The sequence below is a fragment of the Dermochelys coriacea genome, chromosome 10 (genome assembly GCF_009764565.3).
Source record: "Dermochelys coriacea isolate rDerCor1 chromosome 10, rDerCor1.pri.v4, whole genome shotgun sequence".
Classification (NCBI taxonomy): Eukaryota; Metazoa; Chordata; order Testudines; family Dermochelyidae; genus Dermochelys; species Dermochelys coriacea.
This window is the reverse complement of record NC_050077.1, coordinates 19418662-19490750: the sequence shown is the minus strand read 5'-3', so window position 1 is coordinate 19490750 and position 72089 is coordinate 19418662. Positions and strand designations below refer to the sequence as shown.

The 72089-nt window shown below is 40.9% G+C and overlaps 1 long non-coding RNA gene across 1 annotated transcript; it reads left to right on the top strand.

Moving 5' to 3' along the window:
- Positions 1-39272: 39272 nt before the first annotated feature.
- On the top strand, positions 39273-65973 carry LOC119862614. The gene is made up of 4 exons (XR_005295308.2): positions 39273-39564; positions 40117-40227; positions 41955-42010; positions 63400-65973. It is a non-coding gene; the product is annotated as an uncharacterized LOC119862614 (long non-coding RNA).
- The last annotated feature ends 6116 nt before the right edge of the window (positions 65974-72089 follow it).

Here is a 72089-nt window from a genome sequence, read left to right as displayed (position 1 = left end):
GGTTTGTAGAAAGTGGTGTTGGAGAGCTGCCTAGTAGCCTCTTGTTCATACTCCGACCTATTCATGATGACGACAGCACCTCCTTTGTCAGCCTTTTTGATTATGATGTCAGAGTTGTTTCTGAGGCTGTGGATGGCACTGTGTTCTGCATGGCTGAGGTTATGGGGTAAGCGATGCTGCTTTTCCACAATTTCAGCTCGTGCACGTCGGCGGAAGCACTCTATGTAGAATTCCAGGCTGCTGTTTCAACCTTCAGGAGGAGTCCACCCAGAATCCTTCTTTTTGTAGTGTTGGCAGGAAGGTCTCTGTGGGTTAATATGTTGGTCAGAGGTGTGTTGGAAATATTCCTTGAGTCTGAGACGTCGAAAATAGGATTCTAGGTCACCACAGAACTGTATCATGTTCGTGGGGGTGGAGGGGCAAAAGGAGAGGCCCCGAGATAGGACAGATTCTTCTGTTGGGCTAAGAGTATAGTTGGATAGATTAACAATATTGCTGGGTGGGTTACGGGAACCATTGTTGTGGCCCCTTGTGGCATATAGTAGTTTAGATAGCTTAGTGTCCTTTTTCTTTTGTAGAGAAGCAAAGTGTGTGTTGTAAATGGCTTGTCTAGTTTTTGTAAAGTCCAGCCACGAGGAAGTTTGTGTGGAAGGTTGGTTCTTTATGAGAGTATCCAGTTTTGAGAGCTCATTCTTAATCTTTCCCTGTTTGCTGTAGAGGATGTTGATCAGGTGGTTCCGCATTTCATTTGAGAGTGTGTGGCACAAGCTGTCAGCATAGTCTGTGTGGTATGTAGATTGTAATGGATTTTTTACCTTCAGTCCTTTCGGTATGATGTCCATCTGTTTGCATTTGGAGAGGAAGATGATGTCTGTCTGTATCTGTGCGAGTTTTTTCATGAAGTTGAAAGATTTCCACTCTATACGGCTAAATTCAGTGCCTGGCATAATGACAGGTTTCAGAGTAGCAGCCGTGTTAGTCTGTATTCGCAAAAAGAAAAGGAGTACTTGTGGCACCTTAGAGACTAACAAATTTATTAGAGCATAAGCTTTCGTGAGCTACAGCTCACTTCATCGGATGCATTTGGTGGAAAAAACAGAGGAGAGATTTATATACACACACAGAGAACATGAAACAATGGGTTTATCATACACACTGTAAGGAGAGTGATCACTTAAGATAAGCCATCACCAGCAGCAGGGGTGAAGAAACAGATTGACAGAGCCAGAAGAGTACCCAGAAGTCACCTACTACAGGACAGGCCCAACAAAGAAAATAACAGAACGTCACTAGCCATCACCTTCAGCCCCCAACTAAAACCTCTCCAACGCATCATCAAGGATCTACAACCTATCCTGAAGGACGACCCATCACTCTCACAGATCTTGGGAGACAGGCCAGTCCTTGCTTACAGACAGCCCCCCAATCTGAAGCAAATACTCACCAGCAACCACACAACAGAACCACTAACCCAGGAACCTATCCTTGCAACAAAGCCCGTTGCCAACTCTGTCCACATATCTATTCAGGGGATACCATCATAGGGCCTAATCACATCAGCCACACTATCAGAGGCTCGTTCACCTGCGCATCTACCAATGTGATATATGCCATCATGTGCCAGCAATGCCCCTCTGCCATGTACATTGGCCAAACTGGACAGTCTCTACGTAAAAGAATGAATGGACACAAATCAGACGTCAAAAATTATAACATTCAAAAACCAGTTGGAAAACACTTCAATCTCTCTGGTCACTCGATTACAGACCTAAGAGTGGCTATCCTTCAACAAAAAAGCTTCAAAAACAGACTCCAACGAGAGACTGCTGAATTGGAATTAATTTGCAAACTGGATACAATTAACTTAGGCTTGAATAGAGACTGGGAATGGATGAGTCATTACACAAAGTAAAACTATTTCCCCATGGTATTTCTCCCCCCCCACCCCACCCCCACTGTTCCTCAGATATTCTTGTTAACTGCTGGAATTAGCCTACCTTGCTTGTCACCATGAAAGGTTTTCCTCCTTTCCCCCTCCCCCCCGCTGCTGGTGATGGCTTATCTTAAGTGATCACTCTCCTTACAGTGTGTATGATAAACCCATTGTTTCATGTTCTCTGTGTGTGTATATAAATCTCTCCTCTGTTTTTTCCACCAAATGCATCCAATGAAGTGAGCTGTAGCTCACGAAAGCTTATGCTCTAATAAATTTGTTAGTCTCTAAGGTGCCACAAGTACTCCTTTTCTTAAAATGTACAGAGGCTTCATTTCTTTGACAGTGGTGGTTACAAACTGCACGCAAGCAGAAAGCTCAGGAAAGGCCTGATTACCCTCTCCTAAGAAACAGGTCCCCGTCTACTTTCTCTCTCTCTCTCTCTCTCTAGGCTCTTGTCAGTTTCAATCAAACCCAACTGCCTAAACATACTCTGTCTCTCTTTTCCTCCTTCAGACCTTTACTTTACTTTACTTTATACCTAGGAATCCCCTAGTCCAAGGCTCTCTTTGGACTAGACTGGACGGTCCAGAAAGGTGGCCTGGCCATTAGCCTTTCTTTTGTGCAGCTGCTCTACAACACAAAGGGAGCTCAGAGAGGCATCTTTGACTTCACGGAGTGCTAGATACTGGGTGCTTATACATCAGTGACCCCTAACATGCAAGTAATCAGCACCTTTCCCCGTAACAGTATATTATCTCTCGGCTGTGTCCACTGTTTCCTAAATAACCTTGTGGGGAACATTGTCACAGTCTCTTTTGAAAGTCCAAAGACCGCATGGCTGGAATATTACAAAGTAGTCTGAGAGTTAGGCACTTGAATCCCATTGGAAACAAGCACCTAATTCCCTTAGGTTCATTTGTATATCCCGTCTAATTCTACCAAGTCTTTACTATGTTGTTGACATGAACTGATTTGGCTTTTAATACTAAGGAAACAAAGGCTGATTCTGCCCAAGGAGATGAGAATGTCTCTAATATCTGGAAAATAAATGCCAAAATAGGAAGTTTATTGATCGATCAATGTCAACGTTACAAAAGGGATATTGGGAAGGAGTTTCTGCAGAAAGGGGTGCCGTAGATGGAAAGTGAAGCTGGGACATGGAGGCTTCTATGGTAAGTGATCCTAGGTGCTAGTTTAACTTTTTGAAGTATCAAATCTTCACAATCAGGGTATAAGTCATGAGTGACTTCAAAGGACCCATGAGAGTGGTAAGGGTATAATTAAAGGCATGACACATCCCATTAATATTCTCATAATTGTTGAACTGACTGCACATTTTTTAATTAGACACAGCTAGTTGTAGTTGTGTGCCACTTTCTAAGAGTCTGTTGCACTTTAAGTGATTCAAATGTTGTTTCTCAGGACCCAGGGAGTGTTATAAATTTTACTCATTGGATTCTCTGATTTATGGTGGCTGATTCATGTGACATATTCCTGACTGCAGTATTAAATGGGATAAAGATGAGTCATGGAAGAAGAGTGGGGTTTCTGATTGGGTAGTGTTGCCAACAACCCTTAGGAGCTGCAACCTTCAGTCTACCTTGTGGGAATATTTTAGGATGATTTGGGGCAGTATTTAAGCAAAATTTTACCTAGAGGTAAAATATACTTTTGTGCATTATGTTGGAATCATAATAAGAAAACAGCTTTTCTTTTCTAATTTCAGTCATTCCCTTTGGACTGCAATAAAAACCACTTTGTTGGCTACTCTCCATGTTTTTTAGGGGCCAAAATATGATTATTTCACTTGCCTGAGAAGTCCCCTTGAGCTACGCTTATAAATGAAGCGATTGCAATTTGGGTCTTCCATAGAACAGTTTGGTAGAGAATTAATTCCTTTGCTCTGATCACATCAGACTGAAATACTACTTCTGTGAAATGAAAAGGATATAAGGTGCAATTTCAAAAGCACCCAAGGCCTTGTCTTCACTAGGAAAAAAGTGTGTTTTAACATATACATGCTACAATAAGCACCTTTCAATATATAGAGCAACTTCTATTATCCAAAGCTCTTTTATTTAAAACAGTCATTTCCGCATATTGAAAATTTCCTAGTTTACCCAAACTTAGTCACTGTCTCTGGTAACATATGGATAACCAATATTATACTGTAGACTTGTTTTTGGAGTGTTTCTTGCCCATTTCTTTCTTAGATGATACTAAGGGGAAAGCAGAGGACATATCATTAAATTATGTAGTTTCTTTTGTCTTCTGTTCACTTTTTGTCTGGCACATATGCACAGTGCTTTGTCATATTTTCATCCATCCTTTGTGGAATTAAAGTACATAGTGCAATGGTATCTAGGTACAGTGCATGGATGATTTAAAAACCAAAAAGACAGCACCATCACTCCAGTGGGCTGTCTTCTGCCATTTCAGTTAGCTATTAACATGCTACATTTTCAGGTGCCTTAATCCTGGACAGAGGGAAGAAGTGGGTTTTCCAGTGTGATATGAAGATAGCAATGGAAAGCTGTTACTTAGACTTTGCCAGCTATTGAGGGATCCCTTCATCTGGCTTGAGTTAATACTTAGGTTTGTTAATGGAATATTGGTAGATGTTTGTAACTGCTCTGGTGGGTGCCAGAAGAGGCCCTTGAGAGGTCCTCTCTCACACAGAGTTTTGTAGGTCAGTGCCAAACCTTGAATTAGAACTGGGAGTAAACAGAGAGGCAGAATATGTAGTAGAGAACCAGTGGAATATATTCTTTTCAGTTCATCCTACTCAGGAGATGGATGGCCGCACAGCTTCCCCATAAGTATGTTTGTCCATACTTAAGTAGAGTGCATTACACATGCATGGAATCCTGTAGCCAGATTGTCATTTGAGTGGAATAGATGGAGCCTTCTCACTGGCTGGAGATAGAAGTAGTGCTTTTGGTGACTGAGTGCCAGCTGAGTGTTAAACAAGTGAGATACTGCAGCAACTATTCAGGTTAAATACTTACAGTTACTGAAAGGGTATGACAGGTTTCAGAGTAGCAGCCGTGTTAGTCTGTATTCGCAAAAAGAAAAGGAGTACTTGTGGCACCTTAGAGACTAACAAATTTATTAGAGCATAAGCTTTCATGAGCTACGAAGTGAGCTGTAGCTCACGAAAGCTTATGCTCTAATAAATTTGTTAGTCTCTAAGATGCCACAAGTACTCCTTTTCTTTTTGTGAAAGGGCATGTTCTGTTAGAGCAAGTGCATAGCCCCACTCCAGCACATCTCTAAATAAAATTACCCCAGGGCCAGGCCTTTGATATTAACTAAGATGAGGAGTAGATCATGTAATCAATTATGTAAACAGCTTTCAGAGATGCACTGGCTGATTCAGAATTTTTTGAAGTGAAATCTTCAAAGTACCAAGAGATAATGCAAATTGCAATACATGTTGATTTTGAGAATAACTAAATGAAACCAAAAGTTCAGATCCTATCTAATGCATAAAACTGAACAAAGCGAGGAAACTCCCCTCCCCTGACAAATGCTATATCTTAAGGAGAAAAGGAGTACTTGTGGTACCTCAGAGACTAACAAATTTATTTGAGCATAAAAGCTTATGTTCCTTTTCTTTTTGCGAATACAGACTAACATGGCTGCTACTCTGAAACATATCTTAAGGAGGTAATTCTCCAGGCCATATGTGATATCGTATGACTATAAGCAAAAATAATCCTCTGCAGGGTGACATGCTGGGGCTGGTTTGGCCCATGCAGCCCTTCTGATAATATGGTTAAAAAAAATTCTGTGGATGAAGAATAATCAGCAGCACATACTGCCTTTATCTTGGACGTACATAAATGTAGCTGCAAAGGATTTTACCCAACATTATAAAACTAAGGGCAGTATGGAACAGAGCAAAACTTTCTTTCAGATGGACACAATGAACAATGGAATTTAAATGGCTGAACAGGTATTCACAACGTGGATCATGTGTTTCTTGTAAAGAATCATCGTCCACACACTTTTGGTTCTTTATTTGTTTTTCTCTTTAAATGAAACTACAAAGGACTTAGGAAATCTCTCTTTCAAGTATGAAATGTATGTTTTTGATAGGAATGATGGTAGAGGTTACACTGTCATTTGCATAAAAAAACACCTTGTTAACTCCATCATTCTTGAGCATATATTTCCCGTTGTCATGCTGATTAAACTTCAGCCTTGACTGCTTGGAGGAAACCAATGAAATCAGAAACACTATATGTTAGATTTATAACGGAAGGGATTAAATGCTTTTAGAGTATTTGTTCAACACATCTGTTGAGACATATTTTATTATTATTTTTGTATTATACCCATATTTAAACCTCTTGAAATGAAGAACAGCTAAGAATGGATTTTCCTTTCCAAAAGGGAAAGAACCTTGAGAAAATTGGCCTTGTAAGGTTAGATAATATGTCCTAGTCATGGATCTAAGTTCAATGGAATCAACAGGTACAGTAAGTGATGAAGAAGAAAATAAAAGAAAACAATTTTGTTTGAGTGATTGGAGGCTATATAAGAAAAGAAAGCAGGAAAGATTAGTTTTCTAAGGCTTGAAGTGGCAAAAAGAAAGTTAGAATTTCTTGGGTTATTGGCCTGGAGAGATCTAAGGACCTTGAAATGTAAAGACACTGTCTGACTTTGTAATGGGGTATTTATAATTAATGTGAAAACAGTTTTCATCCCCTTCTCCTGCCATCATTACATGAGACAGATAAAAATAAATAAATAGTGCATTAGTTAAACTGTTCATTGACAGTGAATATAAACATATCTTGAAGCTGTTTAAATTTGAATCTAAACTTAAATCATCTTAAGTGGCAGAAAAAATCGTCATATGATTAAATTATAAGTCTAAAAACCCATATGAATAAAATGTCTTGATGTGAATAAGAATGGTGATCTTTATTTGATATTAAAGATAATGAATAAAAAGCCATGTTTCTCTCTGATTGAACACAGTTTAGTCACAATTATCTTTATTATTAAATATTTATTAAATACAAGTAGCACCTGGAGATCTCAACTGAGAGTAGAGCCTCATGTTAGGTGCTGTACAAACACATAGTAGGAAACGGTCTTTGCTCAGAAGCGTTTATAATCTAAATATAACCAACTAGATCATCCTTCCTCTCTTTTTCTCCAGTGGTTCTCCAGGTGTTCTATATTGAATTGTATGTTTATTTTTAAATGCTAACATGCATTAATTTTGTTAATTCAGAAGTGTAATATACAGTATTATGCAGAATCCTTGTTCAGTGCCGCTCATCTTTAAGTAAGATGGAGAAATGTACTACAATGTAATGTTATAAGATGCCTAGATAGGCCATACTGTTGGATAGCTTGGAGGATTTTTTTATTAACCAGTTACTAAATAGCTGAAAAAATTAGTATGCCATCACACTGTGCATGAACCAACCCACACATTTAGTCATACACGTCTCCAGCAATGCACTATACATGGTCCTATGCCTTAAACCAACTCAGAAACTGAGGCTAATGCAGAATGCAGGGACTCCTTTGTGAACTGGAGTGTCTTGCTGAGAATACACTACACCAGCACTCTGTGATCTGCTCTGGCTGTCAGATGGAGCAGAAGGCATGTTTAGGAGGAAAACCAACTCCTCTTCTGCAGATGCAAAAAGCCCTATTGCAGTGGAAATAATACATTAGTGTGAGATAGGAGGGGAAAAGGTATTGTAGTACAGCCCTTTGGTAGTCCCTGAGCAGCAGAGATCTGGCACTGAGGGTGCAGGTTGGATTTCTACTTTGTCCTCTTTCGCCTCACTTAAAAACTACTTGCTTACAAAATCAGACATAAAAGTACAAAAATGTCACAGCACATTACTACTGAAACATAGCTTACTTTCCCATTGTTACCATATCATTATAAAATAAATTGAATGGAATATAAATATGGTATTTACAGTATATAGTACTGTTTATAGCATATAATTTATAGTATAGGGAGCAGTATAAACAAGTCATTGTATGAAATTTTAGTTTGCACTGATTTCACTAATGCTTTTTATGTAGCCTTTTGTAAAACTAGGCAAATGTCTAGATGAGTTGATGTACCCCATGGAAGACCCCTGTATACCCCTAGGGGTACATGTACCCCTGGTTGAGAACCACTGCTCTAGCACATAACCAACACAGTGAGGGCATGATTTGGGTCATAATGAATGAGGCTATAACTTCAATGAGTTTCAGTTCTGAACAAATTGCAGAGAAAAGCAGCATATTCCATACAGTGGGATTCTTAACTAGCCCAAACTAAAGAATATACAGGAGGCTGTGTTTCAGATCACACAGAATCATTCAGATGAAACCCACATAATATTAGAGAAATCATGTCCTGTTTTTAAAAAAGGTGGGGGGGGGCGGAAGGGGGAGGCAAGATAAATCAACATCTGCTGCCTTCAGGTTATTGCACAATTACAGGCCTCTGGGCTTTGGAATAGAGAAATGGGCCTCAATGTAATTAGAAGGAAGTTGCTGTTGGGATCTGAAAACCTGGCAGTTGTGAGTCCAATTACCTGAATATTTCGAAGGTCACATTTTCCAGCACATTCCTAAAATATATACCAAATCTTACTGAGAGCAGAGGACACATCCTGAAATCATATGCATCCCCTTTCTATGAATTCTGAATGAAACAAGTGCTAACCTGGTACAAGCAGGTGGAACTCCATTGACTTCTGTCGAGTTGCAGCTTCTTACATTACATCTAGCTTTGGCCCATAATTTGTAAACAAGTACCTAATTTAGACTTGTTCTGAGATGCTGTTGTGTACTTGGTGATCTGTCTTAGTGGTGGTTTTTTTTTTCCAATTCACATACAATAAAAGTCAGACATTTCAGTGCCGTTGGCATTAAGGAATTGTAATGTCATTTAATGAATTTAGCTAATAAGTTTGGTTTGATTGTCAAGACTGAGGTGTGCAAAAGCTGTGTTTTCCTTTCAGAAAAACAAAGCCCCTATTTTTATCTTGTATAATGGAACTGTGGACATTTTCTTTATCCATATAAATGTATAATCCTTTCTGAATTCTGTTAAATTCTTGGACTAACTGATACATCATTCAGTAAGCTCAACACATTACAATATTTCCTTTTTCCAGTTTTAAATGAGTTGCTATTCATTTCAGTGGATGTTATCTTGTTCTTAAAAGAACAGATAAAGAGGAGCATCCTTTCTACCTTCCCCATGTCGTTTATTATTTTGTGTACATTTATCATGACCCCTTTTATTCATCTCTTCTTAAGCTAAATAGTCCCAATTTTCTCATTCTCTCTTCCTATAGAATAATTTTTGCCCTCTGAACCTCTTCTATGTCTGTGATCTATTTTTGAGACGGGATGATGAGAATGCCACACAATATTCCAGGAATGATAGGCACCCCATAGATTTATATGATGTCACTCTAGCATTTTCAGCATTATCGTCTACCTTGCTCCTTGTGCATTGCATCATCTTGATTGCTGTTTTGACCATTGCTGCACATCGTGCAGTTTTCATAGAGCTGTACACAATGACACCTAGGCCTTTCTGTTGGGTAGTCAGTTAATTTGGAACCCAGAAACATGTATGTGTAATTATTATTCCTTCTAATGTACATTACCAGGCACTTACCAACAATGAATTTCGTTGCTGTCACTATTACCATTCACCTACCTTTCTTCACTGAAGTTCCTCAATCTTTTCTATAGTTTCGACTGTCCTAAATAATTTAATGCCCTATACAAATGCTAACATCTCGGCATTCACCCCCTTCAATATATTCATGAGATGTACCGTGGAATCTTGGTGCTCCCCACTGTTAACCTTTTGCCTTGCTGAAAACTGACCATTTATTCCAATTCTTATTTTTTGTCTCTTAGTTAGTTTCTAATCCATGATGGAACTTGACCTCTCATACCATGATGACTTGGTTTCCTTAATAGACCTTATGAGAGATTTTGTGAAAAGCTTTTTAACAGCCTAATATTGACTTGCTCAAAGAATGATAGTTGGAGAAGTTCAGTTTTTCCTTTTCAGAAGCAATGCTGGTTTAACCTTTTTTGTATCCTGTTTCCTAGCTGTTTTATCTTTCTGTCTTTCATAACCATCTCAACCAATATACCTGATGATGAAATAAGGCTCCCTGGTCTGTATTTTCCAGAATCACCCCCTTCATTAAAACAACAGGAGCAATGAGTGTGAGTACAAAGATTGCTACCTTCTACTACTATGATATACAGTAGTAGCGATTTTCAGGAGGGATTGCAAACTTTTGTTAGGGCATTGTATTTTTTTGGATAGGGTAGAAGTAACTGAAAGATGATGTTTCGCCTTCCTCTGCAGCATGGGGCACGGGTCACTTGCTGGAGGATTCTCTGTACCTTGAAGTCTTTAAACCATGATCTGAAAACTTCAATTGCTCAGACATAAGTTAGGGGTTTGTTACAGAAGTTGGTGGGTGAGATTCTGTGGCCTGTGTTGTGCAGGAGGTCAGACTAGATGATCATAATGGTCCCTTCTGACCTTAAAGTCTATGATTCTATGACAAGTAACAAACATAAAGTAATGAGAGCTGATAGGCATAGAGTAGAGTGGTCACATGAATGAAAGGACTTCAAAAGCCTGTGAGAATTTATCTGCTAGCAAATTTCATCCTAAGAACAGGAAATAGCATTTGAGTTTTCATCCGCACTCATAGGCAATGTAAGAAATTTACTTAGTGAATTCAGTGCCATAATATGGCCTGGGATTTAAAAAAGGTTATTTCCTTTGGGGACTGGTAGGAGAACTCAGGTCTATTCACACACTTAGGCAAATGGCAGTAGCAAGCTTAAGAAATGGAAGTGAAAGCAAAAGAGTCTGCCAAGGAAAGAAGAATGACAATATAAGTAAAGGGGAAGCTAAAGACTTTGAGCCATAAAGGTCAGGGAGTGAGGCTGTAGCTAGAGACAGAGAACCCACAGCAGACATCTTAAAGGCAGCTGCAATAGCAGCCGTTTTAGACAGTCCTTACCGGGACCATAGCAATCGTTCAGACAGCTTCAGTGGAGCGGCTAATTTCGACAGGAGCTAACCTTTGTCAAAGCACCAAAGAAAGCCTTGGGTTAGCTTTAAAGGCAGAAGGGAAGGGAATTTGTGTCTGAGCCTACAGTTCAGAAAACTCTGAGACTTATTTACTGTCAACTTCTCTGCTAAAGAGAGCCTTTGTCCCCTTATCTTGGACAAAGCATATGAACTTCTAAGCAGTGGTTCTGTGTTTTCTGGTTTTTGGTGCAGTATGATCTTAATTTTTAAAAGTTAAGAAACAGTAATGCTAACCCATAGCATTCAGAAATTGAGTCAGGCCCCCCAAAATTATGAGATTATCTTAAAAATAATGAGATTTTAAAATACTACTAATAAATATTGCGTTCAACTTCTTTGCCTTCTAGTTTTTGAATCTTTAGGTTGCACTTGGGTACATTCTCAACCTTTTTCCACACCCATGAGGGCTAGAAACTCACCCTTAAAATTAGGAAAGCTGAAATTCTCATGATTCCAAGATCTGGGGCTTCAAATAAAACACCAATCGTTATGAGACTCATGATAAAACCGAGAGTTGGCAATGCTGAAATAATTTGTTATGGACATCAACATCAGTGCTCTCCATCAGAATCTAGCAATAATTGTAGAGAATGCCCAGTACACAAAGGAGTAGGTGTCCCAAATCAGGTAATCCTCATCAAATGTTGTTGTATATTTTCATATACAAAGAATAATCAGTCCTGAACTATTTATTTAAGATTAAGGAACAACAAGAGAGAACAAAAGTTCAAGAGCATTGTGACAGGGTCAGGCCAGATGGCTACAGGAGAGTAATAGAAGGCAGATATATTAGCCCTAGGTTAAGTAGGTCCCTTTTCCCTGGGCAAGGTAACAGGGAAGGTTCCAGAACAATCAGGAACCTTCTGGAGACAATTAAGACAGACAGGCTGATTAGAACACCTGCAGCCAATCAAGAAGCTGCTAGAATCAAGTAAGGAAGGCTAATCATGGCACCTGGGTTTAAAAAGGAGCTCACTTCAGTTTGTGGTGTGCGTGTAAGGAGCTGAGAGCAAGAGGTGCTAGGAGCTGAGAGTGAGAACGTGGACTGTTGGAGGACTGAGGAGTACAAGCATTATCAGACACCAGAAGGAAGGTCCTATGGTGAGGATAAAGAAGGTGTTGGGAGGAGGCCATGGGGAAGTAGCCCAGGGAGTTGTAGCTGTCGCGCAGCTGTTCCAGGAGGCACTCTAGACAGCTGTATTCCATAGGGCCCTAGGCTGGAACCCACAGTAGAGGGCAGGCCCGGGTTCCCCCCAAACCTCCCAACTCCTGGTCAGACACAGGAGGAGCTGACCTGGACTGTGGGTTCATGAAAATGGCCAAACTAAGGGCTGCCGTGAAGCTCCAAGGCGAGCAAGTCCGCCAATAAGCGCAAGACCCACCAATGTAGAGGAGGAACTTTGTCACAGCATGTATACATCTGTCCTTTATAACAAGCTGCAATAATTCTGAAAACAAAAATGGCCTCTGTATCTGCACCAAAGCAAATTCTTGGAAATGTAAAGAGGAAGTATGCAGAAAACAAAGGCATCACAGTTTAATAGCAGCCATACAATCATCATTGTCAGCTCTACAAGCAGCTCATCATTTTACACACTGAACTGTAATACATTTCAGGTTTAATCTTATGTGGCACAATTAGAAACCAGATTTGAAAAATCTCTTTCCAAATTTCAAGGCTCCTTGGATTCATGAATTTGGAAGGGGCAGCTTGCAAATGTTTTATGGGGATTCCAATTGAGATGTTACTAAATCTTCAAAGTTTGGATTTGCTTGGATTAAGAATTTGGTTTGGGCCTATCTCTAGTTAAGTGGATTCCAGAAAGTCTATAACTGCAAATGATGAAAAAAGCCAATGGAAAATTCAGCAAGGATTAAATAGTTGAGATCAATGTATTCATAAATGATCTGGAAAAAGGGGTAAACAATGAGGTGGCAAAATTTGCAGATGATACAAAATTACTCAAGATAGTTAAGTCGAAAGAAACTCTAAAGAGTTACATGTCAATCTCACAAAACTAGGTGACTGGGCAACAAAATGGCAGTTGAAATTCAATGTTGATAAATGCAAAAAAGTAATGCACACTGGAAAACATAATCCCACCTATACATACAAAATGCTGGGTTCTAAATTAGCTGTTATCACTCAAGAAAGAGATATATTGGAGTCGTTGTGGATCGTTATCTGAAAACATCCGCTCAGTGTGCAACAACAGTCAAAAAACCGAACACAATGTTAGGCATCATTAGAAAAAGGATAGATAATAAAACAAAAAATATCATAATGTCACTATTTAAATCCATGGTACAGCCACACTTTGAATACTGGAGGATAGGTCCATCAATGGCTACTGGCCAAGATAGTCAGAGATGCAACCCCATGCTCTGAGCGTTCCTAGTTTCTGATTGCCAAAAGCTGGGAGTGGACAACAGGGGATGGATTACTTGATTGCCTGTTGTGTTCATTTCCTCTGAAGCACCTGGCATTGGACACTGTTGGAAGACAGGATACTTGGCAAGATGGACCATTGGTCTGATCGAGTATGGCCATTCTTATGTTCTTAGCATTTAGTTCAGAGGAGTTGTGTCAGAGAAGCTGGGTGAGATGGTATAAGTTAGACTTCCTTTTACTCAGTTATGTTCCTCTAGGGCTTCTTACTATTGTGCAAGGGGGTCTAAGTTGACATAGACCATTGAGCTGGAAGCCAGTTAATGCCACAGAGTCTCAAATGAAGGTGTAAATTAGAAATGGGCAGGTGCTAATTTAATGTTGTTCTTATTCCATTGCTTTTTCTTGCTACCCCTCACTTGTGGCTTCTCTGGGTCTGAATTACACCACTCCCATAACACACAGATAACCTGAGCTATACAGTTACCTTAAGGAATCCATCAGAGGCAAGGGGTAAGGACAACACCCCTTACCTCTCTCTTCTGACACCTGTCTGTAGTGCTGTCCCATTGACCTCTGCACTTCCCAGCTTGTGTAGTAGCAATACATCTAGGAGCTCCCCTTTTTGAGGCTGCCCCTGTAACTCACCCTCTTTCCCTAGGTGATGAGAGGGAGCAGTGCATGTGAATACAGACTCAGGCATATTAATTTGCAGTGGGTTCACGAGATCAATCTGGAGGAACCCTAACCCCTTCTCCTCTCTGCCCTGAGTTGAAATTGCACAGGAGTCCTGCAGAGGGCCTTCTATGTGTTCCGAGGAAAGGACACAGCATGCCACTGAGATAGGATTCCCCGTCTATCCATTTCAGGCACAGGTTCTCCTTTATACACAGACATGGAGGGGAACATGAGGCCCTGTCTTTGATCATTTTAGTCTCCATCCTGCTCCCATGACATTATAGGCAAGAGTCCCATTGACTCTAATGGGGCAGGATCAGATCTTGATAGCTTTACTTGCTTTTATTTTGAGCATATTTGTTTAATTGAAAAAATGAATTGCTTGAGAGACCTTTCATGTGAATACCTGCTTTCTGCCTGGTGTATTTCTTCCACGTAAGATATATCAATCACACATTTCATTGATCTCATTGTTCATCATTACATCATTATATCTGTAATAAGAAGTGCCTCAAGCAACAACAATGACGGAGGCCCATGTTGGAGCAACCTTTAAATTAAAAAAGTGAGCTCCGAATCTGACAAAATGCAAAGGTCACAGAGCACTAGAAATATATAAAACACCTGAGACAGGATCCATAGGCAGCACCTAGTTTCCAGCAAGCAATGGGGCAGGACTTTGGGGGACTGAAGAAGCTTAGTCAGGTTCTTGGAGGTGTACAGGAAACTCTGAAGAGATGGTTTTTGAGAAGGAAGAGTGCTCCATCCAATTTTTGTAGGGCTACTAGTAGCTAGACCTGCCTCGTACTCAGACCTCTTGTCTGGGGACTCAGAGAAGAAAACCAGATCTCTATCCTACTCCACCAACTGGCATCACAGAAGTACTTCTCCTCTTGCTGCTGCTGGGTAGGTAGGAGACAAGTGGACAGGCCAGTTCTTCTCCCTCTGGGTCATGCAGGGACTTTCCGACTCTCAGCATTCTCCTCTCTTTGTTCTGGGTCTTACTGCAGAGCATGAGTGGGAGCCACAGATCTCAGCAGTGTTCTCTGGAGGGTAAGAAACTAAGAACAGGAGCCTGGCCCAGCCTGCTGCTACTAGTAGTACATGTTGCCGCAAAGAGGAGCTCTGCCTATGGGTAATGAGGGGTTGGGGAGGCAGGCAGAGGGGTGAAGGATATAACATGGCTGCAAGTATACATGTTTTATGTAAGGCCTTCTCCACACCGGTAACTTGTGTGCAGAGTATGTTGTATGGATAGTTGGGTGAGGTGACTTTTAAGTGGTTCTTCAGGAGAACTTGACAGGGAAATGGCTGGCATATCAACCATTTCTGGCACTGTTTTGCCTCTACCCAAGGGATGTGTGGAACTGCCCAGCTTTAATTTGGATAGTTATCAAACCAGTGTAGCCACTAGAGGAGCTTTCCAAGGATTTTTCACATAATTGGTGAAATTTGCCCTTCTAATACTGCTACATACAGAGCCAGGTAAAGGCTGGGGAATTGGGCAGATGGAGCCTCTCCTCTCCTCTCCTCCCCAGTGTTAGGGACTTAAGCATTTCAGGATTTACTTCCGCTTTCTTTTTTAAAATCAGCTAATACAGTGTTTCATCAGACCAATACCAACCACCTCAGCACTAAGCATACCTGCTATATCAGTGTTTTCCTTAGAAATGGTCTCTCTCTCCTTCTCTTAGCTCTGATTTTTTTTCAGTTTCCCCCCTCTCTGCTCCATCTTCAACTTCTTGTTTTCTTTAACTTTCCCCCGTCTGCTGTTTTTGCAGGCTAAGTGAAACTTGAAACCAACAGCCTTGAGTGGGACTTATGACCCCATAAAGCCAAAATTAGGCAAAGAGAATTCACCTGTCCCTAATCAAAACCAAATTGAACTACAAAACCCTTTTGGGGTTTGTCAGGCATTAGGTTGGTGGTCTCCCATTATTATTAGTTTTCAAATTTAAATTAAAAAGTTTTGCCAGCCAGAAAACAAGTATAAACTAAGGTCTGATCACTCTTTTAAATGAATCACTCTTTTAAATCACAGAGTAGATGTAACTGCATGTCATAAAGCACTAACTTTCCAAGCATCATGATTTTGCAGAGAAATGAGCCAACTTGATTAGAATTAGAAACAATTACTGTTCTTACCTAAGGAAATAAGAGTGAACAAAGGGATGATTAAGTAGTCTGAGGCCAGTTCCTAGCAGTCAGATAAATCCCTGTCATATAAAACCACAGCTATCCCTGTCATATAAACCACAGCTACCACCATTGTAGGCAGCTTGAATAAGGACAGAATAACATGGGTATGGAGTCTGAACTTCTATTATACCTTTAGAGATCATCCACCCAGAAAGTATTGTGTATTGTGAGCATTGCCTTTACTCACCTAAACAGAAGATTTGAGTCTCCAAAAATATCAATTCAGCATTACATTTATTTAAAATACCCCCAGCAAGCTGAAGAATGGTTAGATATATTAGGAGGATAATCATGGTGACCTATATTCAATATATAGATTTGGATTTATAAGAGAACAAGTATTTTCCATCCAAAACACTCCAAAATTCTTACCACTCAATATTTGGTACCACTACCTGGAAATAGTAGGTGTAATAGGTCTGGAGACAACTGAGTATTCTCCCATGGAGAGTGATACTAAAAGTCAGATGGAGGTGAAACAGAAACATGGGAAACGGGGCCACAACGTCTGATAGAAGATCATTGAATGCCTGAAATGGTGACCATGAATAAAACATTCTCTGGGCCTCCCAGTTTCATAAACTTGCAGTAAAAACACTGCAGAGCTCTTGTATGGGTTTCTGATATTTGCTGTAGGTTCTAGCACCTCTTCCATCACATTAATAGCTGAAGCTTTTCTGAACATTCTCCAGTAGAAAAGGAACCCTTATCACAATAGTTCTATGAAGCTGTTTGGACAAGATGAATGTACCACATTAAAAATAGTAGTGAAGTAGGTGGAACATATGGGAGCTGTAAGTGGAACACAAGGGACCTGGAGGCATGAGTTAAAATCTAGGTTAGGTTTCACACAAGTGAAGCAAGATCTGTAGTCTGAGTTTACTGTCTATTCATGAACACCTCAAAGATTACCGCACAACTTGATGCAACCGTATGCCTCTGCTCAGAGATTTAAATCTCAATTAAGAGGCATGGTGTAAGGAGTGAGGTGCACTGGCGGTATTGTGAATGAGGAGCTTGCCCAGAGCACCTGCTAGATGCACTGTATGGCATGTAGTGGATACTGGATATATAGGGAAGTTGAAATTCAGAGCTCCACATAAGTTTATTAAAGATTAATTTCAAAGGCTGAAGTTCTCCAGAGATGAGCAATGAATAATAATAAGCCAAAGTGAGAAAATATATGAGGAATTATTGTTTCTGAGACTTAGAACTTTCTCCTCTTGGATAGATAGGGACAATGCTGGATTTTGAGGAAAATGGCACTGGAAAACGGTTTGTGTGTCTTCTGAGAACTGATCAAGGCAGGGGTCAAGAGGAAAAGTTAGCAGCATCGAGAAAGGACTCAAGACAAAGTGGTGGCTGATAAAGCAGTTGGCTCTATTATAAATGAGACTTCATAAAAAGCTATAAAACCAATTACCCATTCCTAAACAGACAGCACAAGCATCACATCAATTATTTCCTCAGAGTCTAGTCTTTGCTACTGTGACATAAAAGTGAATAACAAGCTGTGGGAACCAGACTCCCATCTCTGGTATGCTCGTACTGTAACTCCACAGCAGTCAATAGGATCGCTCTGCATTTATACTTGTGTTCATAAGAGCAGAATCTGGCCCTAGAAGCAGAAGGTCCTCTTAGTCCTATGTGATGTTTCCAGTGTTCCCAGTTGTAAAGTCAATGGGCCAGAATGTGATCTGTACTCCAGAGCCCCAAATCTCAGTTGCTCTATTTTTGTGCTTGTAGGAATGGAGGGGATGGTGCAGAGGTAGCCAAAGCCACCTTTGCACTCCTGGATTTCTCATGGGAGCCAGGAACCTGACTGGTCCCAGCTGGAAGTCAGAGCAACCTCATTAGTGCCCTGAGTCTTGTTCCAGCTGTTCACAGCTCTGTAAGTTCCATGGGAAGCCAGTAGCCAGAGCACAATGTGTTCCAGTCATGCCTGTGACATGTTGCCCACCCACCACACACATACTCTCTCTAGGCTTGCTTCCTCCTGCTGGGGGCTGTAGAGAGAAGAGGGAGGAGATGGCATAGATCAATTCCACTGACTTTATAATAAGCAAAGAACACCCTACTATGCACATCAGGGTTATTCCTGGGGAACCAATTGTGCCTGTTGTAGGGCTTATTTTCACCACTGGAGCAGTGTAAAAGGGCCACAGAAAAACGGGATTGGGCCCTGGCTGGACAAAGCTGCAGCCCCTAGGGTTCTACGCGTGTAACAGGGGAAAGAATGAAATCATGGTGAGTTGTGTTTAAGTACAGCCAAACTTGGCCTATATCAGTGGCTGAAGAGTAGATTCCAGAATGGAGGTAATTTGGTGAAAACAGAAATGAAGGGTTTTTTAAACAGGGCTTTCAACACTTAGTGAAGTGAAGAAAACAAAGAAGCATAATACAAACCTTTGAAAAGTGGAATTCAGAGAGGGTAGAAACCACTAACAAGTGCTGTATATAGCCTTTTACACATTGCTAATCCTACAGCTTTTGATGAAATGCAAGGGTTCTTTGCACTTCAGTGCCCTTCTCGAGGAACTGCTCTGCTTATTCTGACATGGGAACCATGTCCTTCACCAAGGGACCGTAACTCCATCCATTTGATTCTCTTGTTAGACATCACTAAATATTTATGCAATAAAAGTGTCATATCTGGCCATCACAGTTTATTAGATGTGATGGATCTCATTTTCAGACCACTGGAGATATTAGGCCAGACTTTGTTCCCAATGTATTCTAGCAAAACCTCATTAGAGCTTCAGTGAAGTTCACGTGGAGTTAAACTTGTGACCCTGAGAGCAGAATCCATCCCACTGTATTTACAAATTGAACAATTTTTCATTTGTCTTGTTGTCATGAAGAGAAACATAGCAGACAGAAGCTGAAATGCTACCTGTCTACCACTGCAGTTTTTAGTGCCCAAAATTCCTATTCAGCTGTTTTGAAAAGAGTTTTTATTGTGGGATTTAACTTGTTTGCAATTGAGATTTTTTTAAAGGCCTTTTGGTGTTGAACTTCAAAACATGCAGCCTAGGATATCCATCAAAGACATGTCAGATAATATAGCTCATTCCTTACCAAAGTAGCTTTGTTTCCTACCTCCGGTACATCGTCTGATGCTTTGTCCAGTCTAACTGTAAATATCTGTTACGTTACACTTTCTTAAAGTCCTTTCTTGACCACTCATTTCCACATCCACAAAAAATTTAATACCCCTTTTCTCCACACATAAGGCCCCTTCCCTACATCCTCAAGAAAGCCCCCATATATAGTTGCACACATTGTGAGTGTCTGTAGCATCTGTGTCTAGGTCTTAATCCTGCAAAGACCTTGAGCACAGTGCACATCAAGTTTATTGTGTTCTAGTGCAGGAGCATGTGTGTGGACTTAAGTAAGTGTAGTCCTTTGCACTGAGCAAGCCTTAGTGTTCCAGCTCCCTTGATTACAGAATAAAAAGGAGGTAGAGTGTATGTGCAGGTTACCTTTGTCTTAGGAGGCATGAATTTAAGCACAATGCTACTAGTATGAATGTTATGCCCTCCTCTTTTTGGTTTTATTTCCTGTTGTTAGATAGGTCTAACTTGATGGCTCTGTAGCAGTGATCTCATTAAAGTTGGATTAGATTCCCATGCGCTTTCAGTACAGCTTTTCACCTTGCCCTTGTGTACACAGTACCTCATACTTCTACTATGCACCACTGCTCCTTTGATGCACATGTAAAATACATAGATAGTGATGTGAGGCTTCTAAACCATATGGGCAGAAAGGAGCAAACACACTGGAATCAGGAATGTTCCTTAGGGCAGGGACTAGGTTTGCCAAGCTCCCAGCAAAATGGTGCCATGATCTTGATTGGGGTTTGGGGCAGTACCACAAAATACATAATATTATCTAAAATGTTATCCAAGGACAGGACTTGTGGCATGTTGTTTTGGGAATTTAAATTTCTATTTTTCTGAAAGGGGGAAAATGGTATAGGAATACACTGCAGTGCTCTGAATGTGGGGAAATGGACATTTTTCCATATTTGTATATTTCTCTATATTGTTGATAAGAAATCAAATGTATTTCAGGGTACTGTACTAACTACCCATAACCTGTCAAGGACAATTTTGAAACCTGCTTGCAAAGGTGACTCACAGCTGCTTTTCTATGCAGTTTGTTCTATAATAGATACAGTGTTACTGCTACAGATCACTATCTCTGTATTATTTATTTATGGAAGAGCACAGCCTCTAACTAAACGCAAACCACAATTACTGATGTCATTCACCCCCAAAAATCATACAACATTAATATTTTTAATAAAAATTCTTCTCATAAATTATATCGGGGGCTAAGGGCTATAATATGAAGAGTTATTCTTGATTAACTCCAGGTGTGCACACTTCTGTTCTGAAATAAAAGCATCCACACATGGAATAAATCAGGAATATATAATCTGCTTTAAATTCACATTATACCTTATTCCAGATTAATGTTCATGTGTAGACAACCCCTGCAATGAGAGAATAGATGAAGTTAGTGACTTTTTTTTTCATGCTTTCTAGGTCTTATTATAGCTTCTGGTAACTAGTGGACTTTTGTGGGGGATAAATGAACTTACATGTATGAATAGGCACTGAATAGCAGCATCCCAGTGACTGGAAATAATGCCATTGCAACCTATTAGGTTTCCCAGATACCTCTTCAGAAATTCAATTGTTCTCACACAGATATGTGGTTACAGAGCCATGAGTGATGCTAGTAAGGGTTAGTCTACACTACAAAGGCGTTGCCTGCATAGATATATGGGCAAAACCCCCTACTGGAGATGCCAGCAAAAGGAGTTCTTTTGCTGGTACTGCATAGTTAAACCACTTCCCTGAACAACATAAGCTATAGTGGCAGAAGGACTCTTTTGCCAATATTAGTTCTGTCTCCATGGGGAGGTGTGCTAGCATAGTTATGCTGGCAAAGGGTGTGCTTTTTCACGTTCTGAACAGATGTAGCTTTGTCATGTAGACTTAGCCTAAGACTCCAACTCTCAGCTATCCCTCTTTGTCTGTATTCTGGGAGTTATCAGCAGTGTAACGTGAGCACTTCTGAATATGGAAGGGCTCAGGGCAGGAGTTTTGTAAACAAAGACTGAGGCAGAATATTTCAGCCAAAATAAAAATTGATGAAACTGAGAAAACTTGCTAACAAACAGTTTGCATTACAGTTAATAATGGTTGCCAATTTATGTATTTGAATATTTTAGAAATATTAAGTAAGCTAGTCAATATATTTTATACTTTTGATGGAAAAGCATTTGCCTTCTTTTGAAAAAACTATTTTGCTGCTATCAACCAGCTCTTTATAAATATCTAACGAATAAACATTTTTCTAAAAGGTGGATCAAAGAGAGGTGAACCTCTTTTCTAAAAGGTGAACTTTGTCAAAGATGGATGACTTGCCAGTTTATACCTAGCATTCATATAGTTTACACTGTGCCATTTTCCATTAGCTTTTACACTGCAAGAACTAGCAGTATTTCTCCATTAAAGTATGGATACATTTCTTCATTTCCCAACATAAATGACAGGAAATCTCATCATCCCTGAAAACTGAAAGTGACCTAAAAGATGTTCTGTCTGTGTTTTAGATGGACAAGTCATTGTAAGCCTGTGATGGGTTGGACCCCCGTTCTGGGTGCCACCTGATGTACTGGAAATCACTGAGCCCCTCTTGCTCAACCAGCCAGGATTCCCTCTCCCTGATTTGCTGAATTAGGCTTTCTGGCCTCTTGCAGTACACACACACAGGTAGGGACACACTCCTCTGCAGTCACAAACTGAAGTCAGCTCTGTGTGACAGACCTTCCCCACCACTCACGTGCACACCCCTTTTGGGAGATAAACCCCAAATAATACTGTCTTGCACTGTATAGAAAAATCTGCACAGCCCAAGCTCATAAAAATCTGCCCTATTCCTCAAAGTGAAGAGAGGTGTGCACGACTTCTTGTCCCCCAGTTAGAAATTACATAAACTGGGTTTTATTATAAACAAGGAAGTTTATTAACTACAAAAGGTGAATTTTAAGTGGTTAAAGGGAGAGCAAACTGAACAAAGCAGATTACCTTAGTAAATAAACAAAAGCCGCAGACTGAGCTTAACACACTAGATAGGTAGGATACAAATTAACAAATTCTCACCCTGAGTGATAAACAGGGTGGCAGATTCTTAAGGCACAAGTTGCCTTGGCTTTCCCAGGTTTTCTTACGCACGCTAAACCATCACTTCTCACAGTTCAGTCTTTATTACTTGGGTGTTTTCAGATGTGTTGTTATAGGGAGAGCGAGGACCCTTCGTGTTGTCGTTGTCCATCTTTTATATATCTTCCCCCCCACTTGCTGGAAAGGTTTTTTGCTGTGACCTGGGTCAAACAGTTCCCATTGTGTAGAACTATTCTGACAGGTTTCTATTGCACACGGTTCCTGGGGTAATCCGTATGCTTGTATGCATTTCTTCAATAAGCCACTAACATTGTTTGGCCTCATCCGATGAAGTGAGCTATAGCTCACAAAAGCTTATGCTCAAATAAATTTGTTAGTCTCTAAGGTGCCACAAGTACTCCTTTTCAACTTGCATAAAGTATGTCTTAGTCATACCATATTTCCATAAAGAATATGGGGTGTAACATCACAAAGCCCATACACTGACTTTATCCATAAAAGTAAAATTGCTTCCAAATTGAATTTTTATTAAAGGCTAATTACTTACCGTGTATAAACGAGGAATGTACATCAGTACATCCAATTTTCAATTTCTTTATTTTTTGTGTATGCATACTCCTTATCTTCTCAAAGCTATTTGAAACACGTTAATTCTGGAGAATAGCTGTCTAAACCACCATGCACCTAGAGTTCATAACAATATTCACCTCTGCTGTTAAGCCATAGATTTCACTTTCTTTAATGCTGACCTAGTAGTGCAAGCGTATGGATCGTCTCTAAGTAACAAACTCATCCTCAGTGGATAATGGTCCAATCTGTAGCTCTTACTAAGATTAGTCCCATCTAGACTTCAGCATGACTACTCATGTCATTATCTTAATGAGAGCTGGAGCACTTAATACCTTTCAGAAGGAGTTTAGAATCCTGTAGGAGCAGGGTCTCAGGGTATGAGCCTGAGAAGTGCTAAGCACCCATATTACCTATTAGCCAATGCAAGTAACGATTGCTCATTTAGAGCTAAGCAACTCTTCAACACTAGCAGTGAGACTTGATGTCATGGTACTCAGTCCTGCTCTCGCTGTATTCAGTGGCAGAAATACCACTGACTTTAGTGCAAGCACAACCTGGGGCATGACAACAGTTACAGTTCCTGATCCTACAAGATTCTGAGTGTAAAATGGGAGCTCAGCACCCCCCAGATTTAAACTCTTGGCAAAAGCAACTGCAGTAAAAATTCAGTGCACATGCTTTGCATGCAGAAGATTCTGACTGTTAATGGGGTTTGACTGTGTTTCATGCTAGGTTGCTGGATTGGGATTAGGAAATGTGGCTTCTGTTACTACCTTGCCACTGAGCTGTAGTGTGACTTTGGGCAAGTTGCGTCACCTTACTACGCAGCAGTCTCCCATCCATAAATAATGGATTTAATGACATTTGCAAAATGCTTGGCGATCTGTGGATGGAAAGAGCTATAATAGCTAAGTGGGAATAATAGCATGGATTTTAAGTGGTATTATATACATACATATTTCTAATCAGATACGAATGTCAGTTTCCTTCTGAAAAAACTCTTAAATCTCTCTCCCAATCTCCCTAAAACAATAATAGCTGATGACTTTGCTGCACACCCACTTCTTTTTCTACTTTACATTCCTGGCTGATCTAGTTTCTCTTTTTTGCACACAAACCAGGTTTGATGCAGCATTTATTTCTTTGCTGAGTGGAGATTATCCACAGTTGATATATGATGTAGAAATGAATTTACACTGCTTTTGCAGCAAGGAGAGGAGTATAACTCCCCCTTCCCCCACCCCAATTGCTTTGTATCCTTAAGACCAAACAAAACCAAAAAATACCAACTCTCATTTTGTTAGGTGGAAAAAGGGAAGAGTTGCTCACTGCTCTAGTATTTAACATTTATTCTCAGATTTTAAATTTTACTTGCACTTCAGAACTACTCTGATTTACAACAGCTGAGGATCTGGCCCATGGTACTTCTCAGTTTTAATACAAGAGAAGGATATTATAAAATATGTAAAGAATTACTGCAACAGAACAAGGTGGAGAAGCTATGAATAATAGAAAAGGGCAAAAAAAAAAGTTAACCTGTTTCTCATGTTTAAAATATCCAGATTAGGAAATCTCTTAACTCTACCAGAATATTAAATGGGAGAGCATTTAAAAAATGTCATGGACAGATACTTACTGCCTGAAGAATAATCCCCCCCCGCCTTCTTTCATTAGCACTTCATTGCTTGCCCCCTAGCATTTAAAGCAGAGATATCCAAAGTGGCCTATAACAGTTAGGTCCAAGATGTGCTTGGCAATGGTAATCAGAGAGCTGACTGGTGACGTGGTACTGGCTTTCCTCATTTCCTCCTGCTGAATTTCAGTAGAAGACAGCTCCAGATATAAGTGATACTTTCGTAATGTTAAATTTCCATGTAGATGATTGCTGTAGTTGCTGTACAGGTGGGGAGGTGACTTGCAGGACCGGCTCTAGGCACCAGCAAAGCAAGCATGTGCTTGGGGTGGCACAATTCCATGGGCAGCATTTTGGCCACCCTTTTTTTTTTTAATTTTTGCTTGGACAGTTGCGCTCTTGGAACTTGGGGTGGCAAATTTTTTGCTTGGGGCGGCAAAAAACCTAGAGCCAGCCCTGATGGCTTGCAAGACAATTTCCATGTTAAGGTGTGGTTCACACTATAAAAATGTTTGAGAACCCCTGCTCTAGGGATTTTCAGTTCTCCAACTTATTTGCAACTACCGTAACATCAGATATGAGTAAGTAAGAATGACATTCCATTTATTAATCTATCTGTTGTGTGATTAAACCCCTCTTCTCTTGTATGCATTATCCATTTTCTTCCTTTTCATCCTCATTTGAAAGCTGGACAATTTTTTTGGGTTGAGGTGAGGAGGGGCTACTCAGATGAGTTAGGATTCAAGGATTGTACCAGTATTTAGGGGGTACATCTGGGTATTTCTGTGCAGCACTGGGCCATTAGTATTAACTTTTGCTTGTTCAGAAGTTCCACAACATTGTCCCAGAAATGTTGGGCTCAGTAACTTGGTAACTTAATAAAATAATTTCTTGGGTTGTCATCTGGGGTCTGATTTGCCAAACCTTAACTGACAGAAGTGATCCTTATTTATATATTTAAACTCATGGAAGACTATAGTTATTGGGTAACAATACATGTTTTCAGACATGTGAGTGAAAAGTGCTATAATAAGCTTGTTTACTTATTTATTTAAGTATCACGGGCTTTTGAATACACAAAAATCCCCCTATAGCTCGTAGATTTAACTCTTTTAAAATATCTCTTTTATTGCTAAGATGTCATTATGGAACCAATGATACATTCTTTGTTCACCCAAGCCTCAATTCTATGGGAGATCTGGAGATAATGAAAGGATAAGACCCGATTCTGAAATAAGTTATTTTCGTGTAAACCAACAGAAACACTTCTGAAGTCATTAGAACTTCACCAGTATAAATGAGGAGAATCAAGCCCAAGAGAATTGGTACAAAAACCTGGGTATTGCAGCTACAGCACATGATGTGCTAAAACATTTTTGGTCATCATGCTTGGATAAAAATATCAGCCTTACTGGGAGGACAAGTTACAAATGTATAGGCTCTGATGTTAAACCTGGTTTCTAACAATAATGTACTATTCATGCCCATAATTGTGTTAAAGAAATACCCAACTACCTTACTTTGGGTGGTAAAGAAGCGTTTAAACCCTGGTTCAGCTGCCAGGGCACCACATTTAAAAACTGAGGGGTAGATTTTCAAAGGCACAAAGAAAAGTAAGGTTTCCAACTCCCATTGAAACTCAGTGAGAACTGGCCTCCTACCGTGCCTTGAAAAATCTTCTCCTTAGGCCAGGGGCAGGCAAACTTTTTGGCCTGAGGGCCACATCGGGTTTCTGAAATTGTACGGAGGGCCAGTTAGGCTGTGCCTTCCCAAACAGCCAGGCGTGGTCCGGCCCCCGCCCCCGGGACCTCTGCCCCATCCACCCCCCACCCTCTCCCTGTCCCCTGACTGCCCCCGGATCCCGTGCCCCTGACTGTCCCCTACTGTCCCATTCAACCCCCCCCATTCCTGACTGCCCCCCTGGGACTGCTGCCCCATCCAACCACCCCTTCTACCTGTCCCCTGACTGCCCCCGGAACCTCTGACGCTGACTGCCCCCTGCCGCCCCATCTAAACCCCGCTCTCCTTCCTGACCCTTGCCCCCATTCAACCCCCCTGTTCCCCACTCTCTGACCGCCCCGCCCCCATCCACACACCTGCCCTCGAACACCATCCCAAACTCCCCTGCCCTCTATCTAACCCCCCCTGCTCCCTGCCCCCTTACCGCGCTGCCTGGAGCACAGGTGGCTGGCGGTGCTACAGCCGCGCCACCCAGTGCACCAGGATAGGCATCTGGAACGCCCGGCAGGAGCTCACAGCCCAGAGCACTGCGTCGGTGGCACAGTAAGCTGAGGCTGTGGGGGAAGGAGCTAGCCTCCAGGGCCAGGAGCTCAGGGGCTGGGCAGAAGGGTCCTGTGGGCCAGATGTAGCCCATGGGCCGTAGTTTACCCACCTCTACCTTAGGCCCTAGTACGCATTAAGGTGATGCAGTTAAGCATGTCCATGTAAATCAACCTTAAAGAGTAGTGAAGCAAAACTGAGTTTTGATTTTATGTTTGTTGTAGTCCACAAAAGGGGAATAGTGCAATAATTAGCTTAATTTGATTCAGAGAGATTTCTATATCTACCTGAATGTCTCAAGATAAGCGGTGAGGTGTAACAGAGTGGCATGTGGGAATATTGCATACTAGAATGATTAAAGGATTAGAAAACACGCCTTATAGCAATAGAGTCAAGGAGCTCAATCTATTTAGGGACTATAAATCTCCACATGGAGAATAAACATTGGATAATGGGCTCGTTAATCTAGCAGAGAAAGATATAACATGATCAAAGATAGCTAGAAATAAGGGGCACATTTTTAACAGTGAGGGTAATTGACAAATTGGAACAATTTACCAAGGGACGTGGTGGATTCTCCATCACTGACCATTGTTAAATCCAGATTGGATGTTTTTCTAAAAGATCTGCTCTAGAAATTATGTGGGGAAAGTTCTATGGGCTGTGTTATACAGGAGGTCAGACTAGATGATCATAGTAGTCGCTTCTAGCCTTGGAATCTATGAATCCCTGTCAGAAAAGAATGGTGGGGAGGAACAAACATACACGGCCAGGAATTAAGCTCTTTTCTTTTCTAATCTTGGTAGCAATGGTGATTCTCACTGTATTTCAGCAAAAGAGTGAACATAGCTCAACTGATGGGAAAAGAGGGTGAAACTGAAAAATGCCTCCCATCCTCCCAATACACCTTTCGTATATCCATACAGGACCTGACCAGAATCAAGCCTATAATTAGAAATTGGTTCCCATTACTTTGTAAAGGCAGATAATTATAAAGCTTTACAGTTTACCTACACCAGGGCTCAATCCTACTTGTCTACACTCAAGAAAAAAAAATTAGAGGGCCAGATCATTGTCTGGTGTAAATTGGTATCTAACTTCAATGGAGTATCACTGATTTACACCAGCTGAGGAGCTCACCCAAAATATATGCTGCACAATTCAATAAAAGTGACATTTTCCTTGGCTCCTCCTCCTCCCATCTGTGTAACATGTCCATCTCTTTGGGGATTTTTCACTGCTGCGTCAATGTCTTTTGCATTAGGGGCACAAATAGTGCTTTCTTTTGAAAAGTATGATGGTCTCACAGTAAGTGGATCAGTTTTGTTCCCTCTGTTTGCAGTTACACACAAGGTAGCTCTCGAAAAACTCTCAACGCCCACTGCAAGAATGTGAAATTTTAAAGTGGATATATTTGGAAAAAATAAAAAGGGAACTAATTTATCATCAATTGGCCAATTAACTTCCATGGGAACAGAACTCAGCCTAATTTCCCTTGACATAAAAAAGAGCAGGACTAGAAATGTTATTAAATCTAATAGTTCTCATTCACAACATGGTAGGCATTCCTTTCATTTGATCAGCTACACCATGGACCTGATCCTGATACTATTACCAAAGAAGGGCATAACCTGTCATTGAATCAATTCAGTGGGATTATTGATAAAGGTAATTACTCACATGAATATGGGAAGGAAGATTGAGACCTTGTGTAGGTAAATCATAAAGCTTTATAATTAACTTCCTTATATTCCACATTCTTCTTCAGAATATTTAGATTTTATTAGGTAAATTAAGTAAATGCAATTCTGCAATTTTGCCACAAACATTATTTCCAAGCAAATATTAGACCTTACTCATTAATATAAAATTTCACACTATTAAATGTATTACAAAAGATGAAATCATGCTCACATCTGGGCAGATGTTTATCAGTTGAACAAAAGTAGAAGGGAAAGACAGTTCCTGTTTCAATCAAGAAGGGAGTGTATTGCCCTTTCACTTTCATTTATAACGAAGTTATAGAAATCACAATCATAGTTGAAAATGGGCATTTTGCAAAAATTGCTGACATGGCAATTGCAAAGAATTAAAAGATAACTGTATCAAATTGCCTTTCTGGACCTAAAATGGGCCAAATAGGTTAAGAAGCTGCATCCTTTAACAAATTAATTCAAGAAAAAAGCCCGAAAACATGAAGCTTTAAAGGTGACTTGCAAAGAAAAAAAACATTTTTTTGCCTTCTCTTGCTGCATTGTGATGTATAAACAAGGCATGGAAGTTTAATACCTTTTTTTGGCTTTTTTAAAAACATCTTTGAGATAGCAGGGGTCTTTTCTGTCTTTGTCCAGCTGGGTGTAAGGTGTGTCAGATAGACCAGATAATCCAACATTTATGCAGTCTCCCTCATATAACCAATGAAATGGTTGCATGCAAATTAGCTCTAGAATAATGGTGGTGATTGGTTGAATTACCTCTGATATCAGAATGGTCTAATACTCTTGGCGTGGTATAGCTTACTGTAGCTGTACACCACATAGATCTAATTTGTAAAGTCAAAATGACTAAGATCTTGAAAACTGGATGGTAACAGTCTGTGAATTCCCGTGACAATTCATCCGAGTAATATTCTGAACAGAAGTTCTCAGCCACTCTTGTAGCTGCCTCCATCATTTCACACTGACTCTATAGACAATTTAGGCCTAAGAGTAACACACAGTCACATTACTGGAATCTTATCATAGATTATTTATATTGCAGTAGAGTAAGAGTCTGAACAAAGACCGTCTAGGCACTTTATGGTTAAATAACGAAGAATATAGTCCTTCTCCCAGAGAGCTCACCATTTACGTGTTAGTTAGAATGGTGGACAAAGCAAACAAGTGGATGGGAGGTTGAGGTTTCAATAAAACAGAGTTTAGCAGAAAAGCAGAAATTGCCATTTGTAATTGTATTACAAAACACAGTATCCCTCATTCTAGCTACCAAATCTCGGCTGCATGACTCTGCACCTTTCATCCAGTGCTATTTCAGTCCATCCTCTGTTGCTGACATTACACCCCCAATGTTTTGTTGTCTGAAAGGATCTGAACAGATATACTGAGGACAGTAGAATCTTGATGTCACCTCCCAAACAGGCACTTGGATTGTTTGCTTATAGCATGCACAACCACCAAATCACCCATTTCCTGCCCATGGTAGAGCAGTGCCAAACTTTCATTATAAAGTCTGAAACCGCATGAGTACTTTTGTGTTTTTTTGCAAACACCATTGAAACTGGTTAAAAATTTTGCTACCATTCACAAAACTCTTTAGCAAGCAAGGAACCCTTTTTCAAGCAAAAACTTGGGTCCATTTATGGTTTTGCAAAACATGGGAAAAGTCAGACACAAACTTGTGAGAATACATTCCTTGAACTTTGGAAAAGTTTGGATCCAGATCTGAATGTAAATTCTGATGCTCCAGCACTTCTCGAACCATATGAAGTCTGTGATTTTACACTGGTATGAATGAGTTTTGCTTGGAGTTTTTGGGTTTGTTCCAATCAAAAATTCAAAGTGAGACTTGTGGGGATGTGAAGCCAATCAAATAAGAACTAAAGAAAAGTACCATACAAACCTCTTCTAGATATACCCTCTAGGCTACGCCTTCAGGGGGGATGGCAATGGGGGTGTTTTTACATAAAGAGAGCAGTCTTAGTGTAAATTCTAGTGGTTAGAATGCACAAGTAGTTTCTCTGTGTAGCTAGTTGAGGTGAACCCTGGGTGCTGGGTAATGGGTTGACCATGACTAGCTACACTGACATAAAAACTGCTTTTATCTTGTCTCCACTAGGATATTACATTGAATTAACTATTTCAATGCAAAAAGGATGTCTCTTTTTGCAGTGAAGACATCGCTTCTGTTTTGTACAAATCTCTCTCTCTATCCAAGCAGTGTATGAACTTCATCAGATAACTTTTCCACTGATCTTCCAGAATTTCTCAAGCTTTATTTTTTTGCGGCCCACAAAATTCTGAAAATTAAAGATAGCTTTTAAAGATTATAGTGCCGTACCAGTGCAGGGGAACAACCAAATTTCTAACTGAATTAGCAGTTTGAATGAGATGTTAGATAATGTGCTTGAATACCATGCAAATAGTTAGTACAGAAGTACTTTATGCAAGTGGATTGCTTTCGTGTTGTTGGTTCTTGCCTTCTCCCACCCACGTTTATATTGTAATGGTAAATGTTTCTAGAACACCTGGGAAATTAGCAATAATCTTTCCATTGGCTCCAGTTGACTTCAATGGATTTTGGATTCGGCCCTTATTGGCCTGCAAGTTTCATTTGTTCTCAATATGAAGTCCTGCTCTGAAGGCAAAAAAATATAAGAAAGATCCTTTCATTAAAAAAAACAGTAGAACACATGAACCTTAGAAGTGTGTGTGTGTGTGTGTGTCTCTCAGATAATGGGGATGAAATGTACTACTAAGAAGTTCCACTCAAATGGTCCCAGAAGCTATCCTATGAAAGAGCAGCTACCACCATTTTTTCCTCAATTAACTAGTGTGTTTATTCCTGGGACCTCTGGAGAAAAAGCTCCTTGTCTTATCAAGATTATAAATATGTGTAAGGCAATAGACAGGGCCTGCAAATCAGTAATTCCCACTGACAAAATCTTTCTGTTGCAGATGAGACTGCAATATTATATAATGTCGATTTATAGTGACAATTAAGAATATGTTACTGAAGCCTGTTTTCACTGTAAAGTCCCCTTGGATTGTATGCCTTTTAAATCTTTCAGCATCTGAATCCCAAAAGACATTGATCTCAGGGAAAGGATTTAGTGATTATAAATGTAGCAAAGGATGAAAACTGCTGGAAGACTCCAGAGCAGCAAATAATGAGTTTTTAACCAGGATCCTGTGTAATTCAAAGGATTTACACTGCCCACAGAACTGAGGTCATGAAATCTTTTCTTTTTAAGTTTATAGCCACTATTACTTACTGTTTAAGTCCAGGTATGATGGTCTATCCCTCTCAATTGCTTTCTTTAGGAAAGCAAAGCTCTATTCCTTTTCTAGGAGCCACTTCCTCCAAGTGTGTAATCAGAGAACAGGCTGGCCAGCTGAGGGGATCAGCAATGGGGCAAGAATTAATGTGAGGGCAGTGCTTGAAGTGAATAACTTTTAGGAGGGAAGGGGATAAAGTCCTGTGGTGGTGGTGGTGGTGTGTGTGTGTGTGTGTGTGTGTGTGTCAATGTATCATCACCATAGGATTTTAAGAGGAAAAAACTATGGCATTTGGTACAGTCCAAAGGCAAAAAATCTGCTCAGCAGAAGTGTCTTTGAGGCAGGAATACAAGGCATGCCTAGAAGGAATGTTTTAGTGCTGTAGTATCCAGAGAGAGGAGCAAACGCCACCACAGACAAGGACAATCCCTTTCCATTCAACCACTGGCTAAGAGATAACCTTAAGGACTTTTAAGGACAGTCTATGATATACAGCCTGACTGCAAGAGACATGAGCCTGGGTTTATTGACGTGAAATTGACCCAGGACTGGTTACTTCACTGGAAAAGATTCCAGATATCCGAGTCTGTAGTATCTTTAGTATCATTGTCAAATATTTCAAGTGATGCATGTGTATGTAATGCCTACATTATGGTTGTCCCGGTATGAATAGAAGGTAAAGGTGCGGGGAGCACTCTATGCACACATGCAGGGCAGCTGGAGTTTGGCTGGCTGCTGGGAAGCACCATGTGTGGGATCAGCTAGGGATGCTGGCAGTGCTGGTGGTCCCATAGGGTGCATGTCTGAGTAGCTGTGAGCCTGTCTGTTGACAAGCCAGCTGTTCTGCTTAGGGTGTGCTAGCTGTACCTGGTGTAGCAAGTCTTGCATCCAGTGCCCCAGAGATGTGAGACCTTTAGAACGAAATGATTTCAGGAACCATTCTAATGGCAGGGCACTTCCTCCCTCTCCCCAGCATGGATCAGCTTCATGAGAGGCAAAACAGAATCTACAGTGCCCAGTTCTACCCTCTGATAACTCTGGGAACTCTTTGTCCTTCTCTGCCTCACGGCGGGGTCTCTGTGGGACTTAACTCATTAATAGTTGTTTGGCAGGGAGGATAAATTTTTTTTTGTAAACAGCACACAATGAAAAACACAATATGACATAGCCGTAACATGTTAAGGTGGGGTCATGGGTGTAGAAGTCATGAAACAGGAGAAGACATACATGAATAGGGAAGGACAGGACCGTGAGAAGAGGAAAAAGAGGAGAGGTATTAAGTCATTGGCCCTTACTCAATGATTTCAACCTCCTCTATGATAGTTTGCATGGATCGATGGTCCCAAGGTCACTGCGTCAGATGAAAACAAAACATTTTGACTGTCTCTTTGAAAGAGATCTGGCTATAATGCTATATATAGCAAATAAGAAGTCCCATTGATTTCATTTTGCAAACAATGATCATAAGCCATTCTGACTTCCTACTATTACTCAATATTTATTGTAAGGTATTGTTCAAAGTAACTTGTTGAAGATGATGCAGACACAGGGAACAATCCTGCTCACATTACTCATATACACACAATCCCATTTACTTCAAGGTAAGCAGAATACTATTTGTAGTTGTAAACTCAGGCTCTCTGGCCTCAAGACAGAGAATAACAATGAAAAATAAGATTACAGGTGGCCTGAGTGGGATGAGTGAGTGGTTTCATCCAGTTCTTAGTAATCAGATACAGTCAGCCTTGAAAACCAGTTGTCACCAACTGGCATTCTTGTTTGTGATCTCAGCAAAGAGGACTAGAACCGAATGTGCATGGATACATTTTCTCTTTTACCAATCATCCCTCAGTAGATCAGTGTTGGGGTCCCTTAGCAGGGCAATCTGTCACCTTTCACGAGCACAGCATTAATGGTGAATAAACCTGTGTGTTCAATTGACAGAGTGTAGTTAAATGATTGTTGCTACTGCATGTGAGGCTGTAATGGGAGTAATTAATCACATGTTTCTTCCTTGGAAAAGTTCTAATCTGATCAAGTGTTTATAAAACATCCCTTTTCAGGCTGCTCAGCTGAGAAAATATAGCCTCAATTTACCTAGATAGATAACCTACTAAAAAGAAAATCGTAGAGAGAAGTGCATACTTTGTGGCATACAAAACAATAGCAATAATAGTGTTTTACTGGATAGAATGTCTGAAATAATAAATAGAAGGCATTAAAAGGTGTCTTTGTTTGGAAACAATATTAAGAAACACCAGTATCATTAGCCCCTACCTGTTTCCCTTTCATGATTACTGCCAGATACACCACAACTTTGGAGATGGTGCCTTTTCACTCTCGTCGCTGCTTGCCAGTTGGGAATGGGTGCTATCTGAGGAGAAATCCTTATGAGCACCCTTTAGTTATATTAACAGGGTGGTGATCTAATAATCACAAATGACTGAGAAAACTTGGCTTAGGGAAATAAATAGCCTAATAAAAGAAGACTAAATAAACAAGATATTAGCATATCCTTTTTGGAAAATGGAGTCAGCTTCTGAAGTCAAAGCGTGTCAGCCTTTTGCTTCTAGTCATTACTTGGAGGTAGCAGCTTTAGAAGTCTGGTGTTTATCCTCACCGATTTATCTTGCTGAAGACATTAACTTCTGACATGCAAGAGTACAACAACCTATGTATTAAGCACAGGGACAATGAGGGAAAAAACACATTGAATCCTGTGATGCCTTTCATATACTAGAAGACTAAAAATGGCCAAGTGCCTATGGTACAATTATAAAGGGCCTATGCATTAGAGAAGATCTTATGAATGTAAAAGACTCATGTTTTGATGAAGAAACGTGAATTATATTATAGCAGCTTACAGGGTATTATGCTCTTCCTGGAAGAGCAATGCTTGCTCCTTCCTCCCCATATCATTAGTTCCTCCTATTGTGACATTGTGTGATTAAAATATAACCATGCAAATCATTATTGCTACCACTGCTATATAATTGCAGCAAATCTTATACAAGATATAACTCGTGACCAGAAAGGGTTAAACAGCTTGAAGGCTGAATGACCCAAAGCCCACTTTTAAAGTCATGTTAAAGAGGTGTGCGAATGGTAATGAGGGTCATTGTATGGCTCCGTAGGCTAGAACTTTGAAAGGCAAACCTGTATTGTTAGAAGTGATACTAATTGTGGGTTTCTTTGATGCTAACATGTAAACAGACCATTTCTGTCTGTCACTATAACTATTAATTCAGAGATCATAAGGGAATATTAACATTTAGATGAAGCTTGGGTAAAATAATGTCATTGTCTATATGTCTCTTTGAAGTCTGTAATAGACTGCCTAATGGATAAATTGCCTTATGTTAATTTGTGTAACTAATTACTGGTGGTGGTTAGAAAGCAAAAGGTTACATCAAAAGCCTATTGTTTAACTAGGACTGTGCGGTCAAGTGGATGCTAGAACACTGTATAAAAAGACCTGTGGTCCTGATCCTGTTCATCTCAGATTTGTTTAGGCTTCCTCAGGGGAAGTTTGAGTCACAAGACTCAGGTCCCAGTTTCATAGATACTAAGGTCAGAAAGGACCATTATGATCATCTAGTCCAACCTCCTGCACAACGCAGGCCACAGAATCTTACCCATCCACTCCTGCGAAAACCCTCTCACCTATGTCTGAGCTATTGAAGTCCTCAAACCGTGGTTTAAAGACTTCAAGGAGCAGAGAATCCTCCAGCAAATGACCCGTGCCCCATGCTACAGAGGAAGGCGAAAAACCTCCAGGGCCTTTTCCAATCTAACCTAGAGCAAAATTCCTTCCCGACCCCAAATATGGCGATCAGCTAAACCCTGAGCATATGGGCAAGATTCACCAGCCAGATACTACAGAAAATTCTTTCCTGGGTAACTCAGATCCCACCCCATCTAACATCCCATCACAGGCCATTGGGCCTATTTACCATGAATATTTAAAGATCAATAAATTACCAAAATCATGTTATCCCACCATACCATCTCCTCCATAAACTTATCGAGTTTAATCTTAAAGACAGATAGATCTTTTGCCCCCACTGCTTCTCTTGGAAGGCTATTCCAAAACTTCACTCCTCTGATGGTTAGAAACCTTCGTCTAATTTCAAGTCTAAATTTCCCAATGACCAGTTTATATCCATTTGTTCTTGTGTCCACATTGGTACTGAGCTTAAATAATTCCTCTCCCTCTCCTGTATTTATCCCTCTGATATATTTATAGAGAGCAATCATATCTCCCCTCAACCTTCTTTTAGTTAGGCTAAACAAGCCAAGCTCCTTGAGTCTCCTTTCATAAGACAGGTTTTTCATTCCTCGGATCATCCTAGTAGCCCTTCTCTGTACCTGTTCCAGTTTGAATTCATCCTTCTTAAACATGGAAGACCAGAGCTGCACACAGTATTCCAGGTGAGGTCTCACCAGTGCCTTGTATAACGGTACTAAAACCTCCTTATCTCTACTGGAAATACCTCTCCTGATGCATCCCAAGACCACATTAGCTTTTTTCACGGCCATATCACATTCGCGGCTCATAGTCATCCTATGATCAACCAATACTCCAAGGTCCTTCTCCTCTTCCATTACTTCTAATTGATGCGTCCCCAGCTTTAATAACTAAAATTCTTGTTATTAATCCCTAAATGCATAACCTTACACTTCTCACTATTAAATTTCATCCTATTACTATTACTCCAGTTTACAAGGTCATCCAGATTTTCCTGTATGATATCCCAGTCCTTCTCTAAATTGGCAATACCTCCCAGCTTTGTATCATCCGCAAACTTTATTAGGTTTCAGAGTAGCAGCCGTGTTAGTCTGTATTCGCAAAAAGAAAAGGAGTACTTGTGGCACCTTAGAGACTAACAAATTTATTAGAGCATAAGCTTTTGTGAGCTACAGCTTATGCTCTAATGAATTTGTTAGTCTCTAAGGTGCCACAAGTACTCCTTTTCTTTTTGCGAAACTTTATTAGCACACTCCCACTTTTTGTGCCAAGGTCAGTAATAAAAAGATTAAATAAGATTGGTCCCAAAACTGATCCTTGAGGAACTCCACTGGTAACCTCCCTCCAGCCTGACAGTTCGCCTTTCAGTAGGACCCGCTGTAGTCTCCTCTTTAACCAATTCCTTATCCACCTTTCAATTTTCATATTGATCCCCATCTTTTCCAATTTAACTAATAATTCCCCATGTGGCACGGTAACAAATGCCTTACTGAAATCTGGGTAAATTAGATCCACTGCGTTTCCTTTGTCTAAAAAAATCTGTTACTTTCTCAAAGAAGGAGATCAGGTTGGTTTGGCACGATCTACCTTTTGTAAAACCATGTTGTATTTTGTCCCATTTTCCATTGACTTCAATGTCCTTAACTAATTTCTCCTTCAAAATTTTTTCCAAGACCTTGCTTACTACAGATGTCAACTACAGGCCTGTAGTTACCCGGATCACTTTTTTCCCCTTTCTTAAAAATAGGAACTATGTTAGCAATTCTCCAATTATACGGTACAACCCCTGAGTTTACAGATTCATTAAAAATTCTTGCTAATGGGCTTGCAATTTCGGGTGCCAATTCCTTTAATCATTAAAATCATTAAATCATTCTTGGATGAAGATTATCTGGGCCCCCTGATTTAGTCCCTTTAAGCTGTTTGAGTTTCGCTTCTACCTCAGATATGGTAATATCTACCTCCATATCCTCATTCCCATTTGTCATGCTACCATTATCTCTAAGATCCTCTTTAGCCTTATTAAAGACTGAGGCAAAGTATTTGTTTAGATATCGGGCCATGCTTAGATTATCCTTGAGCTCCACTCCATCCTCAGTGTTTAGCGGTCCCACTTCTTCTTTCTTTGTTTGCTGGTACACCCTGAATATGATATTTGAAAATTGGACTATAACCTAGGAACTATTTCTGAAAGAACTCTTTGCAACTACAAAGCTCACCATCTCTGCTATAAAGAAAAGGAGTACTTGTGGCACCTTAGAGACTAACAAATTTATCTGAGCATAAGCTTTCATGAGCTACAGCTCACTTCATCGGATGCATTCGGTGGAAAATACAGTGGGGAGATTTATATACACACACAGAGAACATGAAACAATGGGTTTTATCATACACACTGTAAGGAGAGTGATCACTTAAGATGAGCTATTATCAGCAGGAAGGAGGGAGGGAAGGAGGAAAACCTTTTGTTGTGATAATCAGGTGGGCCATTTCCAGCAGTTAACAAGAACGTCTGAGGAACAGTGTGGGGTGGGGTGAGAAATAACATGGGAAAATAGTTTTACTTTATGTAATGACCCATCCACTCCCAGTCTCTATTCAAGCCTATGAATCTGAATCTTTAGAATTGAACTCATGTCTGTATGTATATTGATCTTTTAACCATTCTCTTTCTCTTTTGTTTTTTAATACATTTTAGCTTAGTTAATAAGAATTGACTGTAGCATATATTTGGGTAAGATCTGGAATATTAAATACCTGGGAGGTAATGTGTCCGATCCTTTGGAATTGGTAGAACCATTTCTTTTATATGATGAAATAAGATTTTCAGAAATCATCATATTTGATACAGGTACCTGGATGGAGGCCTGAGGCTGGATCACTTTAAGGGAATTGTGTTGTTTGGACTTCTGAGTAAGTAGAAAGGTAATAAAGAAGCTGTTTTATGCTGGCTTGGTAAATCTAAGTATTGGAATATCTACCAGTTTTATGGGGATTGTCTGCCCCATTCTTTGCAGTTCACCCTAATTGAGTGACCACAGCTGGCCCCCACTGGGATCCCGGTCACACTGTGGTACAATTATAAAGGGCCTATGCATTAGAGAAGAGCTTATGAATGTAAAAGACTCATGATTTGATGAAGAAACGTGAATTATATTAGAGCAGTTTACAGGGTATTGTGCTCTTCCTGGAAGAGCAATGCTTAATCCTCCCTCCCCATATCAATAGTTTCCCCCTATTGTTTATACTTCTGATAATATTGGGGAAATTATTTTTATGGTCTTCGCATCCACTTTCCCCAACTTGGGGGCCTTGATTAGGCACAGCCGTCCAATAGTGCTGGAGAAGTTGAACTTTTGATGCCATGCTGCTGGGAAAATCAATGAGCATCTGTGATTGGGTGTACTTACCCTGCAGCAGCCCCGAAAGGGTTAACTCTGCTTTACAGGCTGAGGAAGCCCCACACCTCAGACTCTTCTGGGCATGCTCAACCTGGAGGCGGAGTATAAAAGGAAGCAGCCCAGTTCAGTCTAGGCAGGTTGCTGAAGGGAGAGGACACAGACTGCAGGCTCTCCCCAGGGAGCGTCTGCAGGCCCTGACCCCAGGAGCAGGACATGTAGAGGCCCAGACAGACTCCAGAATGCCTGATGAGCCCCAGAAAGAGACCGTACTGGAGGGAGCTAGGCCATTGCAGACCCGGGGGAAACATGGAGCTTCACTGAGGGAGAAAGGGGAGGAAGCAGCCCAGGAGACTTAGAATCTTCTCCGGTGACTTAAAGGAGGAACTGGTCAGCGTGTTTCGGGAGGATCCCCGCTGTCTCGGTGGTAAGCACCCCCACCACTGGATCTGCCCTGAGCGAAAGGGCCGCTTATAGACTTTCTGGCCACTGGGCCATGCTGCCACATTTGTAGTCAGGGTCACTAACATAGGACCTGACAAACTGCTATTCAGTTCTTTTTCCCTTCTCTCCCCCCCCCCCCCATGTACCTACCCCGTGACAGCATCCAAATCTGGTGTGGAGATGCAGGGACTCCAGGTACATAGCTCTACTCATGTGCTGAGCCCCAGTATTGGGTGTGGGTGGGGGGTAGATCTACCCCAGGGTGCAAGCTGCTGGGGAGAGTGAAATCCATTCTTTGTATGGAACAATCAGGGATCTATATGGGTACAGATTACATTTTTATTTGCATCTGCTTGATTTTTCTCACACAATCAACACCTCTGAAACCAAACTGCAAGTGTCAAAGGGACTGCAAGTAACTTTCAGGTTCCTTTGATCTTAGGAACATGCAGTATGGTCCTGTCCTGAATCTTGTATCTTGTACCCTCTGCATAGGGGGTGTAAACTGCTAGCACTTTGCGCTTGTCTTACAAAGGTATAAATGATGACATAATGTGCGGGGTGGAGGAGAACTGGGCTCCATGAATCAATACCAATGTGAACAAGATCTGACTACAGGGAAAAGAGTGACTGTCACTGGAGAAATGTAAGTAAGAAAGCCCAAGCCTTGCCAGTGTAGGGATTGTTGTTGAATGCTATCTGAAAGCCAGATCATCAGCTGCTGAAAATTGACCTAACACCACTGCCTGCAGTGGTGTGATGCTGATTTACATCAGCTGAGGATCTGGCCCGACATGAAACAATATTTTAAAACATCCTTGTTTGTTGAAAGTTCTTGCTTAGAAGTTGCCTTTAAAAAACAAGCAAACTATAAACTGAGCCTTTGTAATTTAAACTTTGCATCCTACATTCCAGCTTTAACAATTAAGACAAAATTTACTTTCCTAATATGCTTATAAAAATATTGGGCCTATGACAGCATTGTGTACTAACAGGAGAAATGTGATTACAGGGTCTCTTAAACGAATAAATCTGCTCTTACGAAGTTTATACACGTTTCACAGTGATTTCTTTTTATAGGTTAGTTTAGATTTTGCTTGGCAATTAAAAAAGCCCATGATAGTAAGTTGCTGAAATGTTCCCTTTGGCACACATTGTGTATCCATTCTGCAAAAAACTTGTCTCTGCTGTAAGGCTGTTTTTCTGAATGAACATGTCCAACATGGAATCTCTTCAATATCGGGAACATGATCCAAAGACCATCAAAGTCAGTCAGAGTCTTTCCAGTGTCTCCAATGGGCTGTGGCTCAGGCCTTTTGTCCCAGAAATATCCAGTGAGCACAGCCGGTCAACTCTGGATACTAGTGGGTCTTCAGAAAGAACTGTAGGCGAGACTGATAATTATTGTTAAAAGGATCAGTTATTCTTTCCCGTGATCGCTCTAATTAGTCTCCATTCTCTCCATAATTCACTTTCTTAGCCCAGGTTTCAGAGTAGCAGCCATGTTAGTCTGTATTCGCAAAAAGAAAAGGAGTACTTGTGGCACCTTAGAGACTAACTAACACATTTATTTGAGCATAAGCTTTCGTGAGCTACAGCTCACTTCATCGGATGCATTCGGTGGAAAATACATAATTCAGTGCTCCCACTGTATTTTCCACCGAATGCATCCGATGAAGTGTGCTGTAGCTCACGAAAGCTTATGCTCAAATAAATTTGTTAGTCTCTAAGGTGCCACAAGTACTCCTTTTTCTTTTTTCTTAGCCCAGTTTTTTCTCTCAAAGTCTAAGGCCGGTCTTCCAAACAGCACTATTCCTAGTATTGCTTCCTATTTCCCTTTCCAAAACATTGTTTCCCCAGGGGCCCTGTTTGGTTTATGTGACATGTATAATGGAGAAACAGTCAAAGGATGAAACATCTTCCCCCACCAAACCCTGCTAACATCCAGAGAAAAATGTGTGTGTTAAATGAAAGTGAGTCAGTGACATCTGTCTCTTAATTAAGGTGGACGGTTGGAGTCTGTTATACCCACAAGAATTTATTATAAGAGAAGCAGCCTGAAGGAGTAACATCAACACACTCATTAGGAACCATAAAAAGGTGTTAATTAGGGAATGTGTGATCCTACCATCAGACCAATTTTGGGAAAAAAGGTGAATAATATGGAGATGAGCTGCCAGCAATATAATATATCATAATTATAGTGCACATTGCACTGGCATTAATGGCAGTGGGGTAGCAAGATGGAATGCTGGTTAATTCACATTAATGTCAAGTCAGGCAGTTAAAATTTTAAAAAGTAAATGAGGAAGTCTATTTGACTCTGAACAGGCAATTAACGTTCACTTTCTTTCCAAACTCCTCCATTAACAGCCTTGAAAAAACCACTTGTGTCTGACAGGAGAAGAGACATCTGAACTGCCCAATAAGTAAGTAGTAAACTAACTAGCCGGAGTTCAGCTGCTATTATTGGCATAGCTGTGACATAACTGCATATGACACTCTGTAGCAGGTTCATTATGCTAAGCAAGCAAATACAATTGCTGACCTGCAGTGTTTATAAACTGAAGTCACAAACAGATAAGTAGCAGTTCGGTGTGTGCACGTCCACAGAGTCAGGAGTGGTTTCAAAAGAGACTTGAAGAAGGGGATGATACTTGTAGGATCACAACTCTTCAACACCATGAGATAGAAGAGATTTAAGCAGGATTTTTCACTAACTAAATTAAAGGTATAGAATTTCCCTTGTCTTCGCCAACCAAGACAACAAGAATAGGATTTGGCTCAATGATGAGTTTATTAATGTTAGGGATGTGCAAAGATAAAAAGCCAGAGATGACAAACTCTGCTGTAGGTGGCTTAAAATTTTTTAATCGGAGTCTATGGCTTCTTAAAATGATTACTTTTTAAGGGGAGGCAAACCCAGAGCATACCCCATACCTGTGAGCATTCCTTCCAATTTGGGGCCCTCTGTAGACAGCTAGTTTTGGTCCCATACTGCCCTTTGTTCCCACATTCAGTTGCTTGTTTGTGGAATTGTTGCTGAAAAAACAAGTGAGGATGTGCTTTAGTCCATCCATATGTGTAACATGCTTTAAAGTGTGGGTCCTATCTCCCTTCTAGCACCTCGTGCACAGAAGATAAAAGCCTACTATTGGAGCCCACTTAATGGAGTTGCTCCTTTTGTTCATGCAGTAGTGTTCTGTGCATTAGTGCTTAAGGTCCAAGATTCAAACACTGCTGGCTACCCACTTGGAGGGTCTTACACATGCTCAGGTTCAGAATGATTATGTAGTCAAGGGAGTTGCCTGGATAGCCGCAGACCAAGACAGCGTCAGCATCCAAGTTGAAGATATAAGCCACTTGCTTGCAGTAAATCTTGCAGGACACATTTTCTTTTTGGGCTGCAAGGTGGGGGAGCCCTTCCTTCTCCACCTCACAGCTAGCTGGGCCCATGTGCTTCAGTAACTTATGCTGGGCTCAGTAGAGAGGATGACACTGAGATATTTCCATATCTGTGGGGCTGGGTGGCTTTGTGCAGTTCAGGTTTCCCAAACAGGCCTCTGGTGGCATCTTTGACTGATATAATTTCCTGGGGTCTAATGAAATTTCCAAAGTTTGCTGGGATAGAAAATTGTTTCACGAGAGCCTTTAAAGCAGCATTAAAAGGTCCTGCAGGAGGGCTGGCATTCTGCTAGAGACACTGATGATAAATGATGCCGACACACAACAGCAAGGAGACTGTCCTGTAGACATGTATCTGCACACTGGGTTTACAGTATTTAGATACAACAATATCTATGCAGTCTTGTGTCTGAGCTTTCATGTTTATTTTGCTTCTCTCTAAAATTAAAAAGGTACTGGGAGGAAAAAGAGGGCCTAAATTTTCTCCCAATTATGTCTGTTTTACATCAGTGTAAATCCATTGTCCTCAACTGAGTTATTCCTGATTTACACCAGTGGCAATGTGCAAAGAATTGGGCCTTGGATGATTAGAGAAGGAGATGAGGGGCTTGATTCTGATTCACCTCTCATGTACTCCAGTGTAGATCAGAAGTTGCTCCATTAAGCTCAATGTGAAACTGGTATAAGGGAGAGGAGAATCAGAACTCCCTGGGATCTATGCCCAGAGCTGACTCTAACTTGCAATGGTTCGGATCTGCCACTCCTTTTCACGTTGAGTAGTACCTCATTCTGCAAGGGCTCCTATAGGAGTATTTGAGGATTAAGATTGTACTCAAGGTGAATTAGGGCAGCAGAAAGTTGACCTAAGTGAACTTGGACAAGTCCACGTAATTGCTTGAACCTCAGGCTCCTCAGCTATAAAATTAGGTTACTGCCTACCTCAGTGGTGTGCTGTGAGTTGAAATTAATGTTTAAGGTAGATGGGCCATATAGTATAAATGCAAAATAGTACCACAGCCCCCAGAATCAGATGGTTTTGAAAGAAGATGCTTTAGAGAATTCTGTGACATGCCCCAAAAGTCCAACTCTATAGAAGATTTATTATCATTCATGGCTTGATACCAAGGTTATTACCTTTGCATTTCTGGTAACTAGGGATGGGTTTCAGAGTAGCAGCCGTGTTAGTCTGTATTCGCAAAAAGAAAAGGAGTACTTGTGGCACCTTAGAGACTAACAAATTTATTAGAGCATAAGCTTTCGTGAGCTACAGCTCACTTCTGGAGCTTTAGGGTTCAAAATCTAACCCAGGTTGAATCTTAGTTTTCCAAATAGCCCATCTTCCTAACTGCCCTCCTCTCACCCCAAAATGGATTCAAACCCCCTCAAATTTGGTTTCTATTAATGCTTACTCACATAGTTCGATCATGTTTTTCCAAGGACCTATTGTGTAACCTTGGGCAAATGTCAGTGCATTTTTCTCCTCCTACCCTTTGTGTTGTCTATGTCAGTGCTACTCAAAGTGGTGGTCCATGAGCTATCGGCTGCCGGTCTGCTCACAAATTGGGGGAAAAAAATTGCCGGTCCCCCACATCAGATAGCTTGAAAAGCACTGGCTATGTAATTGTAAGCTTTTTGGGGCAGAGACTCTCTTACCCTGTACCTGTATGGACACTACCACAACTGAATCCTGAGCCTGCTTGGAGCCTCTAGACACTACTGGAATACCAATAGTAAATAATACTGCGCCTGATTCTGCTCTCATTCACACTCAGTAAATTAGGAGTTACTCTATTGAAGTCAATGATGTCACAAAGGTGTTACTAAGGAAAAAAGCAGACATCTGTTAGAACTGGTCAAAAGTGGTAGAGAAAATAATTTGCAAAAATTATATGTAAATGTGTCATTAGCTAAACCAACTCTAATGAAATCACAGGCACAAAGGACTTGATTCAGATCCTGTGACCTCCACTGTTACCTCAATATTGCTTGTTCAGCTTTGGTAGAATTTGTGCTGATTTACATCTGTGTGATCAAAATCAGAATCTCACTGAATTTTTCTGTGTTTTCCCATACAATATCTTTCCACGCTACAGCTGGCTGGTTCTAGCTAAACATATATTTATACATCTAACCCATACTTAGCAGCTACAAATTCATACTACTGAGAGAATAGAGTGCTGGGTTAGCTGCCAGTGAGCTAGTCTCTTCTGCATTGTTTTATGAATCAATACCATTCCCCTCACGTCTCCACCCATTGTGCTATGTCTATGACATCTGTGTCAAATGTCAGGACAGGATTTTCCAGGGTTGCTGCTGGTTAGAAGAGGCAGAAAGATCTGTTACAAATGTACAGGGATGTGGGTAATTCAGGCTCAAAATGTTAGTATTTCATCAAGAACCAGCCCAAACAAAAAAAGGTTTTTCTAACAAATATCAGTAAATGTTTCCATTATTTACATTTTCATTGACAACTGTTCTTTGTTTAAATCCAAGTGTTCCCTCCCTCAAACGTCACAGCATTGGGCTAGTGCAGGTGGACTTGAAAATGAAACTGCCTGGAAACGAAAGTGAAATTGACAATTATATGTTTGTTCTCCAGGTTTAAGGTGTATATAGAGCAAACAAATCAGTACTGATAGAGAAAAGGAAATGGTTTGAAGAAGTCATTCAGTTTTAATGCCATCCTCTCCATTGCTCAGGCCCATAACTGAGAGGATCATCTTTGACTTGTTTCTATCTTGTCCCCAGGACATCCAGAAAATGCTCAGAACTTCCTGCTTCTTCCAATTCCACACTTTGAAGAACTAGTCTCTTCATCCAGGCCCTAGTTATTGCCTGTTTTGATTGTTCTTTGGTCTCTGTCACCTATGTTGCCCCCCTTCAGGACACACAACATTATGCTGTCAGGGTAATCATCCTTAGCAGTCACTCTGGCCATGACACCTCCCACACACACTTTTTGCTTCTCTCCACTGGCTTCTCTTCTACTACAGCCACGCTTCTTGTTGTGAGCCTCAAGGTCTTTCACAACCCTGTCCCTTCTTACTCATCTGCTGCTGCCCCTTTCATACCCCTGCTCCCATCTCCTCCACTCCGCCAACTATGCAGGCCCCCTTTCTGCACATTTCTCCCATGGCTCTCTTTGCTTCATCAGCCATACTACCCCTTATGCATGGAATGTCCTCCCTCCTCTGGTCTGAAAGGTACCCTTTTCTCTTTCAAATCCACCCACAATGCTCATCTTTACTGCAACACCTGCAATGCTTTGCCCACTAATAATGGCTAAGGAGCTGGGTGGTTGGGTATAGTACATTTTGTGCTTATAAAAGAATAACTTTGTATTTATCCCACAGCCTTGGTCTGTTGCTTGTCTTCTGAGGTTGAGTTTTTTCCAACGTTTGCTGTATCCTCCTGGGTATATAAACAGTGGCTATCATGTTGTGGACAGTGGAAATAAATCTTAATAACTTCCATGTGTAATTCCACACATTTCCCCCATCAGTAATGTATGTAGGTTGGAAAGGCATCCTGCTGTACCATTAATTCTTGCCATTTAAGTGCTACTAACTGTATCCAGAGAGGCTCTGTTCTCCAAATGAAAAAACTATGGCCATAACTCAGTCTCTCAATTCCTGTCCCTCAGCAAAAATTAAGCTGCTCTTTTATAATTGAACAAGTGTTTTTTCACTTGCTAAACATGCTACTTTGTATTAAGATTTAGTCCTGCTTTGTCTGTTTCCGAAAGGAAAAACAACGCTAGCGTAATGTGATGGGGCAGAGTTATCTTCCTCCAGAGATAATTACTTTGAAGATAATTACATCTGAAAAAGGGGCCATTGAAACCTTGCAACTTATTTTTCATAGGTGTGTGTGTGTGTGTGTGTGTGTGTGTGTGTGTGTGTGTGTGTGTTCCCAGCACAGCTTTGTTCCATTTTTGCTTGCACTACACAGGCAACGAGAACATAGAGTTTGACAGACTGGATCGGACCCATTTTCCGTCTAGTGCAGTATCCTGTCTCCAACTGTCACCAGCACCAGATACTTCAGGAAAAGGGGCAAGAAACCCTCTGGTAGGCAGCCTTGCAATAATCTGCCCCCAGAGAAAGTTTCCTCCTATCCCCCAATACTTAGAGGTTGACATATGCCAATACACAACTTTTGAGTTAAACTATGTCTTGTTGGATCAAATATTAGTTTTCTCCTCTATGAACCAGATTCCTGAGATCTGCTGCACTGGTGTAATTCTTTGTAACTCAGAGTAACTGCAATGTTATAGGTTTCAGAGTAGCAGCCGTGTTAGTCTGTATTCGCAAAAAGAAAAGAAGTACTTGTGGCACCTTAGAGACTAACAAATTTATTTGAGCATAAGCGTTCGTGAGCTACAGCTGAACATATATTCTGTGATTTTTTTTTTTTTAACCTCACTGCTCTTCTCCTTTGCAAAAGCAAATTCTGAGGTGGTTTTTCTTTCATGCTCTTCAGTTCTAAGCTTATATACTGTTAGCCTCACTGCCAAATGAAGTACCTCAGTCAAGCAAGTGCTATTCTTAATCAGACCAAGCATCCCAGGGAATTCAGCTATTTCCTTTTGGACAATGAGAAGCCATTAGCAGGTTCACATCATTTTGCCCTTATTTAATTATGCCCCAAGGAGAAGATTGAGCTTACAGGCTTGCTGAATTCTAAGGTGACCCAGTAAAGACTCCAGGCATGAAGGCTTCTTTTTAATATTTCATGCCAAGTCCTAGCAGCAGCCTGCAGTAGAACAGGTTTCAGTTTCACTCAGTGCACATGTACAATGACTTCTATTCATTGCCACAGAAATAGCCATTTCAGAGGCTAGCGTACAAAACCATGAAATGTGTATTAGTTCTTTGAGGTCCAACGACTCTTCCTAAATCGGGAATGCAGTCAGATTTGGATATGATGGTGGGAGGTTTGCCTTTATTCCCCAAAACAGATTCTGCGGCAGCGTTTGTGCACAGGGCAGTTAACAAAGCCCAGACTAGTAATGAAGGAAAATACTTTGGCTTGGGGTTTCCTCTGTGTTGGTGGGTGGGGAGATTTCCATAGTACTGTTAGTACAGCCTCTGGTATGGTTTAGGCAATGCTGCTAAACATGCAATGTGGCATTTATTGCTCCAGTACAACATAGTACATGCTGACAGAACTCTGTAGGTGGTAGTAATAACTCCAGGCCCTAGGAAAAAAATTGTCTTCTCTTCTATTGCAGCCTTGGCTGGGGGTTACCACTGGTTCCTCCCCTTCTTTCTTTTGAACAGGAAACCATCCACTACTCCCCTAGCGTCCCTCACATATACCCGTCCAGCTCCAAGTGTGGACACATTGCCTATTCTCATCTCACCTCATCCCCATAGCTGGCCCAACGGGAAGGGCACAGGGGTTTGTGATAGACAAAGAGGCAGGAGAGGTGATCAGGTTGATTTAGGACAAAGCAGAACACTGAAGTCTTGAACGTGAACATTAACAGTTTCTCAGTGCAAATATGATTCTAACGATTGTTTCTATCTCTTTGGGTTTGCTCTCACACAGAGCCGTTTTGGCATTTGTCCATGTTAAATCTGTGGCTTCCTTTATGCATTGTTATCAATTTTATTTTTTTACTTACCTGTAGCTATCACAGGGGGGAAAAAAAATCTAGCGATGGCTTCCAGCTGCAAAACTGAGACCCAGAACACCCCACACCTTAGTGGTCTCCAGATCTGAGTGTCTTAGATGAATTTCTATTCCAAAGTGTGTGTGCTAGTAAACTAGTGTCCAGAAGTGAGTGGACTCCCTCAGTGTACTTGGACCCTTGGAATATTTCTATAGCAAGCATATTGGCAACCATCCAATGATGCAGTTTCTAATCCTCCCTCCTTTCCCCTGCCCCAATTAAAACACTAATTACTTGCAAAAAGAGACACACAACTCTTGTTAGTATGGTTGGAGGTGGGAGCATCATAGTTAGTTTTTTTTTTTTTTTTGAATGAAAGCTGAAAGGGCAGATGGGAATTTCTTGTAAGTGCATAAGTGTGTACATGCACGCGCACAACCTGTGGGGAAGAGGATGTGGAGTTGTAAGAGTTTGTGCATTTGTAATGTCATATGCCCCAGTCCTACTGTTCCATAGAAGTCAGTGGGAGTCTAACCTGAATCAGCTGTGCAGGATCAAGCCTATGGACCAAAACGCATATGCACTTGAGAAGAAAGCAGGCCACAGTCTGCTTTCAGGTATGCACATGCAGCTTCTAATGAAGTCAGTGGGAATCCCTCATAGATATAAGAGGGATGAATTTGATTCTGGTGCTACTTGAATGGCTTCAATGGAATTATGCATTGGCTGAGTTCCCAGCTGCTTATTTTTGTCTGGCGGAGCTATGATTCTATATGCTTTCTTCAGTTATGTATGCACTGACTTTGCTGTAAGCTAAGCCAATTTGCTTCTTGTCCTACCCCCAGTGAACATGGAGAACAATTGATCACTGTTCTATTTATAACAACCTTTTACTTATTTGAATACTGTTATCAGGTCCCCGCTTAGCCTTTTCTTCCCTAGATTAATCATACCCAATTCTTTAAATCTTTCTCCATAGGTCATGTTTTCTGAACCTTTTATTATTTTTGTTGCACTCTTCCTTGCTCTCTCCTGTTTGTCCATATCTTTAGTGTGACACACTAAACTGGACATAGTACCTCAGCTGAGGCCTAACCAGTGCTGAGTAGAGCAGGATGATAACCTCCCATGTCTTACATAGGACATTCCTCTTAATATGCTCCACAATGACATTTGCTTTTTTCACAACAGCATAACGCTGTTGACTCATTTTCAAATTGTGATCCACTATTGCCCCCAGATCCTTTTCTGCAGACCTGCTGCCTAACCGTTATCCCCCATTTTATATTGGTGCATTTGACTTTTTGTTCCTAAGGGCTTGTCTTCACTACCAGGGAGATCAACGCTGCTACAATCAATGCAGCAAGTGTCGATTTAGTGGGTCTAGTGAAGACAAGCCCTTAGGAACAAAGACCCACTAAATCAATGGCAGAGCACTCTCCGGTCGACTCCGGTATTACAGCTCTCCGAGAAGAGTAAGGCAAGTCGACCGGAGAATGTCTCCTGTCGATGCAGCATGGTGTAGATACTGGGGTAAGTCAACCTAAGTTACGTAGACTCCAGCTATGTTATTCATGTAGCTAGAGTAGTGTAACTTAGCTCGACTTACCCCAGTAGTGAAGACGAGCACTAAGTGTAGTACTTTGAATTTTTTTTATTGAATTTCATTTTGTTGATTTCAGACACATTCTCCAATTTATCAAGATTTTTTTTTTAATTCTAATTGGGTCCTTCAAAATGCTTGCAAACCTTCCCACCTGCAAATTTTATGAGCATACTCTGCACCTCACCATCCAAGCCCTTTTCCCCATTTCACTTTTAAAACTAGTACTGTGAAATAGCAGGTAATGAGATTTCTTGGGGGTGCTCCTAGCTCTCATTTCCAGGCACCCTGTGTTTTGCAGATTGAGTCCTTGACATGAGCAGCACTATATTTTTTGTTTTTTGTTTTTTATCAGAAGTGACAGTCATTGTCAAGGGGTTCAACAATCAACACAGTTCCAGGCACCTCACTATTTGTGTTCATTGGAATAAGCTCATAAAGCATTCAATAAAAAGTGATCAAACTGTCTTCAGAAATTAAGAATGCCTGGTATTCCTCCAGTTATGCAATGCAGCAAAGAAGAATAAACATAAAGAAAAGGTTTCAGAGTAGCAGCCGTGTTAGTCTGTATTCGCAAAAAGAAAAGGAGTACTTGTGGCACCTTAGAGACTAACAAATGTATTAGAGCATAAGCTTTCGTGAGCTACAGCTCACTTCATCGGATGCATTGGGAGAAATCCGATGAAGTGAGCTGTAGCTCACGAAAGCTTATGCTCTAATAAATTTGTTAGTCTCTAAGGTGCCACAAGCACTCCTTTTCTTTTCATAAAGAAAAGGAGCAACTAGAACGGTAATCGCCATTTAAAAAAATTACACATTTATAATTTAGGAAGCTTGTTGTCAACAGCAGCTTAGGCAACTAAGAATTTTCAAGCATAATTAACATATTCACCTGATAAGCTTTGTACTTTGTTTTTCTCTCCTTCCCCTCCCCACACCCTTTATTTTCTCAGCCTGTTTTCCAAATACCATCTTGTCATTAAAATTAACTGTAGTAGTTGTAAATTAGCACTCACAGATAGGCCATTTTTAATAGAACTCCAGTTTATTCTGGTCCCATTAATGATCCTTTGACATGAAGTATCTATTAAATCTCTAGGAGTGGGATTTTAGTATAGGGGAGTAAACCTTTTAATCTTTAAGGGAAAACAAATGAGGAATGACATTAAAATGCAACTGTAAAGGTTGAAATAAGGAGGAGTGACACCAGCAGTGCCCGAGTGCTCCTTTTCCTTCTAATGACAGAATCCATCAGACGCCACCATATGTGAAAGGCTTTTTTCTTTTTTTGGCTAGGGGGCGTGGGAGCTAATCCAAAGGTCGTTGAGGTGCTGCTACTACTGAGTTCAGTGGCCTTTTTCTTTGAACCTAGGTAGGGCTTGATCCAAAGTCCTCTTGAAGTTATTTGAAACCGAAGAGGTAATGGCACTTTAGCAACATAGATCCATTCTTTGTCCCTATGTATATTTAGCTCAGTAGCTTTGGCCGTCAAGGTTACATAACAATGAAGTAAAGGGGAAAATAGGTAAACCTGGTAGAAGGCCTCCTCAAGAGCAACATAATGGTTTGCAGCAGCTGTAAAGGCTGATGTAGACACCATAGGAAAGGAATGCTAATATATAAGTTATCAGTGGAACTGGTAGTGCTGCAGCACTTTCCATATAAGACCCTGTTGCTTAACTTTAAACATCTGGCCTGTTGGTTTGTTTAAATTTCAGCCAAAACAATTCAGCCCTTTCTGAAAATGACGTGAAAGGAAAATACAGTTTTGCAATGTTAAAAAATTCTGGGGACCTTTACTTTGAAACATCTAGCACTTCCATGCTTCCAAGAGGTGCCTCTTGCTGTTCCCATGAAAAATCTGCCCAAGTTATAAAACTTTGAAAACTCTGTTTGCACATGCTCACTAGAGACTTCGATTTTAGCAATTAAAAGCTCCGAAGATTCCATTTGCACTGAGTATGCTTCATCTCCTCACAGCTCATACATTTGACTGGACTGCAAATACACCATTCCCACAGAATGTATACTGAGAGGAAAATCAAGTGACTGGCAGCCAGTGTATTTGGGGAAGAATGTGAGGATGAGGACAGACAAACCTCACAAAGAGCATAGGTATGGGGGTGATATCTGGACTCGCTGGACAAAGAGATTGGGACAAGGAGTTAGGGGATGTGGAGACAATGAGAGTAGATGAGAAGGCTGGGGACAGACTAGAACCCAGTGGGGATGGGGAACATGGGTGGAGGGGAAAAAAGAGATCAGAGGGGGTGGACAGGGAAAATGGGACTAGTGGGGAGCAGTAGGACTTGGAACATCAGGAAAGGAGATGGGACAAGGACTGGGGGGGGGCTGAGAACAGCTGGACAAAAATATTGGGATTGGGGGAAACTTGGACCGGGGAGTCCAGAAAGGTAAGACTAGGAGTTGCAGGAAAGAATGCTGGGTCTAGAATCAGAAGCCTGAGGACTGGAGAGTAATTGAGTAGGTGAGGAGAGTGGGTCTGGGAGACAGGATGGAGAGGAAGGAGAGAGAGAGAGAACTGAGACAGGGATTCATTGCACAGGCAATCTTAATTCTGGCATTTCCCAACTTCTGAGAGCTTGAATTTGTCCCCTTAATGCTCCTTTAATGTATTCTTTTGTGAGTATATAGGGGAAGATTTTCACAGGCACAAATGGGAGTTAGGAACCCAAAATCCCATTAATTTCCAGTGAGAGCTAAGCATCTAACTGCCCTTTGAAAATCTTTTCACAAATGGGGCCTGTCATCTTTTCACAAATGGAAGCTAGTGCCTGATCCAAAGCCCACTAATGTCAAGAGTTTTCCATTTACATCAATGTGTTTTAGATCAGGCCCCTACTGAGCTTCAGATAAAGTGATGGACAGAATAATTCTAGTGCTCCATAGCAAAATTATTAAAATGAAGCTGTCAGTCAATATTCTTACAGCCAGACTCCTGTATTTTATGAGCTGGGGGAGATATATCACCCAGACTGTCTGAAAGCACAGTCAGCTGAATCAGCTTGTTCTACTACATAGTTATGGTAAGTCTTTCGATCAATAGTGTGCATTTTTAATACCTTCATATTGAAGTTTCTCATCTCTCTGCATTAATGCTGCTAATAGTTTTGCCTTTTACTGCAATCAAACAGTCTAACCATAATGTCCTTTTCCGCCCCACTCCCTGCTCTGAGGGTTAATGAGTCCTTCAGCTCTGAAAAGCAAACCTGGGCTGCTTGTTGTTTACTTCTTAAAGGAAAAGATGGAAATCTGAAAAAGAAAAGGAATGTGAAGCAGGAGGGAGAGCTTGGAGGGAGCCATTCTGATGATTCCCCAAATAACAAACCTTCAAGAATCCTTTTTAAACATTGAAGACTGTGTCCATCTAATGAGCAGCATCTAACCAATAGGAGCTCATTATTTTACTGTCCTGAAAAAGCAATTAATGATTATATCCTTTTTTTTTCTGCCTTCCTTAGATCCATGCATGCTTGGCTTCTACTCTCAACTTTCCCCCCTTGCTTTCTTTCCCACCTGCATTATACTGTCATTGTCTGTCATTTTGGTGACTACTAAGTTCAGCTTCTTTGTTGTGACAGGATATGCAGAGCTATCTACTAAGAAAACACAATTCCATTGTGAGAAGGTCTGAGCCTACATGAGGTTCACTGGTGTTGGTGCAGTGAGGTATAAATAACACCTCCCTGAACTAGGGAAAAAGGGGAGTTCTTACCTCAAGTTAGCTAACACGTGGTAACTAGTACAAGGGAAAATCCTTGTGAAGACAAGGCAGTTTGTAGTATTAACATGTGTTAACAGGTCAAGCTACGTCCTAAGATCCCCCATAGTCAATATATCAACCTGCTAAGATGTCTGAAAGCTACAAACTGCCTAGAGAACACTAACTCTAGGTTAAAAAGTCTAGCATGGACAAGTGAGGGTCCCTGCACCATCTGGGGGATTATTAATTCCAAAGGAGGGCAAGCAGTACTCTCATCCTCCCTTGTGGCATTAGCTGGATTGACCTTTGCTTTGGCTATGCTGAATTAGTCCCCATCTGCCCACGACTCCTACCCATGAGCCTTACCTAAGCTTGGGCTGAGCTGGCCACATTGCTGTAAGAGTGATTGTGGCACCTGCCAGCCTTTCTAACAGTTGCGACCTCCATCAGGGTTTACACTGACCGAACCTTGAGTCATGCCAATCTAAGTTATACCAAAAGGATTTTTGAAAGGGGTGCTCAAGTTTGGGGAGGGATAGTGGGAGGGGATGTATATGTTTCGATAGAAGCTACTCTTGTTAGGAAGCTGCCTTAGCAATGCTGTTTGGGTTCCTTACTGTACCACAGCTCCTTAAAGAGCAGTCTGTAACTGAACTGTTGGCTGCTTTCATTAGATCTTTCCCTCAGCAGAACTAACTTTTTACTTGCAGTTAAATCAAAAGCACTGTGGGCTTCCTGTTTACTTTGGCTTACCTGTCTGTCTTGACTAGGATTCCATTTGAAGCACTGTTTGGTCCACTCTTTAACTTTGCCAAATGTAAGGCAAGTCAACTTAGTGATGGGGTGTCCACCCCACAGAGCATTGTACATGGGTTAAGTGGCCAGGGAGGCCAATTAACTCTGCAGGCTGCACCTAGAAGAGGAGCTGGGGAGCAGGGAACTAATGGGAAACAGACTCAGCTGTGTCGGAACAGGCGGGGCCTGTATAAAGCCAGGTAGCTGGCAGGAGATGGGGCTGCTGCTGAGAAGACATTTACTCCCTGGGAAGAGGGAGGAAAGTTTAGAGCTAATCCTTTGAGAGACCATAAGGAGGTGCCAGACCAGCGGTGAGTGGTGCTTCCCATGACAAACTGAAATGTCACAAAACAAAACTAGAATGCATCCGATGAAGTGAGCTGTAGCTCACGAAAGCTTATGCTCTAATAAATTTGTTAGTCTCTAAGGTGCCACAAGTACTCCTTTTCTTTTTGCGAATACAGACTAACACGGCTGCTACTCTAAAACAAAACTGGAGATTAGTCAGTGTAGATATGTGGGAAGTGAGAGTTTTGAAAATTCACTTTTCCAAAAATGTCCTACTTTTGTTGTTGCCTCATTTAAAAACGAATGGGTTGGTCTTGAAATTTCAAATCTCTTTTGTTCTACTGATCTCACCAAGGTGTAGTCTATCTATTTCTGGGAAGTGTGGTGGTTTAGCTTTGGAGCTATTTGACATTTTATCCAAACATGAGATGTCTTGGAGTTCGTGAGGGCCATAAATCCTCTTTTGATAAGCCTACAGACTAATGGATTTAAGAATTCAATAGCCTAAGAAACATTGTCCCAAAGTCCATATCTGAGTGCGTAGACTTAAATGCCCACAGCTGAAGGCTTCAAGGGCAACTTTATGTAGCTTGCATGGCCTAGCTGACTCAGCTGAATTCCTCAAAGATACAGAAACTCATAAATACATCTCATGGTACTGGATCCCTCTTGACTTTTGCTTCCACAAGGCCTGATTCAATGCACATTGAAGTTGCTGGAAAGGACCCCACTAATTTCAATGGATTTTGGACAATCCTATAGCAAATATAACCTCACGTAATTGATTTATGGTATATATAGTTGGGTGTGAGCTATGTTTTCTTTGGGATTTCAGCTGAAACCTGATTGGTTTATGCTGAATACATTTTATCAACCAATTACTTGGACATCTTAATTCTACAGAGGACTATGCAGGCCTCAGCCTTCCACATCCATACCGAGGCCCATTGGCTTCAGTAGGGTTCCATGTAGACACAGAGGCTTGCCAGACTGGTTCTCTTTGCAGGACTGGGACAATAATTTGCTTGCAGATTAAAATCTATATCCTTTAAACAACATACAAAAGCTACAGCAAAACAAACTGTTTGGCTGCTCGTTAAATAGGTGAATTTACAAGCAAACCACTAATATTATCTCAAGCAGATATAACTAAGGCAGAGCTACCATAGGATTTTCATGAAATATATAACATACCACACCTACATCAATGGCAATCTAGTTTTTCATATGAATACAACCTTCAAAGGGAAAATTTAATGAACATTTACTACTTGTTGACGAGTATTGTCCTTTTCCCTTTGAAACCTGATTTATAGTGAATGTTTTATTTGGGAGCTGTCAGAGTAGATTAGAGGTTGCACTGAGTGAAAATTAGTAACAAGACTCCCCTCTTTTACAGAACTGGTGTAATAACAGCAACCATTATGTCAGCCTAGAAATGCATTCCAATTAATTAATATATATTCTTTTTACCAATTGTCTAAGTATATGGTGACTTCTGCTAGTAATAGATGGCAATTGAAATGCATGACCAGATATTTAGAGTACAGCTTTAAAAATATGTTCAGCTTTTTCATCCATGCTTTCACTAATACTGTTCCAAGATAGAGAGGGAGGATAGAAAAAGGGGATGGGCTAGTGGGAGGAATCAAAGTCCAGTGGTTAGAGTGTTCTTCTGGGATGTGAGACTTGGCCTCAATTCCCTGCTCTACCAGGATCTTCCTGTGTGACCTAGGTCACTTGATTTAAAAATTTTAAAAACGCTTAAGTGACTTAGCAGCCCAAGTCCCATTTTCAAAAGGGACAAACACTTATGGCTTGTCTGTACTGAAAAGTTAGGTCGACCCTGCTGTGCTGCTCATGGGTGTGAAAAGTCCACACCCTGAGCAATGTATTTAAGCCGACTTCGCCCCCAGTTGAAGAGTTCTTCTGTTGACCTAGCTACTATCTCACAGAGAGGTGAATTAAGTACAGTGATGGGGGGACCCCTCTGTCACTATAGTGAGTGTTTGCTGCAGTGCTTCAGTACAGTGCCACCGTGGCATTTTTAAGCATAGCTTAGGAAGCCAGTGCTTACTGACTTTCAGTAAGAATTAGGCTCCTGAGTGCCTTAGTTATTTCTGAAAATAGGAGCTAGGCTAAAGCTGAACAAAACTCAGAATTTCTGTCCCAGGGGAAATTCTGACGCTTTGACATTTGTTTTCATCCCAGATTGAGGTGAAAAGTTGAAATTTCAATTTTTTTCCTGGGATTGAAATAAAAAAAATTGATTTGGAAATTTCAAAACTAGATTGCTAAAATCAAAAAGGAGTCATTGCAGTTTATTGAACTGACATGAAATGCTTAGTTTTGAGAGAGTTCAATTTTACACAGCATTATCCCAAAATGATGCGTTGCCTCCTAAGAGTTGTAGTTCAGGAGTCTACCCCCATTATTCCTTATGGCCCAGGCTCTCTGGCCAGACTACATCACCCTTGATGCATCCAGATTCACATGACTCCCATGATGCACTCGCTCAGAGCGAAATCTGTATTATGAGAAAATTCCTGAGCAGCTATTACTTAGGAGCATTTAAAAAGTTTTAATTTGGGTCAACTTTTCACAGGTATTTAAGCACCTAAAGATGTATGTAGGCATCTAATTCCCATTTGATTTCAATGGAAGTTAGGCACCTAGGCATTTTCAAAATCCCAGTAGGTGCCTACCTGCATCTTTAGTCACTAAATATGTGTCCCTCCTCTGTTAAATGGGAATGATAGTACTTTCCTGCATCACAATGGTGGTTTGAATATAAATACATTAAAGCTTGTGGGGTACTCGGGTGCTATGATATTGGAAGCCATGTAAGTACCTAAGATAGAAGATACCATCTCAGAAAAATCTAAGAATAAAATCATTCCTTTATATATTATCAAGTGTCATTTATAAACATCTTCTTTCAAATACTGTGTTAACCTGTACTGAAATAACTGGCAATACATTGCTACCAAATAAATACACTTCTTAACTACGGGTTTGTAAAAACGGCAAGCAAATTTTTACACCTCTCAAAACACAAAAGCATATTTTGGTAAACAACTCTCCAGATTTGATGGAGACACAGAAGTGGTCTTATTGGGCGGGCGGGTGGGGGAAGAGAATGGAAGTATTTGCTAAGCGGAGAATGAAATTTACTTCCTATCACTAGTTATTGATTTTCTTTTTTTAACAGAAATATTCTGTGGGATGAAAAAGCATCAGTGATAACACAGCCTTGACATAAAAGATACTTCAGTTAAAATAGTCTAGTTTAAAAAAAAAAGTCTTTGAACATCTCAGGGTTCCAGCTTTTCTTTGACAACAATGGTGCTAGAAGTAAGAAAATATCCTCAGATGGTAGGAACAAGGTTTAAGCAATCAAATAGAGAGAGAGAGAGAGAGTTTGTTCAAGTAAATTTTGAATCAGCCTAGCTATATATGGATTTCAAATTTTTTCAGTCTTGATGCCAATAAGAGATTCAACGTTTTGGGCCTGACAGTTGATGGAAAGACTCAGATTGATTTAAATGGGCTTTGGCTAGGGGCTTCTGTGGCCATTTCCTTTTCTGTCTCTCGTGGTGCAAGCATTCCATAAGATAGGGTTAAGCTATATCCATGCTCTCAAAGTCAATAATGCAATAGGAAGTAACTAGGTATTCGTATGAAACACTTCTTGCTCCCTGTTCGTTTTTCTTAACTTGGAGACTACAACTCCCAGCATGCAATACTGGATCTAGCAACATGACATTTCCCCCCCATCTTAAGAACAAACCCAATCTCAAAACAATAATAATGCAATATTTTGCAACTATTTTAAACACCAATTAAGTAATTAGAAAATAAATAACATTTCTTCTTTGTTATTGTTTATGTAACTACAATTAGAATTCTAGTTATAATTGAAAACTAATCCCTTTTCCTTTAATAACTATGTAAGTCTCTAGTCCATAGAGGTGTGTAAGGGGACTGTTGCCCTTCAGTGGGGATGTTTTGGTTGGCTAGCTCCCAGTACTAAAAGGGGAAGGGTCGATGGGAAATCAGGACCCTGAGACTGATAGTCCCCAAGAACAATGGGGAGAGGCCAATGCTTCAGGTCACCTGAATGACAGAGCGGGCAGGCTAATCAGTGAGTCAGGAGGCCAGGGAGGTCCTGTCCTCGGTGTGAGCTGGAATTGCCTGGGTCAGACAGAGTGGGGCCAAGCTAAGGAGAAAGCAGGGGCCCAAGCTGAGCTGGGGAGCAGAGCTGGGCCAGATCCAGAGGGAGCAGACCCTGTTGTGGGAGCAGAGCTGCATCCCCAAAGCCAGAGGCACAGTCCAGAGAGAGCAGACTTGCCCTGGGAGCAGAGCTGCAGCAACCAGAGCCAGAGGGGCCAGAAAAGCAGCCCAGGGAGCAGGTCAGGGCTGGGAGCAGAGTCACAGAAGCAGCCTGCAGAGCAGACCTGTCCTGGGAGCAGAGCTGTAGCAACCAGAGGCAGAGGGGCCAGAGAAGCAGCCCAGGGAGCTGGAGGCAGAGCAGCAGCTGCAGCAGTGCAGAGACAAAGTGGTGGAGCTGGGGCTGGAGCAGTCCAGAGCTGGGTGCGGTGAGCAGCTAGGGAGACAGAGGGGAACCCTGGGCAGCGGGCCCAGTACAGGGAGACGCCTCAGCCAAGAGGCTCTGCAGGCCAGACTTGGATCGTAACCCCGACAGGGTGGGGGCGACGCTGGGAAGAAGGGTCCTACCACTTATAGCTGAGAGCGTGTGGCCACCACCAGAGCAAGTGTCCAACCCACAGCATCCCTGCAGCACAGCCAGAACCGGAGAAGAAGGCCTAGGACTTACAAGGAACAGACTGTGAACTGTCCTGACATTTCAGAGACACTGTTTGTGATGTTCCCTGCCACAGAGCGGGTTGATGTCTTTCCTTTAACCTTTCCCATTTTTCCTTTAGTCTTTTTAAAATTAATTGTTGATTAAATAACTTGCATTTGCTTTAACTTGTATGTAATGGTCAGTGGGTCAGAGAAGTGCCCAGTGCAGAGAAAGTACCCTGGAGTGGGGACACCCTAGCCCCTGTCCTAGATGACCACAGCAGGGTTGGGGGTCGAGCCCCCCAGGAATCCCGGGCCCAGCCTTGTTGCGGTTACGAGGACTCTGCCAGACAGGAGAGTGGAAGGGGAGTCCTCAAGGGCAGGGAGGCCACTGGGTAAAGGAAGTGGGAGCGAGGACTTTGATCCTTTCGCTAGCCCACTTCACCGGGGTAGTGCAGAAGCCAGGAAAGTTCCCCACAATAGCGGGACTATTCCCCCGCTTACAGGTGGCTATCTGGATTTGACAGCATGTCTGTCAGGCCCAATGTCCTACTGTTTAATCTATGGTGTTAGTGGCAAAGTAAAATAATCAGGACCAGTTAGAAGATCTGAAACATCTTGCTTCACTCTTGGTAAGCAGGTACAAGATGAATAGCATTTCATACCTTAACATCTGACAGCGTGTAAGTGTATGATCCTTTTTTGGCAACAATTTTCAGTGGTGATTTGAACTTGTTCTCCTTTTCATAATATTCCAGGTTATCATACTCTTACAAATGAACCACATTCAAATTTTGGTTCCTTAGCCCCACAACATTTATCTGTGTGGGTCTTATATTTTTGCTGTTTATGTTGAACTATTTGTCTTGCATCTGGCTGTACAGATTTATCAGATGTAGGTCTTTGTAATCCAGCAGTGTTTAATTTAGTGTACATCTCTCTGCCATGCAATAATTCAGCAGGTGAGCTTTATGTTGTGGCGTGGGGTGTAGCCCTGTAGATTTGTGAGAAATCTGTAGGGAAGGTAGTTCCTGATTTTTCTTTCCAGTGTAGCTGTCTGTATACTGTCTTTCAAACTTGTATTGAATCATTCATATTTCCCCATTACCCTCAGGTTACTACATGGGTGATCTTCTATATCTAACGTTCCTCTCTGCAAGAAAAGTTTCAAATTCCAGTGAGATAAATTGCAGCCCATTGTCCAATAACAATTTTTTTGGGTGCCCTTTCCTACTGCAGACTGTCAACAAGAACTTGATCACTGTAGCAAATGTGCTCTGGGACATAAATACCCCTTCTGGACATTTACTGAATTAGTTGCACAGGGTGATAGTATAGCAACAGTCACTCAGCGCATTGTCAAATGTACCTATAACATCAATGACAAGCTTTTTCCCATGCTGCATCTGAAAGAGGAACAGTCTGTTATGGTGGCATGGATCACCACCATCTTGTCATGCAACTGGCAAGCAATGCATGTTTTTTATAACTGCTTCAACTTGAGCATCTATTCCCAGACACCAGTACGGGTCCTGTAGATGCTGTTTCATTCTGATTCCAGGCTGGTTCTTTAGAATCACTGACATCATTCTTTGGAAAATGTTGGGGACTGATGCTAGTCCATATGGTGCACATTTCAAGCAGAATAATCCATCATTCATAATAGATGCTGTGAGATCTCTGCTGTCCTCCTGTAGCATAAGTTGGTGACATGCACTCTGTAGATCAAGAGTAGGAAACATCTTTGTGCAGTGGAGTTCCACAAACATTTCTTCCATATGTGGAAGTGGATGACTGTCAATCACAACTGCTATATTGAGCTCCTTCTTGTCTACACAGAGACGAATGCCAGTCTTCTTCTTTTGTCACCACTGTGCAATCTCTTCAATAATATCATTCTGTACCAGCTATTTTTAAATCTTGTGATACCGCCTCCCTGACTAAGAATGTTAGACGGAACAAATTCTTTCGTATGGGTGTCACATTAGGTCGAAGTCTAATTTTGTGAACAAATCCAAATACACAGCCAAGAGCTCCTTTTTCCCATCCTCATTAAGCAGGGAGACTGGAGTTTGTGGGTAGCGGTGCCAGGTGGAGTAGAAGAAATGCCCTCATTGACTAACTGCATATTTAGTGCAGCAAACAAATCTCTTCTTAGGATGGAGTACCCCTGTGCACAATATAGAATTCTACATCAGAAGTCACAGTTACAGGTAAGCAACTAAGCACAAGAGTGCGGGTCATCAAGTAGTGCACTAGGCATAAGCTTGATTCAGTAACTGTCACGCATCCAAAGTATTGCAAGTAAATCAATTCAGGTAGTATAGAAACTTCAGAGCCATTGTCTGACATTCATTCCACTGCCTGTGGAGCCCCTTCCGTCCATGCTCAAAACAGGGCAAGTCTACCCTACCGCACTACATCGGCGCAGCCGCATCTGAAGCGTTCTCCCGTCCGCATAATTACTCCACCTCAACGAGAGGTGGAAGCCAAGTCATCAGGAGAGTGTCTCCCGCCAACATAGCATGGTGCACACAATGCTTTAAGTTGATGTAACTTACATTGCTCGGGGCGGTGGCTTTTTTACGCCCCTGAGCGACATAAGTTACATTGACTTAAACGGTAGCGTAGACAAACCCACAGTAATGTCAGGCACAGTAATTGCATATACTTGTTGATTAGGCTTGTTGCTTTGGGGTACCTTAGCAAAATGTCTGGTCTTGTTGCAGTGATTGCACCGAAATGCCTTTGCAGGACACGTTGTGTAGCTCCACAGCAGTAGCATACTTTTCCTCCTGCGTTTTTGAAGTCACTGTGCCTGTAACTTCTCCTTTGCATTGCCCTTGTAATGTTTCAACTGCTTTGTTGTAGTAAACATCTGTAGGGATTGCATGGCTTGGATTACACCTGCTGTACCTGCATTTGTTTTTGCCTCCACCATAACTGACTCAATGTGATTAGCAATGGTTATGTGTTCTGTAATGTCAGGTCCAATTAAAGTAGTTGCTGTTCTCTGATATGGACATAACTATTTTCTTCACAAGCTGATCTTGAATCATTTCATCTGCTATGTTGCCAAAATTGCATGTGACAATCAATTCCTTTAAAGCAGCATAATGCTGATACCCCTAGCTTCTGTTCATGCTGGTGAAATGCATAGTGTTCAGTTACCACATTTACTTTAGACACACACAAAAACCTCTGTAATGCAGTGAGTGCATTATCATATTTATCATTTATCTGCTCCAGGGCAGTGAATAAGAGGAGCATGTTTTCTTGGTTTGGAAATAAGGACATAGTTCTCAAACAGTATAATCCAACATTAAAAGCAGTTGGAGGCACAGCTGGGCTTTGAAGAAAGGGTGCAGGTGCATTCAGGGGCAGGAGTGCCCTCCTCATCACTAGTTTGTGGAATAGCAGAGGCCGAGACCAAAAGAGGAAAATCTAATGAAGGGTTTTTTTGTTTGTTTTAATTTAAAACAACAATCCATGCAGCTCCACAAACAGCTGTAATACAGAGGCCTTTGACTCAGCTGTGACATCCATCTACTTACACTTTTTTTTTCCTGCTTCATTTTAGTTTTTTCAAACTCAGACGACAACTCCCAGATGCACTGGATCTAGCAATTGCACAATATACCCAAGCCCTTCGGAGCAGAAATTGGGTTCTGAGAAATTTCTGCAGACATGACTGTAGAATCAGGGGGATGTTATTCCAAGACCCTGGCAGCACGGAGAGTGAAGAACACTTCCTTAGTAAGAGGTGTAAAGCAGCAGGGGTCAAGAATAAAGACGAGTATTGAAGCCAAGGACTGACCAATTTGGAAAAGTTGGAGTTTCTGCAGGCAGTGGGAGAGGGGTGATAGTTTCCTGTGTGCTTACTGCTCAGTGAGTACCAATGGACTGGATGTTATCCAAACTGCCCTGTAGCATTAGGGTTGATGCCATCTAGAGGGTTACCTACAGAAGTTAAAATAGTCACATGTCCCTAGTATCACATCTAATCCAACATACTGGACCAAATTCATCATGGTGTAGGCCCAATGAAGCCAGTAGAATTATAGCAAGGATGGATTTTATCCACTGAGTAGCAGAGGGTGATGGTGCATGCATACATTCAAGCAGTAAATTAAAGCAGTGCAGAGGGAAAGGGAAGAGAGTAGATGGTCTCTGAAGAGAGAGAAAATGCCTTTTAAAAGGGAAAGTCAGATTGCCATTGAGGAATCCAATCCTGGCAGGTCCGTTAGCTAAATGGACTGTAGCCGCAGGGCATGTTTCTGTGCTTTCAGCCAGATCACCCCTTTTCACGAGAGAGCCCACAGCAAGGAGCTAAAGAGAAGGAAATAAATGTTGCAAAAATTTCCCCCTGAACTTTCTGTTAGGAGGGCTGGGTTTACTTCACTTTAGCAAAGGCCAAACAGCTGGCTCCTGAAATGGAACATTTGGACACACACACATAGATAAGCATGCTTTTGTTTTTTTATCAGCCAATCATGTAGAAGTTGTGTAAAAAAAACAAACAAAACAAAACAAAACAAAAAAAAAACAAAAAAACCCCCAAAAACCCTGGATGCTCCTACCACAAACTATGACACACTGAATAGTTATACCAACTACCTTAGAATAGTACAAAATTAAAGCACAAAGGAGAGTACTATCCCCAAAGCATCACATACTCAATAAAAATTTTAACAACCCCCAAAGTTGACAAGTAATGTCATTTTGGCATCTTATTAAAACTAGTTTTTCCTGTCTACTGGAAAATGCACATTACATTACTAAGAAGGCAATGAAAATACTCACTGCTTACCTTGTTCTAAAGGTTCTGTCTCAATTTCTCCTTGAGAAATTTACCGATTTAATAAGCAATGATGATGGTGTCCCAAACACCAGCATATGGTAAATGTTTTCACCTTGGCAAAATAAATGTCTGAGCGTTTAAATGTCTGAGCGTTTATATTGCTTTATTGATACATGGACATTTGCATAATATTATCTATCATTATTTACAGTAATGGTTATTAATTTGCTCCTGTAATTGATCTGAGGTAAATAGCAACTGTGGCCCTGTCAGATAATTTATTCTATGCAACCCTTTTACATGCAAGATGAGGTTTGATTATATTATCTGGAGATTTACATGGAATGTAATAATATATATATATATATATATATATCCTTTCCTTTTTGGATAAGGTTACTGAGGTAGGTAAGGTTCCCTTTTTGGTGAGGTTACTCTTGTGGCAAAAACTACTTGAGTGTCTACTGGGGGGCCCTGGTTTCCTTTAATTGTTTATTTATGTGGTTGAATTGTTCATTTGCATTTGCCTTTTCTGCCCCTACAATATGAAATGTTCCAGAATATAAATGTACAAAATAAGCACCACCACAGCAGAAGTGCTGAGTATTCCTTCTGGCAGATTCTACCATGGATGCAGATGATTATAGCCTCCAGTAGCACAAATGTCTAAGCAGTCTCCCAGAGGAGTGTGTGTTATAGTAAGCCAGTCCAAGAGTTCACAAAGGCATGAGTTACTATGGCAAGAGCTACATCATCTAATGAGGTGCAGATGGAAAAGGAGTTTCTAGCTACCAAGACAAACTGGAAATCCAGGAGCAATTGAGGAGCTGGAAGCATCTCCGAGGTTATGGACTTTCTTGACACAATGGAGTCGTATTCCTCAGCAAGACGGGCAAATATCTCATCCCACCTGAGGTTTCTCCTTTCATACCGGTATCAGTGTTGTCTTGTTTGGAATTTTTGGCAAATTCACACTCATCCAAGCTGGGAATTCTGCATCTGTTCATTCTAGGCAGCTTAAAGTCCCCTTCGTGCTGCTGGAGCAGCTCAAAAGAAAGTTAACTTAGGCTGAGAAATTGGCCTTTAAGTTTATTTTTTCCCCATCTTTTCAAAATTACTAGGATAGCATCCAGGTTAATCTCAATTTTCCTGTTACACAGAGCCACTTAAAGTGATAATCTTTTGCATATGTGACTGGATTTAGGGATGTCACATTACCGAATTCTTCGTTTTACAACCTGGCTTTTTGGTGCAGTTTACTTCTGTGTATCTGTAGCTGACTTGTCATGACAACAAAGCAACTTCAGTGGGTAGATTTACTATGTAATAATTGGACTTTAGAGCAATTGCAAAAAAATGCCTACTTGCATTTTATGTCATGCTGTATCCTGTAGATAACCCAATAAACGTTGCGTGTAAAACTAACATTGGGAGAATTGTCCAGGACAATCTCTTCTCCACAGATCGCAGCTGGGGAGATGAGAAAAATCTAATAATGAAATATGGTATTTTATGTGGAAGGGAAAGTTGCCGATCCAAGTTAAGCATTGAGGAGAAAAAAAATAGACCACTAAGAATAATATTGGCCGGGGCTGGGAATGGTTTAGGAAATACCTTCCACATGAGAACAACAAGAAATGCCTCTAGCAATGAACAATATATATATCAAGTGTGTGTGAGAGAGAGAGAGAGAGACTATAAGCTTCCACTCTCCCATAACTCACCAGTGGGCAGAACTTATCTGTTTGAAAACTGTAACTTTAAGAGTGAAGTTGACCTCTGCACAAGGCCTAGGTGTAACTTAAATCCTAGTTTAAATCTTAAAACCTCAATATATGGCTTAACTGGAATTCAGGGGTCCATTGACCTTGTGGTGGGCTGCTGGACCCGGGCCTTTTCACTCTCCATGAACAGATTGTCTGTTTGACAATAGTACAGCTGCAACTTGATGGGTACAGGGCCAGCTTTTGGCCGTATTGATGTTGTCCTCATTCTTTGGGTGATAGTAGTGTTTAAAAGCCCCATCCAAGATTTGAGTCCTCTTGTGTTTAGGCATTGTATGAACACAAAGTAACAGACAGAGTTTACAATCTAAAATGACAAGGCTGACATAGGGTGAGAGAAAGGAATGATTACCGCTGGGGAACTGAGACCCAGAGATTAAATGACTTGCCCAAGGTCAAATAGGAGTCTCTGACAAGTATCTCTTTCTTCTGTGTTTGCACAGTGCCTAGCATAATGGGATCCTGATCCATGACTACAGCTCCAAAGTTTTCCAGCAGCGCAAGTAGTTTAAATAAATAAATGAAGTTGGGAATTGAACCCAGGCCCTTGAGCCAGTCCTTTACCTCTTCCTCTCTAATGGCAAGCCTTTTCTCTGAGTTCAGTGTGTGACTAATATTTGGCTCACTGGATATACTCATGTGACTTTTATTTTCTTTACTGTTTTGTTCCAAAGAATTACATTGAACTATGGAAAAAAATCACATCTTTGTATGTTAAAAAGCCTGTCAAATTATTAACATTCCCCACAAACTCAAGAACTGACAGTCTTTATTATTAAATTCATGATCTTTATTATATAAATTTTCCAAACTTTTACTTCACTGCATTGACACAACATCAATAGTAAATGATCAAGCCTTTTGCATTTGAAGTGAAAGCCAGGAGACAGCTGTATGTGTTCCAAAAGGAAAGACATGGCTCTGGGTGTAGTGTTTTCTCCTGGGGCTCCAGAAGCTGAGATCTAGCTTTTCATGTTTATTACCATGCAAGTAATATGAGAGTGGTGAGAAAATATTCTCATCGTAATGTTCAGTCACTAATGGTCAGTAACCGTCACCTCGTTTAGCTGTTGTTGGTTGCACATTGCTTTCTTCCTCTTATGGATTCTGATAGATTTTTATGCTAAGTAGGTTAATCCTTTCTCCCAGCTAAAAATCATAAAGTTAGGTGCAAGAATCCCCAAAGCAAGAAAAATTACTGAGAAAAAATTACAGAAGTGTAAATCAAGAAAGCAATATTGAACTTTAGAAGACAGCATACAATAATATGACACTTTATTCCACTGCTGCCTGCGGTTTATATATGCTACTGTCACTTTTATACTGTTCACCACCACTAGTAATTTTCTCTCAATCTAATTTTTATTTCCCAAGGGTTTGCCAAGGTTAAGAGTGCTAGGAAACCAGTGACTATTCGCTTGCCAAAGGACAATAAATTAAATTAACCATTGTTGGTAGCCAGCTCTGATCAGAACTATTTTTATGTAAATACGTGCAGAACCCTGATGGCATGTTGTATGATTATTAGCAGCTCATTGCAGATGCTGTTCCATAAAATTAAAGGCCTCTAGAAAAAGCAATGTGTTTTCTCTTTTAAAGAAAACATGTTCAATTTCTGCTATTGCAGTACCTTGTTGTTATTAGCGGTCCTCTGCATTACTACTATAACTGCCCAAGGCCACACTAGATGGGTTCCCACCTCTTTATTTTAAATTGTCCTCCCCTCCACAATTATCATAACCACAACTAGGGCCAGGCAATTAACAAGCCACCTCTTAGCAGCACTCCTGTGTGTCACTCCCTTTACTACAGCCCGTGGGGTCAATTTCATATACACAGCATGAACCACTTGCTTTCCTATTTCAGGTTTCAGAGTAGCAGCCGTGTTAGTCTGTATTCACAAAAAGAAAAGGAGGACTTGTGGCACCTTAGAGACTAACAAATTTGTTTGAGCATAAGCTTTAGCTCATGAAAGCTTATGCTCAAATAAATTTGTTAGTCTCTAAGGTGCCACAAGTACTCCTTTTCTTTTTGCTTTCCTATTGTATCTGATGGAGCTAACGTGTAGCATCAATGCACTATGGATTATGGGGCATCTGCTAGGAGTGCTGTGTCCTGCCAGCGGGAGTAGTTCCCCTGTCCTTTTGCATTATGGAAGGGAAGGTGAAACCTGCTTCCCGTAAGGTAGTTAGAGGTCTGGCAGTTAATGGCCTCTACTTGGTGATTCTGAAAGACTTGGCCGCAGGGAGCAGCCACCAAAGGACACCAAGGATCTGAAGAGGGAGCCATCTAGCCCATGAAAGAGCAGACAATTAGCACAATACCCTTTCGTGAATATAATGTTGGGAGGGTTGCAGGAGCTGGGGGGAAGAGGTAACTATGGTAGTAGCTTGAGAGTGGATGTCGGTTGATGCTTTAGCCATGTTCCTCCTGCATGTGACACCAACAAACCCCTGTGCTGAGAGGGGAGGGGGTAGTAGCTGCATAGCCTGTTTAGGGTAGCTTTATCAGCCCTGGTGCTGAGTACTATGAACTCGGAGCATGATTGCCCTGCTCACGTATCTAAATAGCAGTGAAGCCATGGTAGCACGGGTAGTAGCAGAGGCATAGGTTTCAGGTGTACTTGTACTTTGTATTTGTCATGGCTAAACCTCTGCAGCTGCTACCTGCTGCTACCACAGCTACACTGGTATTTACATTCATGCTAGCTAGATGAGAGCCCACGTGAGTATGTGTATAGGAGCCAGGGAATCACAGCCGTAGCTCATAGAGAAGATGTAGCCTTTGTACTACTCTGGCAGAGCACAGGGATCATAGCCAGTGGCTAAAGGAAAATTGAAGCAGACAGGGAGATCTCACTGTACCAGCCATGGATGGGAGCTGTGGGGAGTACTGTTTCTGTGCTCTCCCCATCATCCCTTAACCCCTTACTTTAACCCACACCCATAGCATACTGCAGGGTCTGGCCCACTGACCCCAGTGCTAGTAACATTGAATCCAGGCTTCTAAGTGCCTAAATCCCTTTTGAAAATGAGATTAGACTCCTAAATCAGTTAGGTGTTGCAATGCTGTGTTCAGCAATGCCTAAATATCTTGAAAAATCTGGGCCTATACCTGCCAGTGATAGGACTGGGCCAGTATCTTTTACACACTAACCAGACACAGACACCAGGAGAAAAATAACTTTAATAATAATATCAGGGGTCCTTTGTTGAAACATTGTTAAATTGCATTTTTATATAACAGCTTTACACAGGTGCTGAAACTAAACTTGTATTTATCCTGTTTGCTTTGAATTACTGTATAGTTGATCCAAGCAGGGAATTGTAAATTTTCCGCATTGCTGCTCTTTACCAGGAGTAAGAGAACTGCTATTTACGGTGTATGTTGTTCACTGCAAAGTAATTTTCAGGGATTATTATTATTATTTTGACATGAACTGAAACAAGAATGCAAGACTGGGCATGGGAGAGATGCCACATTGAATGTTTCTAGATGTATTGATGTGCGCACTGTCACGGTGCTGTAATAAAAGTTAAGGCTTGGCTTGATTTAGTGCACTTTGTAAAAGCAGCACCATTCAGGCTTGTATGGCTTCTAGTTTAAACAATTACTAGAAGAAGGATTATAATGTGCAATTCTGTAATTACTATCCTGGGTAGATACAGACACTAAATAATGATGAGCTCTTTTTGTTAATTAAGACTGCAAGCCAATTTTTCCAAATGATATTAAATAAACAGCTAATTTAGATGCCCAGATGGATGCCCAGCATCAAGAATCCAAGTTCTGGGGCACTCAGTTGCTTCAAACTTCATGTACAAATAGCATTTGTGAGTAAATTGAGCAGTTATATGCCTAAATACTTGTGACCATTTACATATGCAAAGCAGGATTATGGGTGTCAACCCCCTCCACCCTAGAAGTGTGCAAAGGCCATTTTCTGGCTCTCCTATGGGGAGAAAGAAACCACAGGGAGCCCTGTTACTTGCAGTGCAGGTGCAGTGCAGGTATCAAGGGGCCAAATTTTCAAAGGTATTTATGTACCTAAAGATGCAGATAGGCACCTAATTGGACTTTTGAAAGCAACTAGGCCTCTACTCCCATTACATCTGGCATTTTTGAAAAAAAAACATTAAGTATCTACTTGCATCTTTAGGCCCCTAAATACCTTTAAAAATCTGGCCCAAGAATTTTAGCCCTGAATGAAGGACCAGCAATGCTGAAGGGACTTTGGCTAAGACCCTGCTTCTGGTCCACACCATCTGAGATTTTATATCCCTTCTAAAAAATGTCATCAGCTTTAACTCTGATAAAGCACTCCTCATTCATAAAACCCTTCTACAGCCTTCTATCCCGAAACAATTCCTGTGGTGTGTATTTCCAAACCGTCTCTTGTTTCTTGATTAAAAAATGGTACTTGGAAATATAAGATGCATAGAGGAGCATTGAGAAGAGAGGAAGGGAACCACTAAGGTTAGTCATCTTTTCAAGTACTTTAAAATGGTAATGAATGGATGTATGGGACAACTGAACAAGTTAAATCATAGCACAGAACTATATAGAATGTCAAAATCTACATCAGTGTTTGGGGAAAAAAATAAGACCCACATGAAATCTAGTTCTTTTGAATATATAATACATTGGATGCAACCTCCTATCGGTAAATTGGACGTTCTGTTATATGGTACTTGAAAGATAATTTTCCTTGGATTTTCAATTAAAATCTGGGATTTGACCTGTGACCTCAATGTCACAGTCATTAATACTCTCCATTTTCATTAATTACTTAGAAATTTGTATACATGTTTCTGGAGACTTTTTAGAATATGATTAATTTTTCAAGAATAAACTCACCATGTAGATCTCATCAGTTTCCAAAAATTGACAGATTTACTGTGACTGTAAGGTTTCTCCAGATGCCTACCAAATATACTACGTATTTAATTTTAGAATTATCCTGTTTGTCTTTTTGCCAAATTTCAAGATTTCTAAAATTTCAAGATTATAACTAACCTGAATACATCAAGATAGGACAACTATTCAGCGGACCTTTCTGATCACACTGTAGCATACATTTTAAAACTATATATTCTCTCTCTAGTCCAGGATGCAAATGTATATTTGCTAAGTTGTTTTGATAAGGAGATTTGAAAACTGTTATATTCTATTTGATTCAGACTAGTTATCTACCTTACTGTTTAATTCCCTTGCTGCTTTGCCTATTTGATGTCAAGGTCATAAAACTATCTGATTATTGTACCATTAAAAAAAACCATACAGAATAATAGAAAAATTGCTATTTACAACACCAGCAGATTAGAATTGAGTCCATTTCAGGAAATTCCCAAAATAAATCACAGCCATCCCATTTTAAATAGAAACTACAACAATAAAACAATCATTATTTTATCATTAAATGTGTCTCTTTGATGAAAACTCTTGCATTTCTTGTTCATTTGAATGAGAAGAGAGAGTTTGCAGGCAGCCCCCACGGGTGAATTAATGCAGAAATTGTTTAAACAGTGCATCAGTATAATTTAATTATGGCTAAGCATACCCCCAAATAAATAAACTAGACAGAGAAATAGTAGTACAAGAATCTGTGCGTTCTGCTCAATGAATCTGTTTTGTTTAACACTATTAATTTAAATCACATGGAGGTTTGTCCAAATTAACAGAAAT